At 37.8% G+C, this 72089-nt stretch overlaps 3 protein-coding genes and 2 long non-coding RNA genes across 6 annotated transcripts in view; 4 read left to right on the forward strand and 1 right to left on the reverse strand.

Moving 5' to 3' along the window:
* LOC136252292 (WSCD family member AGAP003962-like) overlaps window positions 1-1601 on the forward strand; it is an 8792-nt gene extending 7191 nt beyond the window's left edge. Inside the window, exon 2 of the mRNA XM_066044704.1 lies at window positions 1095-1601. Coding sequence (XP_065900776.1) covers window positions 1095-1429 — 335 coding nt within the window. The 3' untranslated portion in view covers window positions 1430-1601. The remainder of the gene's footprint in view (window positions 1-1094) is intronic.
* A 12623-nt stretch (window positions 1602-14224) lies between these two features.
* On the forward strand, window positions 14225-21598 carry LOC136254154 (uncharacterized). 2 transcript variants are annotated; one of them, XR_010700338.1, is made up of 3 exons: window positions 14225-15226; window positions 18789-19063; window positions 21338-21598. XR_010700338.1 is itself a non-coding variant. In XM_066046834.1 (2 exons), exons 1-2 carry the CDS (start codon window positions 14257-14259, stop codon window positions 15333-15335), a joined length of 1023 nt encoding a protein of 340 aa, XP_065902906.1. In that variant the 5' UTR covers window positions 14225-14256; the 3' UTR covers window positions 15336-15527. The 2 variants fall into 2 exon arrangements, 1 of the variants encoding a protein (XP_065902906.1); XM_066046834.1 differs by lacking the exons at window positions 18789-19063; window positions 21338-21598 and adding an exon at window positions 15283-15527.
* Window positions 21599-34102: 12504 nt separating this feature from the next.
* On the forward strand, window positions 34103-41327 carry LOC136252293 (WSCD family member AGAP003962-like). The gene is made up of 2 exons (XM_066044705.1): window positions 34103-35190; window positions 40926-41327. The coding sequence occupies exons 1-2, from the start codon at window positions 34206-34208 to the stop codon at window positions 41255-41257; spliced, it is 1317 nt and encodes a 438-aa protein (XP_065900777.1). The 5' UTR covers window positions 34103-34205; the 3' UTR covers window positions 41258-41327.
* LOC136252294 (uncharacterized) lies at window positions 38862-45289 on the reverse strand. Its single transcript, XR_010699450.1, has 2 exons — window positions 45172-45289; window positions 38862-39168 (listed from the first exon to the last, which is right to left on the reverse strand). It is a non-coding gene; the product is annotated as an uncharacterized lncRNA (long non-coding RNA).
* Window positions 45290-46633: 1344 nt separating this feature from the next.
* Window positions 46634-48054, forward strand: LOC136252295 (uncharacterized). The gene is made up of 3 exons (XR_010699451.1): window positions 46634-47457; window positions 47874-47928; window positions 47987-48054. It is a non-coding gene; the product is annotated as an uncharacterized lncRNA (long non-coding RNA).
* Window positions 48055-72089: the final 24035 nt, after the last annotated feature.

Below are 72089 nucleotides of genomic sequence, written 5' to 3' on the forward strand. Positions count from 1 at the left end.
GTGCTTATGTGACCCAATTTTGGAAAAACATTCTTTTGGGCACATGCATAATTTGCAGGAAAACTCAACTGAAAATGTCAGCAATTTAAAAATTACACATTTGGATAAAGCAACTATTAAGCCTTCTTCCTGTGAAATTTCACACCCAAAGCTTCTTTCTGCTAGGAGATATGGATGATTTTATCAGACCATGTAGTGATATCACCATGCATGGGACACCAGATAACTTACAAATGGGGTGACATGTTCAAGTGCTAGAATGGTTAAAACTAAGCCTTGGACAATGATACATGGCATTTAAGTATAGGTAAGACATGCATTGCTAGGAGTCTTCAGTGGATAAACAACCTGAAGGAATGATGTAATAATCACCGAGGCGGAGCCAAAGTGATTATTACATCATCCTGAGGGGTGTTTATCCACTGAAGAATCCTAGCAATGCCTGTCTTAGTAATTTAGACAATGGCCTGTGGTGACTGGAATTTTGTTATGAACCCACAAAGTATGCAATTTGTTTGTAGAAGTTTGTGGCTAGGTGTCTTACTAGGTTCCACCTGTTTACAGGTGTCTTACTAGAATAAAAACCCTGCATACTTTGCAAATATCAAAGCATTCTTGACATGCCATTGTCTAATTGAAGAAAAGGACCTAGATTTAGCTATCAGAAGTCTCTTTGTAATATTTTTAGACAGTAGGAATAGAATTATTTGTAAACAAAGTGATTTGTCACAATTTTTTATGCTTAATCACTCACAGAATTAATGCATTAATATGAAAAGTTTCTTTGTAATGTATTAGACAGTAAATACCTCTGTAACCCTTCAAGATATATATCAAGCTGAAATTTTGACACAAGATAGATAAACACCCAGTGCCTCATTTTAGCTACAAAAGAGAAAATTGACCAATGTGCCAAAAAGGATGGTTTTCCAAAATTGGGTCACATATATAGTGGCAGGTATTTGTAAAATATACTGCATATTTCGTGATAAAAATTTTCATGTAAAAAATAATTTTGTATAATTCATGTGAATGACTGCTCTATTAGAGTAGTTTGATCTTGTGTAAAAATTTTCGTACCTTCTTTACCACAGGTAGAGGTTGGAATGACAGAATAAGGACACACTCCCTTGCATGGCGAGTCCATTTAGAGAAGCATTTACGTACAACAAAGTCTCCAACATTGGTGGTAAAATATGAGAACTTGCTCACTGATTTACACACTGAATTGAAAAGGATTATGGAATTTTTGAAGTTTCCCTACACAGAAAATGACTTGCAGTGTACCATCAATTCAACAATTGAAGCTTTTCACAGAAAACATAAAAAGAATATTACTGATCCATATACTCCAGATCAAAGAAAACTTGTATCAGCACAAATTAACTTAGCTAACAATATATTACGTCATTACAACATAAGCTATTGATAGAGACTTACATTGTTATAGCATGCACACTGACTTATGTACCTGCATGTGAAGCTAAATATTTTTATATAATATTGTTTATTCTTTTATATATTTATTAATTTTATTTATTATTTTGCAATAGTGTATGTATACCTAGTGAGTTCAGAGGTAGCTATACTTTACATTTGAATTTTGTACAGCATTTGCAAATATAACTGTATGTGCATGGCTCTCAGATACTTAAGTGCTTTGACTGCAAGCTGTCTGGATCAAGTCACCACTTGGTCTGGGTAGAGTTTTTAGTAACATAATATGCTTCTAACTCCCTACTACACATACAGGCTTTCGGTATCCTCCACGCGATAGGTACCAGCCTATTATACACAACTTGACACTAGACTTTGTCAAATCCCCTGTATTGCCCCACCCTACCCGGGTGGGGGTGGGCCCCATGTCACCAGTAGCTGCAAACACCAATGGTGAAAAGCAAGCTCTCCCAACCTCTCTAACACGCTCATCATATGGCATATGCCCGTCTTTTTTCACGTTCATGAAGCTGATAACATCTGGACAATTGGGAGCGAAAATAAGAGCGCGCAAAAGGGTTGAAAACCCTGACATCGAAAAACACACGCTGCCTATTTCGACCCCAAAAATCCCTGGCAACAACATCAAGACGGGCACCATCTTCACTATTGGCAGTAGCAAATTACAATGGCTCACCATCAAGAGGCTGGAGAGCAGGCTCAACACCAACATCACTGAACACTTCACTCAACAGACTTGCAGTTAAATTCCTGACTTCATCATGATTGTGACGGATAGACGCCACAGGGACAAGTAAAGGCATGCTACACACAAAAGGGTTTACCACAAACACACGTCTGAGGCAAGTTAACAGGTTGCCATCCAAATCTTAAACACAGGGCATCATGAAACTCCACCTTGCAGGCAAGCACTTGGGCAAACCCATCTCGGGTTCAGCAATAGGGGAATTTGTGAATTGGGCATATATTTACGCATTTTTCATGTGTCACGAAAATTTACGAAACTGGACCATGACTGGACGTATAAAACTTGGCAGTCAATAGACAAAATGTGAAAAATCAGCTCTGTCAGGTACTCTTATATGTTAAAGAAGGTTTAGGATTGGTTGCTAATGTTTTTAAAAGCTTTCTAGCGAGATATTTAGCGAGAAAATTCGATAAGAGGGTGGTTTTGCTCGTACTCATGCCTGATACGGACATTGGCATATCAGCCTCACTGTTAAAGCTTCGGAGCTCAAACTCCCGACACAACATTGGTGTGAACTGGTTAACAGCAAGACGTGTTCAATTACAAAATCGGGCTGCTTATTCAGCAGAAACCTCGACTTCAATTTCGCCATTGGAAATGTACGGTGATATTGAAGTCGAGACTATGATTTCTACTGAACACGCCGTCTTGTTAAGCAGCTCACAGCAATGTTGTGTCGGGGGTTTGAGCTCCGAAGCTTTAACAGTAAGGCTGTTATGCCAATGTCCGTATCAGGCATGGGTACGAGCAAAACCACCCTCTTAGCAAAGTTTCTCTCTAAATATCTCGCTAGAAAGCTTCGAAAAACATTAGCAATCAATTCTAAACCTTCGTTAATACACAAGAGTACCTCATAGGGCTGCTATTTTACGTTTTGTCCAGTTGCCTCATAAATTTATACGTCCAGTTTTATTTATGTTCCGTATACTTCGATGCAGTATCCTTTTCTTAACTGATCGCGAATCGTTAGGGGTAAAGTAGCTACTCTTTGGGGATATCAATAAGATCATTAATAATTTTATACATCATAAGTTTAGCTCTCTCTCTCTTCTTTGTTGTAAAGGAGGTAAGTTAAGTGTGCTTAGCAAGTTAGTAACACTAGAGTAACTTGAAAACTCATTTAGGCAAAATCTGGCTACTCTTCTCTGTACTGCTTCAATTCTATTAATATTATTATTTTAAGGCATGGGGATCCCATACAGATGATACATATTCAAGCACTGGCCTGACCATACTTCTGTAGCAGTTACATTTCGCAGTGCTTGGACAGTGGCGCAGGTTTCTGTAAATAAAGGCATTGGTAGGGGTGTATGTACCTGTTTGCTGTATGGTAAGGGTGTACCTACCAACTTGCTGAATGGTAGGAGTGTACCTATCGGCTTGCTGTATGGTAGGGGTGTACCTACCAGCTTGCTGTATATGGTAGGGGTGTACCTACCAGCTTGCTGTATGGTAGGAGTGTACCTGTATGATAGGGGTGTACCTACCGACTTGCTGCATGGTAGGGGTGTACCTACTGGCTTTCTGTATGGCATGGATGTACCTACTAGCTTGTAGGGGTGTACCTACAGTGTTGCCTGGCAGTTAGGGCTTGCAGCAAGCTATATCATTCATGAATGGTAAGTAATACCAAGAGTAAATAATACCTGTTGCATTGGCAGCAACAAAATTAATACTGATGTTCTCTGTCAGCATATTCAAGTGGTGCCACCAACCTGCTATTTGGGTTATCGACAATCACAGTTCAACTTCCGCTGCTGCAAGCTTTAATTTTGCAGTAATAGCAGACTCAACAAATCAGTAGTAGCCATTGCAGGAGTCCCTGTCTCAGTGGTTGCTATGTTCATTGGTACATGGCAAATCAGTGGATACTACAGGTCTCAAGGAATTGTGCCTAATTTCTATGATTGCCCAAGATAATGCCATACCCAACTGGTCCTGGCTGTTCGTTTGTTTCAAATCCCATTAGCTATGTGGTATTTATTAGCTACCAGACCAGATGAGTAGATCTTCAGGACTAGTAGGGTATGGTATTAGGGAGAGGCCTGGCTTTCCACCTTATGGTGTGTAATTTATCAGGCCTCTCCCTGCTTATTTGGGATGTCATATTCTATCAGAAGGAATGCCATTATGTATACATGAATCACCTATGTATGAGTATTGGACAGTAAACAGGGCTGAAGCCTCTGACCCCTACGTCATGGGATGTCCACCCACATCCTATTTGGAGCAGTGGATATGGGAACTGTCAGATCATGAATATCACAGTTGTTACTTATATCCCAGACAGTAGTCTTGGATGCACAGGAGTCATCTGCCACAAATATAGACTGCAACATATCAAAGCAAAGTGATTGGTTATCTAGCAAGACGTGTGGCACTATAAAGAAGGTAGAAGTGTTTTTTGGATACAATGCCAAAGGGTTGTCTCCTGAGACTAGCTAATTAAGCAAAAGTAAACCAGAAAAATGGTAACTGATTGCTAATTTCCTTGTGTAGGAGTATAATAACAGGGCTCCCAAGATATATATTTTTTTAGCGTACTGTCAAACTGTCAGTAGATTTGTATGGATGAAGCACAAAAATGTACTGATGTACTAGTACCCGTTCTGAGTTTTTCAGTGTGCAAACCAAAAGCAGTGAAACACAGGGGCGTAGGCAGGATTTCCAAAAGGGGGGTTCTGCCCTAAGTATAGAATTTCGTAGGTGTGCACATGTAAACACGTGTAAACATGTGTATTCTTATAAATTCATTTGCAATAGCGAGTAGAGGTACTTGAATTCCTCTGCCTGAAGACCTGTAGCTACCCATTTCAGTGGATTTGTGTAAGTTAATTCAGTTCTAGTTAACCAGTATCACGATTTAAAAAACTTAACTCTGAAAAGGGGGTTCGTCCGAACCCTTTGAACCCCTCCTGGCTACGCCCCTGAAACAATATCATAACATGATGTACATACGGTTACTAGTCCAAACAGGAAAACAGGTGTTTTAAGCTATTGCAGCGAAGTTTCAACAGGTTTATAGCTGACAAGTACAACACTGTAAATTCAAATGGGTACAAATGACCCAAATTTTTGGGTTGTTTTACCTGCAATTCAAACGACTAATTTTTTGGTAATAATGACCCAAGGATGTACTTGGTTATTTTAACTTTGTTAGATATAATCATATCTAATCCAAAACAGCTAAGCTGTAAAAAAAGTGTGCGGCCCTCAGAAAGGCTATGGTGAAAAAAGATGTGAAATCCAAGGTGGCGGCCAAGAAATGGCTGTGATGGTAGGTTAATGGTAAAAATTTTAATAATGACAATTCAGGTAAATTTTGTGAAGCAGCACAAAAATTCACCTGAATTGTCGTTATTAAAATGTTTACCATTAACCTACCATCACAGCCATTTCTTGGCCGCCACCTTGGATTTCACATCTTTTTTCACCATAGCCTTTCTGAGGGCCGCACACTTTTTGACAGCTTAACTGTTTTGGATTATATTTCATTTCTTTTTGTATTTGTATACCCCAAAGCCAGCCTATGGCCAGCTTTGGGACTTTTTAAACCTATGTTTTTTTTCTTTACTACAGGAAGAAGAATAGATGAAGTAGATGTACGTACTTTAAATATTTTATCAGTAGATGTACAATTATATATATAATACATATGTGACCGGATTTGCGAAAAGGGGCCTTCCACACATCCAATTTGCCAACTTTGACAATTGATAACTTCAGATTGGAAAGAGCTATTGCCTTGAAATTTGGGCAGTGGTGATTTCTTTGCAGCTGAACTCTCTACATGATGGTTTCTTTGTAGCTGAACTCTCTACAAGGTAGCTGATCTCTTTACAGGGAGATTTGTTTGTAGCTGAACTCTCTACAAGGTAACTTCTTCTAGCTGATCTCTCTACAGGGTGATTTGTTCATAGCTGAATTCTGTACAGGTGATTTGTTTGCAGCTGAGCTCTTTACAAAATGGTTTTTTTGTAGCTGAACTCTCTACAAAGTAACTTCTTCTAACTGATCTTTCTACAGGGTGATTTGTTTGTAGCTGAACTATCTACAAGGTAATTTCTTCTAGCTGATCTCTCTACAGGGTGATTTGTTTGTAGCTGAATTCTGTACAGGTGATTTGTTTGCAGCTGAGCTCTTTACAGAATGGTTTCTTTGTAGCTGAACTCTCTACAAGGTAACTTTTCTAGCTGATGTCTCCACAGGGCGATTTGTTTGTAGCTGAACTCTCTACATGGTGGTTTCTTTGTAGCTGAATTCTACAAGGTGATTTTGTCTAGCTGAACTATCCCTTTCCATAGTTGCATGAACTCCCTACAAGGTAACTTCTTCTAGCTGATCTCTCTACAGGGTGACTTATGTGTAGCTGATCTCTATACAGGTTTCTTGTTTCTAGCTGATCTCTTCAATTCTCTTCAGGGTGACTGCTCTATTAGGATGACTGCTCTATTAGAGTATCTCGATCTCGCACTTGCTGCACCAAGTTGGATTTCGTGTTATAACTCCGTGGCTTTAAGTCTGATTCTTCTACACCATTGATGAGCCTTTCTAAGATGATTATTCCATCTGTACAACGATTTTCAAAGCATTACCCTAAGCGGTTTATCTGGTAGGCGTGGCAAGTAGTCGTTTTTTTATTAGCTAATCTCGATTGCGTAATTGTTACACACTGTTGGTTTTTTCGTTGTATCTTCCTGTGTTTTAGCTCGATTTCTTTCAAACCACAAAAGGTTTGAGGTTCAATAGTTAACCTATTCACCCACCGATTTTCAGCTTCTTCCCATACGAGGTTTACCCTGTAGGTGTGACAACATATTGGTGTTATTTTTCGTGAATAATCGCTCATAACTCTTTGCCTGTTTATCGTATTCCAGCCACAGTTGGTACCGAGATGCGCCTTTATACCCCCCTTCTATGTGCCAAATTTCAAGGCAGTCGGATAACGCGTTCGCGTTTTATAGCAGTTTTTGTAAGTGTGCGACAAGAAAAAGAAAAATAAGAAGAAAAAAAAACGAAGAAACTGAGCCAATTTTTGAAGTCGCATATCTCGGGAAAGCGCGAAGCGATTTCGCTCAAATTTGGAATGTGGAGTGCTGCAGTTGGAGGGAATGTCCACAGCAAAAATCGTCTTGTTTCATCAAGGAAGCACAGAGCTACGGAGGTGCGAAAATTGCGTTTTCTTTCTTCCTGTCAATATACTCACGGGTGTTACGCGCCGGTTTCTTGGGCCGCACGACACACTACCGTGTGTCTTGATTATCCAGATGCCCTTAAGTCTCTTCAACCTCTAGCCAAGTGTTTGAAATAACCTTGCCATCATGGTTATTTTAACCATCTGTGGTAAAATTAACTCACGTCACAAAATATTTGTTTATTTACACCAATTAACAAGTCGTTCATCACTAGTAATAACATCTAATCCAAAACAGCCAAGCTGTAAAAAAAGTGTGCGGCCCTCAGAAAGGCTATGGTGAAAAAAGATGTGAAATCCAAGGTGGCGGCCAAGAAATGACTGTGATGGTAGGTTAATGGTAAAAATTTTAATAACGGCAATTCAGGTGAATTTTTGTGCCGCTTCACAAAATTTACCTGAATTGTCATTATTAAAATTTTTACCATTAACCTACCATCACAGTCATTTCTTGGCCGCCACCTTGGATTTCACATCTTTTTTCACCATAGCCTTTCTGAGGGCCGCACACTTTTTTTACAGCTTGGCTGTTTTGGATTAGATTTCATTTCTTTTTGTATTTGTATACCCCAAAGCCAGCCTATGGCCAGCTTTGGGACTTTTTAAACCTATGTTTTTTTTCTTTACTACAGGAAGAAGAATAGATGAAGTAGATGTACGTACTTTAAATATTTTATCAGTAGATGTACAATTATATATATAATACATATGTGACCGGATTTGCGAAAAGGGGCCTTCCACACATCCAATTTGCCAACTTTGACAATTGATAACTTCAGATTGGAAAGAGCTATTGCCTTGAAATTTGGGCAGTGGTGATTTCTTTGCAGCTGAACTCTCTACATGATGGTTTCTTTGTAGCTGAACTCTCTACAAGGTAGCTGATCTCTTTACAGGGAGATTTGTTTGTAGCTGAACTCTCTACAAGGTAACTTCTTCTAGCTGATCTCTCTACAGGGTGATTTGTTCATAGCTGAATTCTGTACAGGTGATTTGTTTGCAGCTGAGCTCTTTACAAAATGGTTTTTTTGTAGCTGAACTCTCTACAAAGTAACTTCTTCTAACTGATCTTTCTACAGGGTGATTTGTTTGTAGCTGAACTATCTACAAGGTAATTTCTTCTAGCTGATCTCTCTACAGGGTGATTTGTTTGTAGCTGAATTCTGTACAGGTGATTTGTTTGCAGCTGAGCTCTTTACAGAATGGTTTCTTTGTAGCTGAACTCTCTACAAGGTAACTTTTCTAGCTGATGTCTCTACAAGGTGGCTAGTTTGTAGCTGAACTCTCTACATGGTGGTTTCTTTGTAACTGAACTTTCTACAAGGTGACTTCTTCTAGCTGATCTTTCAATAGGGTGATTTGTTTGTAGCTTCACTCTCTACAAGGTAACTTCTTCTAGCTGATCTCTCTACAGGGAGATTTGTTTATAGCTGAACTCTCTACAGGTGATTTGTTTGAAGCTGAACTTTCTAAATGATGGTTTCTTTGTAGCTGAACTCTCTACAAGGTAATTTCTTCTAGCTGATCTCTCTACCGGATGATTTGTTCGTAGCTGAATTCTGTATAGGTGATTTGTTTGCAGCTGAGTTCTTTACAGAATGGTTTCTTTGTAGCTGAACTCTGTAAAGTGTTAATAATAATAATAAAAAGGTAACTTCTTATAACTGATCTTTCTACAGGGCAATTTGTTTCTGGCAGAATTTTCTACAGGGTGATTTCTTTGCAGCTGAACTTTCTACATGGTGGTTTCTTTGTAGCTGAACTCTCTACAAGGTAATTTCTTCTAGCTGATCTCTCTACAGGGAGATCTGTTTGTAGCTGAACAATCTACAAGGTAACTTCTTCTAACTGATCTTTCTACAGGGCAATTTGCTTGTGGCAGAATTTTATACAGGGTGATTTCTTTGCAGCTGAACTCTCTACATGGTGGTTTCTTTGTAGCTGAACTCTCTACAAAGTAATTTCTTCTAGCTGATCTCTCTACAGGGTGATTTGTTTGTAGCTGAATTCTGTACAGGTGATTTGTTTGCAGCTGAGCTCTTTACAGAATGGTTTCTTTGTAGCTGAACTCTCTACAAGTTAACTTCTTCTAGCTGATCTCTCTACAGGGTGATTTGTTTGTAGCTGAATTCTGTACAGGTGATTTGTTTGCAGCTGAGCTTTTACAGAATGGTTTCTTTGTAGCTGAACTCGCTACAAGGTAACTTCTTCTAACTGATCTTTCTACAGGGCAATTTGTTCGTGGCAGAATTTTATACATGGTGATTTCTTTGCAGCTGAACTCTCTACATGGTGGTTTCTTTATAGCTGAACTCTCTACAAGGTAACTTCTTCTAGCTGATCTCTCTACAGGGTGATTTGTTTGTAGCTGAACGATCTACAAGGTAACTTCTTCTAGCTGATCTCTCTACAGGGTGATTTGTTTGTAGCTGAATTCTGTACAGGTGATTTGTTTGCAGCTGAGCTCTTTTCAAAATGGTTTCTTTGTAGCTGAACTCTCTACAAGGTAACTTCTTCTAGCTGATGTCTCTACAAGGTGACTATATAGTTTGTAGCTGAACTCTCTACATGGTGGTTTCTTTGTAACTGAACTTTCTACAAGGTGACTTCTTCTAGCTGATCTTTCTACAGGGTGATTTGTTTGTAGCTGAACTCTCTACAAGGTAGCTTCTTCTAGCTGATCTCTCTACAGGGAGATTTGTTTGTAGCTGAACTCTCTACAGGTGATTTGTTTGAAGCTGAACTCTCTAAATGATGGTTTCTTTGTAGCTGAACTCTCTACAAGTAAACTTCTTCTAGCTGATCTCTCTACAGGGTGATTTGCTTGTAGCTGAACTATCTACAAGATAACTTCTTCTAGCTGATCTCTCTACATGGTGATTTGTTTGTAGCTGAATTCTGTATAGGTGATTTGTTTGCAGCTGAGCTCTTTAAATAATGGTTTCTTTGTAGCTGAACTCTCTCAAGGTAACTTCTTCTAGCTGATGTCTTTACAGGGTCACTAGTTTGTAGCTGAATTCTCTACATAGTGGTTTCTTTGTAACTGAACTCTCTACAAGGTAACTTTTTCTAGCTCATCTTTCTACAGGGTGATTTATTTGTAGCTGAATTCTGTACAGGTGATTTGTTTGCAGCTGAGCTCTTTAAAGAATGGTTTCTTTGTAGCTGAACTCTCTACAAGGTAACTTCTTCTAGCTGATGTCTCTACAAAGTCACTAATTTGTAGCTGAGCTCTCTACATGGTGGTTTCTTTGTAACTGAACTCTCTACAAGGTGACCTCTTCTAGCTGATCTTTCTACAGGGTGATTTGTTTGAAGCTGAACTCTCTACAAGGTAACTTCTTCTAGCTGATCTCTCTATACAGGGAGATTTGTTTGTAGCTGAACTCTCTACATGATGGTTTCTTTGTAGCTGAACTCTCTACAAGGTAACTTCTTCTAGCTAATCTCTCTACAGGGAGAATTGTTTGTAGCTGAACTCTCTACATGATGGTTTCTTTGTAGCTGAACTCTCTGCAAGGTAACTTCTTCTATTGATCTCTCCACAGGGCGATTTGTTTGTAGCTGAACTCTCTACATGGTGGTTTCTTTGTAGCTGAATTCTACAAGGTGATTTTGTCTAGCTGAACTATCCCTTTCCATAGTTGCATGAACTCCCTACAAGGTAACTTCTTCTAGCTGATCTCTCTACAGGGTGACTTATGTGTAGCTGATCTCTATACAGGTTTCTTGTTTCTAGCTGATCTCTTCAATTCTCTTCAGGGTGACTGCTCTATTAGGATGACTGCTCTATTAGAGTATCTCGATCTCGCACTTGCTGCACCAAGTTGGATTTCGTGTTATAACTCCGTGGCTTTAAGTCTAATTCTTCTACACCATTGATGAGCCTTTCTAAGATGATTATTCCATCTGTACAACGATTTTCAAAGCATTACCCCAAGCGGTTTATCTGGTAGGCGTGGCAAGTAGTCGTTTTTTTTATTAGCTAATCTCGATTGCGTAATTGTTACACACTGTTGGTTTTGTCGTTGTATCTTCCTGTTTTTTAGCTCGATTTCTTTCAAACCACAAAAGGTTTGAGGTTCAATAGTTAACCATAGATATTATTCACCCACCGATTTTCAGCTTCTTCCCATACGCGGTTTACCCTGTAGGCGTGACAACATATTGGTGTTATTTTTCGTGAATAATCGCTCATAACTCTTTGCCTGTTTATCGTATTCCAGCCAAATTTGGTACCGAGATGCGCCTTTATACCTCCCTTCTGTGTGCCAAATTTCAAGGCAATCGGATATTTATAGCAGTTTTTGTAAGTGTGCGACAAGAAAAAGAAAAATAAGAAGAAAAAAACGAAGAAACTGAGCCAATTTTTGAAGTCGCATATCTCGGGAACGCGCGAAGCGATTTCGCTCAAATTTGGAATATGGAGTGCTGCAGTTGGAGGGAATGTCCACAGCAAAAATCGTCTTGTTTCATCAAGGAAGCACAGAGCTACGGAGGTGCGAAAATTGCGTTTTCTTTCTTCCTGTCAGTATGCTCACGGGTGTTACGCGCCGGCTTCTTGGGCCGCACGACACACTACCGTGTGTCTTGATACATTAATCTATCTATGACACATATTCACAATAATTGTTACGTACTGCATCTTAATACTTTAAACATACCTAATCTTATAGAGTTTTCAAATTGTATATAAAACCTATGTTCTCCATGTTCATTTTTGATTGTGGGATGTAACACAAATGTTATAATGGCCATTGTACTGTAAATTTAACCATTGAACTGGTTATCTAATCTGTGCCATAGTAGACTTGACCATACACACTGAAATTACCCAAATATGTCATTTCAACATCCTAAGTGAACAGTTATATTGACCTACCCTAGTTATTTTGACTGATTTAGTCCAAAAGCCTACCCTAGTTATAACCACTTTTAGATGGTCATTTTAACAAAAAAGTTTGTAGTTTAAATTTACCCATGGAGGTTGAATTGATCCATTTAAATTTACTGTGATGTAGGCTGGTGTACAAACCTTAAAAGTTGGCTTGAGATAAAGCTTGAGGCCACATTAAATATTACCGCCTTTGTAAGGCTATTCTCCAGCAATACAATAACAGAAATTATCTGATGGTGGAACATTATTTTGAGCTGTGAAAATGGTAGAAACACAGCTGTCTTACACACATTGATAAAATTATGACTGGCTACTCTGGTAGCTCCTGGAGTCTTCTTTTATTACTAAGTAAAAGCTGGCATTCAAGAAGTTCACAGCTTAGCATTCGCTAGGTATTGAAGCCAATTATATAAACAAGGTTGGCCTTTGCCCTACCCTTAAAATGTCTGACCTAGTGTTCAGATGATGGTTTTGTACTGCAACTGGTGGAAAGGTACCTGCACACAGCATCACAGCAAGACCAGGAACTATGCATGTCCACAATCTATAGCCTCCTGATCTTACTAGACCAGTCAAATTAATTAATTGGAGGTCCACCTCTTGCCTAGGAATCAAAATCAACATGGAGTGACTGCTATCATCTATAGCTCATCCTTCAATTTCAAAAAAAAGGGGTAAAAAAGGGAAGTAGAGAGTTTTACTTCGCAGCACATAGTCAGGAAGATTTTTATGGAAGGTAGAACAGTATATTTATCACTGCTGTGGGATTGGGCATGTTTAAGTGTAACTTGTAGTCGTAGATGTGTACAAGTTGCTTGTAAATGTGACTTATGTAAACACAGCTTTTCAATGCCCAGCTTCACTGCAGCTTCACTGGACATCCCACAAAAGTCACCTGTCCATTGCAGTGAAAAAGCTTATTTTACTGATTATGGCAGGGTTAGGGTCTGGGAAGGTGACACGATTGGTACATGGTTGCAGCAAAAAATGTTCTCACTATCATTCTGCTCTGACTCACAAAGGGTAGAATTACTTTTACACAGGTAAATTTATGTTTTCATTTATAGGTGTCAACAAGAGATATGCGATGGCTGTGTGTGTGTGTTTGTGTGTGTGTGTGTGTGCGTGCGTGCGTGCGTGCGTGCGTGCGTGTGTGTGTAGGATTAATGCATATGGGATGTGAATACATTACGTTGCATTTACGTTAGTTTTGATATTAGACCACAGTCCAATTGCTTTGGTGGGTGAATGGACTGGGGTCATGGTATATTTTAGTGGCATGTAATTGCTAGTCTTCTGGAAGACTAGCTTGTATGGGTAAGTTGGCATACCACCAAATATACCAGCCAGAGCCTTATCATAGATGTTGGGGTACACATTTACCATGACCCAATCTTGGAGGGTCTCGTGATCTCACGTGACAAAATAAGGGTCAGGCCTCAAGGCTACAGCCCATTCTCCCAATCTCGACATCTTATTGTGCATGGTCATTGGTACACACTGGTATATTCTACAGAGGCACACCTGGGAACAAGTTAAAGTTCGAATAGCAAAGTTGTTCTGACACCCTGAAACTTTTCAGGGTGATAATGAAACTCACCTGATTTAACTTTTCATCACGCCACGTCATATTGCGGGTTGTTAACAAATTCCTTTCTCTGTTGACAGTAAGCTATCCAGTGAAGTATCGTGATGAAAGTTAACCAGGTGTTTCATTATCACCGTGACCCTGAAAAAGCTCGGGGTGTCAGAACAATTTTGCTATTCGAACTATACCAGACCCTCTCGCTAGTCTCGCGTAGCCAGACACTTTTCTTTCTTTTGTATGGGGGCGGGGGTTCTTTCCCGCCCCCACACAAAAGAAAGTGGTCTGGCTACGCGACGCAGCTAGGCGCTTACTGTATAATTATCAATCGATAAGCGCCGCGCGAGGGGTGGGTCTGGCTACGCGAGACTAGAATGCGGTGTGTTTTAAAGATATGTTCGTCTCGGACGAGGCCTCGGATCTGTTTACATCTAACAGCATACTGTACTGCGTTAAGTGTTATAGTTTTCTACCAAGCTATCAGTGTTGAGAACAAGCTAGAAATAGTCGCAGCTGAAATACAACACAGAAAACATAGTATAAATGCGACTGTGAAAATCGTCGAGGCAAGTCCAAGAATAAGCAACGCCGAAAGTGGTCTACAGTCAAGTCCGTGGTCGAGTCGTAATGAAAGTAGTCCCGCAGGGTCAAAAAGTCTAGGTCCAAGTCTCAATGAAAGTGTAAGCGGGTCTGAGAGCCTACAGTTAAATGTCAATAGAACAAAACATGTACTTGAAATGCTGCGGGAAAAAGGTGTTGTGACCTTTGGAGGTAAAGAGTATGAAAACCGCTACAAACTTTTTCAAAATTTCACTGAATCTCAAATAGATGGCATTATTGCAGCATTTGGAATACCTAACTTAAATTCCTCAATTTTTAAAGAACAACTGTTGACTTGTACAGGTCTAACATTAGCAAAGGCAAAGAAGTCAGTAAAAGTAACCGATGAAGGAAATGTGGTTATGCCTAAACATTTTCAGAAATGTAAAAGTATGAGTTTTCAGAAGAATCGTAAAACTGTAGCATTATTCAGCTTCCCTGGATCAGGTAACTCATGGGTGCGACAACTACTAGAAACCACTACTGGAATTTATACTGGTACCTACAAGGATTGTGATAATACCTATATCTCCAATGGAATGATAGGAGAAGGAGTTTATACTGATAATGTTATTGCTGTTAAAATACATCGCCCTAACACTGATGATCTGAAGTGGTTGTATAGACATAGTATCATTTACGTTGTTAGAAATCCATTTGATGCAATCCTTGCTGAATGGAATAGGTGGCAGTCATCTTTTGAAGATCATGACACAGCACATCTTTCTACAACTACTGAGTTTGGTAAGTAGTGGAGTCTTAAGTAGTGTAATTTTATATGAAACACTTTGACACCTCAGATCAAAGGAATTCCAGAGGATACATTAGTCATGTATGCCTCTTTACAGGGTGACATCTAAATCTACACTGATGTACATTGAAATGTATTCCAGGAAAGTGGTTGAATGCACTTCTAAAAGAGCAAGCCACTTTCATCAACGCAAGCATGGCCTTGATCTGGATGAGGTAGTGGTACCACCCTCCGTTTGCTTTATTCAAGCTTAGACCAAAATCGATTGTGGGAATAAATTTATGCTCACATGATGACTACCACAAATTAAAGTGTTGAAGCACTCAAATAAAGGCATTTCAGTAGTGCCCTTGCTGTTCTACAAGTTGAAAAATGTTACTTAAAGGTGAGAACTAGTCTTACAGTGAATTCACGGCACGTTTTTGAATGCGGATACACGAGTTAAACCACTCTGTAAAGAAGCTTACCCCTTTAGGTATTTAGTATACATTGTGATTAGATAATGTGAAAGTATTAAAACACTAGTACTTGCAAATTCCCCAAAAATTTGACCCACTTGACTTTTCCGTTATATCTGTAGGACTCATCTGTTTGTTATAAAGATTGTAACTATAACGTTATTTGCTGCCTAACCATAATCGAATCTTTCCTTTCAGGCATGCATATAAAACGATCGTATTTGCATCAAGGCTATTAGTCTGAACAGAAGTGTTACAATATTAGCTGTAACATGGGCACTTGTGATTTGCCTGATATGTATGGTAGTGGTATTTGTGATGAAGTGGTAGTTTCTTGATGACTAATTAATAATTGGTTTTGTACCCAGACTAAATTTATGCTAACAAACAAGCCACTATACTCTACTCTGAATGCATGTACTCACAAAATGTATACATAGCTAGCTGTCTGTATACTTTGAATTTTCTCTAAATTTTTATAGAATACTCACTGTAGCATGTCTAAAATATCAATCCTACATGCTAATTTTCAAAAATTTTCTCTGGGTGGATGCCCCAGGCCCCCTACAGATAAGACATGTGAAGTATCGGTATAATCAAACCCAAAAGTTCCTTCAGTATGATTAAAAATTGAAATTCCTCCAAAAGGTTGCTACGAAAATTTTAAGGAAATACTTTCTACTGACTGACTGGCTAACTAACTAACAGTCAGCATGAAAAGCCATGAAAGTGCTACCACATATTGATACCTTGCGTTGCTTGTAAAAAGAAATGGGACACAAAAAGAAACAAAGGTAAGTCCATTGCAGAATACCAAAAGGCACTTACCTGTGGAATTGAAGCAATGTCTAACAGTGAAAAAATTAAGCTTGTATCCTTAATTACTAAGGTGCCAGGCAGTCAGTCGGTTACAGTTTTAGTACAAATCATCCGTATTTTCCATAGTGACTGCAGAGGTACTTCTCACACTGTTCTTCCAGCATTTTTATGCTGTATAACAGGTTAAACGTAATCATTATAGCTGAAACAAAGCATAATGGCCACTAAACTTTTCAGTAATTGATAGTTGAGGCACATGTTCAGACATAAAATTGTGGCTGGGTCTGGTCTTATCACCCATGGCAACAGAATGAGCAGATTTAATTTTTTTCAACAAGCAAAAAAAAAAAAAAAAAAAACTACATGAATAAACTATCAATGTCATAGTCAGGTGATCTGCTATTGCTGGCTGCTTTCCCAAGCACAATGGTGATCCATGCGAGCGGCCTGGGGCCCTCTGACCAATGTGGGGATTTTTGTATGTGGCTATACAGCTCCAGGTATTAAATAAAGACCTGTGCTGTAAATTTCCTTTCATTCTAGCCAGTTTTGATACCTAAATGGCCCATAACTTGGCCTAATTCATCCCTATGCTTTCTTCTTTAATTTTTTAAACTAACCCCTTGCCACCTTCTACCCACCCTTTTGGAGCTTGCCTGTTCCAGTGAACCTTGGTTTAAAAACTGTCTAAAGAGGCATGTTGGCTATATACTCGTACAGTGAATTCTTTGGAAGGTAAGGAATTGGTATAAAACATGAAAATTTGGTACACCTAGATACCATTGGCAACACACTGAATACTTAAAATTTCTCGGCATTCAATGCATGCTTTATGGACTTATCTGCGTGTACGACATCCTCCTTTGTGTGCCATTTATCTTTGTTGACAGTGCAAAGTGTCAATTCGCAGTAGCACCACATGATAATTTCCGTATGTTTGACGGGAATCAGTCTATACCTGAAGTAGGGATTTATCGTCGACTAGTATATCTTCAGCTGTACGCACCTCCCTTGTTTTCCTACCCTTTATTCTATGGTCCCTTAAAATTCTTAATTTTTTGTTGTGCTTGTTTGTTAACATTATTATGATTGGTGAACTCATGCACACACATTAGAACAGAACAAATGGTACCATACAGACTTATCATTTTCTCCTGAATGCATGCTTTCCCCAAACATCAATTACTGAATAGCGAAGTGGCCATTATGCTCCATTTTCAGCTATATGGTCAGTCCATTATGCTTTACAAACGAAGAAGCGCTAGGAGAAGGACTTCTGTGTCAATCATTTACGGTGGAAAATTCCAACGAGCTCATTACACAGGTTACAATCAAAGAAAAGGTAGGAGAAGTGCCTTTGCAATCAATCCAGTTACCATGAAAAACATGGATGATTTGTGTGCCCCAACCATCTTGAAAGTGAAAGTGACCATTGCATTTTGCTTTCCTCTATGCTCAGCCCGTTTCACAATGCAACAAATGAACAGAAAAAGAAGGACCTCTTGTCACCAAGAAAGATATGGATGATTACTATAGTAGGAAAGCCATCATGCTACCGCAAATCAACACCTTTGGTTGTCAGCAAAAAGAAATGGGTAGGGACCCGCCGATTATGCTGGCATAATTATGAGCATAATAGGTGCCTGAAAGCATTGAGCGTAATGCTAGCATAATAGGTAGAATATTTTGTAACAGTATGAATTCTTGCTTATAAAAATAGCTATCACAGAAAGATCGATATACTCTAATAGAACAGTCAGTAACTCTAATAGAACAATCACATAACTGACTGTTCTATTAGAGTATATCGATCTTTTCTGGATATGCATTTTGACAAGTAGGTTTGTGCTTCAGCCACTTATTATTTATCCATAAACTGGAAATTATTAGCAGTGCATGGGAACTGAGGCATAAATAATTGGGCATAATTTGAGCATAATAGGTAAGTTTTGAGCATAAATTTAAGCATAATAGGTAAATTTTTGAGCAGTGCAGCATAGCATAATAGATAAAATTATGAGCATAATCGGCGGGTCCCTAGAAATGGGACACAATGAGAACAAAAGTAAATCCATGATGAATGCATTGTACATATCTACGGTATGCCAAAAGGCACATCTCTGGATGAAACAATAAAAAAATCAAGCCCGTAGTCTTTGAATTTGGATACTGGGTAGTTACCTGGTGACAGTGACACCCAGGGGCTCAGCACAAAATATGCATACAGATTATACATCATAATACATTCATAAGTAAATTAATAAAAATATCAGTACAGTTATTGGAGATTCCTCTGTGAAGTGGTAATTGATTCAGATTCAATTACAGATTATTCCAGTCACAAATAAAGACTGTTCATGTAAAAATTAGTTGTGTAGGGAGAAATCATAAAGTGAAGTGGATGGTACTGGTGTGTGAGACGGTTGGTGGTAGGAGGCATTTGTGGAGCAGACAGCCTTAGCCATATCTAGTTACGCTTGTCTGAAAGCATCAGGCAGGCATTCAGTAGAAAATTCCATAGCACAAAATGAAAGTGGCTCTGCCAGACATGAGGTAACCATAGCATTGTCAATGCATGTTTCTATTCGCAATGACTGTTTTGATCTTAATCTGCAAGGTTGCCACTCATCTGTACTATGTGCTTTAATTACATACATTTAAAAAAATTGTTGCAATCTATTGGAAGCATTTAGGGTTATATACTGAAGGCACTTTTGGGCTTGGTTATATCTAACCAATACTGCCAAGGCACTAAGATGGTATTGTAAAGCTGGTTTTTTGTGGCCAGGAAAACCCAAACCTCCATTATACATGTATTTTACTATCGTACTGTATGATGTTAATGCTATAGGCTTTATTTCTTCACTGTTCAAGCCTCAGCCCAGCGCATGCCTTTTCACCCCAGGGATTGAGAAATAGGGGGGGCAGAAGGGGCAACTGACCCCCACTTTCAACAGTGGAGGGGCAGTGCCCCCTCACTTTTTCCAATGCTCAGTTGGTAAAGCAACTATTGTAGTTATTAGCCAACTTACTTTGTCTTAATTTACTAGGATTTGTGCTAAAGGATGGAGTACTGCATGAATCGGTGCAGTGCTGGGAGTGCACAAAATTGATATACTCTAATAAAGCAGTCACCTAACTACTCTAATAGAACATTCAGCGGAATCATAAGTTGATCCTGCTATACAATAAATTCAATATGTTTTTATTAACACTTATATCTATACATAATCACATAGTGATTTAATTTGCCATACTATAGTCTCAACAGTAGGAGTGCAATTAATCCCAAACCACATGGCCTTGTTTCTGTAATTGCACTGTAAAGTAGCCAATAAAATAGCAGAATGACAGAAGCCTTTTAAGTGCAACAGGAAAGTGATATAATGAATAGCCAATCAAATGAGCTGACAATAGAAGCCTTTTAAGTGCAACATGTGTAGACGTTTTGAGTAGCCAATGAGAACTGCTGACATGTGAAGCCTTTTAAGTACAACAACAAATGATGTAATGCAAAGAGGATGATGCAATCACCTGGTAGAAGTAATGGCCACATAGAACTGGATAGATGTGTACTACAAACCATGAAGGGTGGTCACTATGTGATTTGTAGGCAATCACACACATTTTTATGCAATTATATAATAATTGTACTCAAATGTGTGTGATTACTTATACTAATCAAGAGCATGAGTCTATCTGAAATGCCTTCATTTACTGATGTATCTGATTGTACAGTATCTTAATGATAGTCATTGCCATAATATTATAGGAATATCCTATTCAACACATGTACCACTAAAAATGCTCACAGATTCAATCTCGAAGCATTCAAATCTCAAATTTTCCAGTGGGAGCATGCCCCCAGACCCCCCTAGTATTGACATGCTTTGCATGCTAATGTGCTTTGCACACTAAGATACAATTAATGATTTTAAAACACTTTGTAACTTATAGCCATCCCACATGACTTCCCCCCCACTTTTGAGTACTGTTCTCTGCCCCTGTTTTCATCTGTCTATTATGGACTTTACCTTTGTCCCCATTTGTGTCACACTTGTACATCATCAGTCATGATTCATTAGCAGAAATGCGGTGACTACTCTATTAGGGAGTTTTGTCGTAATTCAACTTGCATCTCCAGTATAGTTGTAGATCTAACTTCAGTATACAGTGGATCCTTGAGTGGTGGTTCATTATGGTATGTCTGCTTAATTAAATCCTTAGAAATGCTAAGCGTGTTCATATGGCTTTCGGCGACATTTGTGGTCATGTGTGGTAAATACCTATCACTGAAGATTTTCTTAACGTGATTCATACCACCAATGAATTTATTACCACTTATGGTGCATTTTGTAGTCTTCTAATGGATCGTGGTATAGTAAGCAACTGTAGCATGATCGTTTACCTTCAATTAACTGAAATCCACAAAATTACTATAATAAAACTCTAATAGAGCGTTCAAGTTTGACCGAATTTCAGCTAATGTTTTTGTATCACACCTCCTAGAGTGGATTGAATGCAAAGGCACTTCTCGTACTTCTATTTGATTGTTATGCTATGTAACAGGCAGCACATGGTTGAAAATGAATGGTAATAAGTCAATGTTACCTTCCTTAATTTGATAGTCAGGAGAGCATTCAGATACACAATTAATTTTGTGGTATTCTATCATTATTCTTTCCTTTGATATGTCCCATGGATGGGGTACGTTGGTTGGCCATGAGACAATCATGTAATTAAGTTGACATGGTCTATAATTGTGATCAGTGTTTGTGATGGTATGGTATTGCTACTTTGAAATGTTTTTTACATTCATTACCACAGGTAAAGCCTGGAATACTAGGGTAAGGCAATCATCCAGTGCATGGCGAGTCCATTTAGAGAAATACTTACGTACAACAAAGACTCCAACATTGGTGGTAAAATATGAGAACTTGCTCACTGATTTACATACTGAATTGAAAAGGATGATGGAGTTTTTGAAGTTTCCCTACACAGAAGATGACTTACAGTGTACCATCAATTCTACAATTGAAGGTTTTCACAGAAAACATAAAAATGTGACTGACCCATATGCTACAGATCGTACAGGCACATATCAAGTTAGCAAACAATATATTACATCATTACAACATCAGTTATTGATAGAAACCTTGGTTGTTTTAAACACCTCTAATTTACTCTGCATTTGAACATAGTTCAAATCTAAATTTGTTTGTTTGTTTTATATTTTACATATCCATTTACTCTATAGGTGTGACAGATGTAATGGGTAGTACATGTATACTTAATGAGTTCAGGAGATTTCAAAAAATCCCTGCACATTATTGAAACATGTACCATATAGTATATGGCATATACGTAATATCCCATGCATGACTAATTATAACAGTACCAGCTGTATGTAAAATTTTTTATCAGCAAGGTAACAAGGTCATTGTTTACTTTCCTACTGAGCAGGGGGACCAATAGGGTATGACTTCAATACCGATAACTATTTTGGTGTTTCTCAATTTCCACACGTTTTATTGCAATATCGTATCCCACAAAAGTGTTTTATAGTATAAGGTTCATGAGGTAGCACTGCCCAAAAACCAGCTTCATGGTGCTTTGCTAGGTACAATAAACCCTGACAGTGCCTTTGGTGTGGATCAGAAATGCCATGAATCAGTTAGTTATTTAAAAAAAATGTTTAGTGAAATTTTCTGATGACTTACAACTAACCTTCCTGCCGCCTGATGCTGCAGAACTCAACAATGGCTATAGCTATGGGCTTTATTTTACTGTTAGACACCAACAAATGCTTTTTGCTTACTGTAATAACTGTATACTAGGGGAAAAGGAAACAAAGGAGGACATGTGGCATTCTACTGTATACTAGTGCTGTGAACCTGCAGAGTTTACTAAAACCGGTTATTGGAAGGTGAATAATCGGATATTGACTGGTTATTGTCTGATTGTCGATTAGCAGACATAATGGTACTCAACATGCCTGTTGGAAGCCTTTGGGTGGTACCAAAGTGATCATGAACCTCCTATTATTACAATCACATATTTACACATGCTTTGAGGTTATGTTATGAATTATGATGTTAACACTTGTCAGCAGGGTTAATTTATAGTTTACCACGTGGGTGGGTAAAACCAGTTTAAAGGCTCCTTAGCAAATAATTGGCTTGACATAGACAATACGGTTAATAACCGGTTTTTCCAGCAGCTTGTAGCGTCAAAGGTGCCTTTGGTGCTTATATGTGCAATGCATAGATGATGGACTTACCTTTCTCCTCCTTTGTTCCCTTTTGCTGACAGCACAAGGTGTCGATTTGCGGTAGTGCACTGACAGCAAAATGTGTACAAAATCAAAACCATTCATAATGTTGTATAGTTCCAAAATTCAATGTGGTGACTGTTCAAAATTGGCCACCACCTGATGCTTGAAATTAAACCCTTATTTTTGAAATCAACTATGGTACTCTAATAAATAAGCAGTATAGTATTATTTATATTCTAATAGTACTAGTGCAGTCACTTGCTATTATGGATTCACCTTGCAACCTAGTAATTATAACTACTGTTGCCTGGTACTCACTATTATGTATACTAACAGACACTAAGTGTTGTGTATGTGCGTAGTCTATTTTGCGTAGCATGTGTGTGTTTGTGTAGTAGTGTGCATAGGATAGAACATAGCCTGTAATAGTAGGAAAATTACCTGTAAAATTCTACCACTAAACAACTTGCATGGCAGATTTTAAAAACAAGTTTCTTAACTACCTGTGGTGCAATCTTTTTGAACAGACCGGGTATCAAGTAACCTACAATTAGATCTATTGTGCCATTTAAGCTGCTGTTATATACCCATCCCTTCTATAGCTAGTATATTTGAACCTTTCCCAATGTACCCAAAAGATTATAATAGAGGGTATGCGCATTTATTATTTGAACAAAATGATCAATATAATGAGATTAGCAGCGTGCCCAATAATTTTTGATGGTGAACAACTATTGGGAATCCCATACAAAAGTACGGGTAGTAAATGCAGCTCAGACTATATCTTACCACATGAACTACAGATGGGGCTCCTCCCTCCAGTTACTCTATTATACATGTAAAGGAATCTATCACTCTGGAGAAACCCTCATAACCGATCTACATTTTACAATTCACAATTTCTTTGCATACCTATGATACATTTATTCACTGTCATGATGTCACGTTTTTATTAGAATGTTTTCGGTCGTAAAGTTGCCTTTCCAGTTTTTATAGTGGGACCAGGACTTCCTAACTGTATCCTAATTATTCACCGAAATATGTAGGAACGACAGTGCTAACAATATGCTAACCTAAGAGAAAATTGACAAACAATGCCAGGGATGTGTGGTACTGATAACAATAATGCATGCATGTTTATTTTTATTTAAGGCATCATAGAGATAAAACAATGAATGCAGCAGCCTGGGACTACTGACATATACTTTAACAATTATTATTATTTAGCATTAATTCATAGTCGATTAAGTTCATTGTACAAAATTTCTGTGAAATTATTTTAGCATGTAGGTTTCATATTATAGGTAACTGCATGTGCTGAAGTGTTATATAATAATCTTAACTGCTTTTTTGCATTAACAGCTCCAAATCTGTAGGTCCCTTGTTGCTTGAAATAAATGATGGCAGGAGCAGCAGCAGTTATGCAGAATAGAAACAGTTATGAACAGTGGACCCTGTTAGTTGCCTAGCTAGCTTGTTTATTGCCTGCTGGAGCATGGGTTGCTAGCTCTTTTTTCCCCTTTCTTTAAGCAAACACAAATGGACCTAAAAATTGCACTGTCCAGTTGCTCATGACGCTACAGATTGCAAAGTTTAGATATGAGCTAGCCTCTGCCACCTGCACAACAATTGGTGCTCCAGCAACTGGACAATGCAAACTGGCCTGGCCACCATAATTACAGATCTCATGATCAACAAATAAAAGCTTAATTTACATCTCACCCATCTCATCACTACTCCATAAGAAAGACCATGCTTAATTAACACTCAAGAGCTTGGTCAATCTCTTATAAAACTGAGTGGTGGCAAAGTTTTGAGAGGTCATACTTTGGTGTCAGATGTTTTAACCCCTCCATCATGATTCTGCATATTGATGTCATGATAGATGCATGCATAAAAAGCATTATATTAGCTGCAATGTCAAGTCAAGCCTTGCATTATCATCATGGTTGGCAGTTTGTAATGAAGGATCTTGCCAGAAAGAGGCTGAAGGTGGGGCTCAATGACAATGTTGTTGCAGACCTCAAAAAGTCATTGGCAGTTACATATTGCATGTACTTCATTATCCCTCAAGAAGGAAATCCGCCCTTTGGACAAGACTGAACATGTTCTATGGAAAAAAGTGATCAGGGCAGGCAGAAGGTAGTCTGGCAGCACCTGCCTCTTGCAAGGGAGGGCGCAGTTAAACTAGGCTGGTTGGCTGTATATAAACTAATCTGAGTCAGCAACTAGCTTTTCATCAATATTGTACCGCTGTATCATGTTTAAAAACAAAAATCTATAGAAACCAATCAAACCATGCGTTGAAGCGCGGCTATCTAGTGCTACGGTGATGCCGCTATCCTGGTTTATCATGTATGGCAGATGGAGGATGAAGGAAAATACAAAGGATTGACTACGCTATGTGGTTTCTTTATATGAACGTCCGTAAATCTCTGGTGGCAATTATCAGTGGGTCTCCAGTCATGCGGTTTGTTTGAGGGTTTGTTTTAAAGACGATCAGTTCGCCTCTGATATATGGGTTGGCTTGAGCCCAAATCCTACACCGTGTAAGAGTAGCCAGCAAGAGTGGCACACTTAGTGGAATTACTGGTAGAGGAGTTACCCACAACGATGACAGGGGCATTGGTAATGGTGATACTCCACTTTTCCGGGTTGCTCTCATTAGCTAGTGCATGCAATAGTGCAAGTCGGCTCACAAAAGCTGCCAAAGCTTGTACTAAGTTTGCTGAATCCTGTGCTGGGTCACATGCCACAAATACTTTCCATATCATTTGATGCACATCTAAGTAATACTGATATGAATTCCAACTATCGATACTGAACAACAACGTATGGCTACTAAATTACACCATCAAGTTGATTTATATATCATAGTGCTAGTTTACAAACGTAAATTTTACATGTGATTAGTAAAGTATGTGTTAAATTTATAAGCTACGACAATGATTTATAAAATACAACAATAACCAAACTAAGTCACTCGTGATGATGGTTTGTAAAATATACTTAATCTGACGTGTGCAATTTATAAATCATAATAATGATTTATAAATTATGCATGTATGGTCCATAAAGTATGTTATTGATTTATAAATCATGTGTATGATTTATAAACTATACACATGATTCGGGGGGGGGGGGAGGCTTTGGGGGCTGAAGCCCCCCTTCATATTTATTTGATCAATATGCTGAGTATTATAATGAAATTTTATCTTAGCATAATTATATGATCACTAATAATACAAATACTCATAAAACCACCTTATAAACATTTTTCCAAGGTATTATCAGTGGATTTATGCTAAAGTTTATGCAACAAGGACCCAGATCAGCATTGGAGGTGTACAAGATCAAGATACTCTAATAGAGCAGTCAGCTAACTACTCTAATAGAACATTCACTGGAAACATGTAGTTAGTTCTGTTATGGAATTTTTCCACTGCACCTATACATACAATGAAGTGCATTGGTCTGTTTAAAGGGCTTCATTCATCTACTTGTGTAGTTAATATGTATGGCAATACTTAATTCAGGTTCACAATTTCCATTGAAAATGTTCTCAGATTCAATCTTGTATTGTTCAAATTTCAAAATTTTCCACTTTCAACATTATTATTTTAACATGCACCTATTCAGTGTTGTGCAATTGTGAGAGGGGTGCAACATGTACTTGGTTGTCTGTACCTACCCAAACTTTTCCATTAGCTAAATGCTTCAGAGAGCCATACCTGTAACCTAAAGGCAGTATATAAAATATCTACAGGCAGAAAAATTATGAATTTTATGTGGAAATATCTCCAAATTGCAGTATTTTAGCATCTATTTTTCAAAAATTTTCCTGGGGGAGCATGCCCCTAGACCCCCCTAGTTCCAAAGCATGCTGGAAAGTGTGCTTTGCGCACCTCTACCCAAGAGATTAGTACCTTGAGTTAGCCCCCCCTTTTATAAATCTTAGATCCACCCCTGTGATTTATAAAGTAGTGCATTGATATATAAATTAATATTATAATTTATAAATCAGAGTTTATACTTTACAAATAAGTATTATAGTTTACAACTCACATGTATAATTTATATAAATCAATGTTACAGTTTATAAAGTATGTCGATGATTTATAAATCAGGTATATGGTTTATAAATCATGCATATGATTTATAAAGTATATGTCCATGATTTATAAAGTAGTGCATTGATTTATAAAGTATGGTTATAGTTTATAAATAAGGCATTTGGCACAATTTTGGTACAAACGGCGCCCCATACTAATAAAGCCTCAAATCTGTGTACGTTTAGCAACATGTTTTACTGTATTGTGTGTTATATTGCTCTACCAATCCATCACTGTTAAGAACAAACTGGATTTAGTCGCAGCTGCACTAGAGCGCGGCAAACTGAGTCTAGAACTGAGTGAAGTGACTGCAGAGGTCGCCAACTCCGGAAGCAAGTTGTGTACGAAATTAAGTTTCAAAGAAATTCCAGGATCAAGCCTCAATAAAATTCCAGGGTCAAGCCTCAATAAAATTCCAGGGTCAAGCCTCAATAAAATTCCAAGGAGTCTCAAAGAAAGTCCATGGTCAAGTATTACTCGAAGTCCAGAGTCAATTGATAATATTGATGAAATATTGCCATCAAGCAATGAAACTGAGTTAAGTCTAAAAGATGAAATAGTGCCATCAGATCTCGATGGAAGTTCATTGTCAAGTCTCACAGAAAGGCCAGTATCAAGTATCACTGGAAGTCCAGAATCAGGTCTCAAAGAAATAATTCCGTAAAGTTTCAACGAGAATAGAATCATTAAAATTCTGGAGCCAAGCCTCAACAAAAGTCCCAAGATAAGCCTCAATAAAAGTCCAACATCAAGCCTTATTATTGAAAGTCCCAAGACAAGCCTCAATAAAAGTACAAAGTCAAGACTAAAGTGAAAGTCTAGAGTCAAGTCTCACTGAAACAAGATATGTGCTTGAAATGCTGCGGAAGAAAGGTATTGTGACAAATGGCATCATCGGCTATGAAGCTAGGTACATTACTTTACATAATTTTACTGAATTTCAAATAGACAACATTATTACAGCATTTGGAATACCGTACCTAACCTACATTCCTCAAACTTCAAAGACCAATTATTGACTTAATTGTGCTGGTCTAACATTAGCAAAGGCCAGTAAACATAACCAATGAAGGAAACGTGGTTATGCCTAAACACTTTCAGAAATGTAAGAGTCACCTTGTACGCAGAGTGTTAAGTTGCAAAGAAACCACCATGTAGAGAGTTCTGTAATAAATATATATAACTTGTACATTTACTGATAAATTCAGAAATATTTAAAGTATTTAACATCTGCTTCATCTTTTCTTCTTCCTGTGGTAAAGAAAAAACGACAGGTTAAAAAGGCCCCAAAGCCAGCCATAGGCTGGCTTTGGGGTACACAAATACAAAAAAGAAGTGAAATCTAATCCAAAACAGCCAAGCTGTAAAAAAAGAGTGCGGCCCTCAAAAAGGCTGGGGTGAAAAAGATGTGAAATCCAAGGTGGTGGCCAAGAAATGGCTGTGATGGTAGGTTAATGGTAAAAATTTTAATAGCGACAATTCAGGTGAATTTGGTGCCACTTGATCTTGGCACAAAATTCACCTGAATTGTCATTATTAAATTTTTTACCATTAACCTACCATCACAGCCATTTCTTGGCCGCCACCTTGGATTTCACATCTTTTTTCACCATGGCCTTTTAGGGGGCTGCACCTTTTTTTACAGCTTGGCTGTTTTTGGATTAGACATATATGACAAGAAAGATTTTCCACACATCCAATTTCTATGAACTTGAAAAATACAAACCTGGAATTTTCTCCTTTACTGAGTTGGTGCGTACCAAATTTCATGTCAATAGCCTTTTCTGATCTGAAGTTTTTAGTCGTCAGAGTTGGCAAATTGGATGTGTGTGTGCAAGACCTTTTTTGCAAATCCAGTCACATATACATGTAATTGATTGTTTTCTTTGCAACAGGTATAGAGCCTGAGAAAGGCAATAAAGAAATCATCCAGAGAATGGCGAGACCATTTAGAGAAATACTTACGTTCAACAAAGTCTCCAACATTGGTACTAAAATATGAGAACTTGCTAACTGATTTACATACTGAATTAAAAAGGATGATGGAATTTATGAAGTTTCCATACACAGAAGATGACCTACAGTGTACTGTCAATTCTACAATTGAAGGTTTTCACAGAAAACATAAAAATGTGACTGACCCATATGCTCAAGATCAAAGAAACATTGTATCAAAGCAAGCAAATAATGTGTTACGTTATTACAACATTAGATACTGATAATAAAGAACGTTTTCATATTTAACTTGTATGTTACATAATACTATTTAATATGTATTCATTCACTTATTAGTGTTCATTTTTTATACAATCTGTAAGGTAATGTGTGTATATAACTATATACTTACCTATTATATGCAGTACTCAAATTCCATTGTAGAATGGGATGGGGCTCAGGCTATACTTGTTAGTGGTGATCACTGGTACCAATAGTCAAATCTTGCGGCTAATCATGTGATGCACTGATAGGATTTTGCTAATTTCTGTGTGTGCTTAGATGATGGCTGTTACTAATAGTATACTAGTAATGTTGCTTAGGTCAGTAACATGTAAGATTTCTCATGCGATTTGGCTGATAAACTGATTTCCCACATCACTAATTACTTGTAGTCTAGCTATTTAACACTCTAATAATGAAATCTGGTATTAATACCCTAATAGAACAGTTGCTCAATAGCAATGGGCATGCAACGTCTTAGTGTATTTTTTTCATAATGGATACCAGGAATGTTGGCATAAGCAACTTGAAGCCGAGCTTGAAGCAGTCCTGGCTCCTGTGACAATAATCCTTTAGTAATGTAACTACTGTTATAGGTATTGCTTGTGATGATGCAGTATATCAACAAACCCAACCAGTATATGTGACCGGATTTCACATAACAAGGCTTCCACACACACAAATAAATCAAACTTACGTTTTTACCAGAAATGGATTGCTGGCCTAATACACTATCATATTCCACACTGTACTTCCTTCAGGACTGGCAAGTCTGGTTTCTGTGGCAGCTTTCTTCCGACCCTGTCAAAGCCACGAGTGGGAGATTGGTGCCATTGAATGGCCATGGCTTTGTGATAATGGTGTGTAGTGAGCTGGGACTTCACAGAGAGCTCGCCAATAGTGTTCTCAGTCAATTTGGAGTGATTTGAGGGCCATGGAGAGCCCAAACTTGGCCTCTGGATTCCAATCATCTTCTTGCTTCATTTTGCACCCCTATATTGGGCCCACCCTCCCACCCTATTACTGCCACCCTCCCACCCTATTACTGCCACCCTATTACTGCCACCCTATTACTGCCACCTGTGATGTTATTACCCGCTCGAGAAAAGCTGCCCAAAACAGGGCTATTTTTTCGTATCAGAAATGTATACACCCACTCAGTGATAGCTAGTAAATAGATGCATACTTGGTGCAAATTTTGTTTGCACAGCTGTAGGCACTGGGAAGTTATTACACAATGCATGATTACTTAAAATCGCCATATCTCCTAACGAAGCTTTGTGCGTCGAAGCCGGGTTTTGTCAAATTCAGTCACATATAACCTTTTGAAGACTTCTGGATAGTCCCTACCACTGGACAAGGTATATAGCTTGTAGTATGAAAAGAGAATAGACATTATTTTCCAACAAGTACACCATGTACACAATTCATTGGGGCACGGGTCCCACCATAATAACTGATGGATTCATGTCGGTTGCTAGTTGCATTTAGTTGAGTGTACAGTATGTTCATCTTCCTTATAAGGGATAAAGGTAATCAACATGTAGACCAAATAATTACAACCAACAACCCACAATAGTTATAGTTGGCTTCAATATGCGTCACCAATAAGCCCTGCCACCTATAACCAATACTCCACTATTATTAACTCCTGTTATATGAGTTTTTTTAAAATTATTTTTTATTTGATTAACACTTTACAGTGACCAGCACTGAAGGTCTACAGCAACATGTGCTGCAGCCTTAGGATTACCTAACCTAATTTCAAGGACTTAGACTTAATGACTTATAGCTGGAAAGGTGTAACAGAAAAGGGGCCAAAGTAAGGAAAAAAATCCCTCCAACCCCAGGATTCGAACTGCAGGTCACCCAATGTCTAGTCTGGGCCACACTCAGACTTCCTCCAGGAGGGATGAATTTTCTTCCTTAAACCTAAAGTATTTATTATTAACACTTTACAGTGACCAGCACCGAAGGTCTACAGCAACATGTGCTGCAGCCTTAGGATTACCGAGTGATAGATATAACTCTTTTCTGTCAACCTTGAGATACTGACTGGTATGTGATAAACATTAATATTTTGTGGGTGTGTGTTGATATAAATTTGATATGCTCAGAATCTATTGTCTGTCAGGTAGCTATGTCTGTGGCATCATCTCTTTTTTTTTGTTTTTCCTATTTAATGCCCTTCCACAAAATTATATCACTTCTATTCTGTTTCACTTGCCCCTTCAATGCTATGCATTCACCTATAGTTAATGATAAAATGCCACGGACCATCCAATGATCCATGAATTTAGTGTTCATCCGGGCTGTATGTGTGTTGATGTCACGTAATTATTGTGTAATGTTGTACTATGATGTATTATGGACACTCTGGGGACCTACAAATAATCTCCTACTATCCAATTTTCCTAAGGTTTACATCTGGATTATGAAGGTATCCACATTATCAAGTGTCTACGAGATAATTCCACTGTATACCCTCATGCTATATAGCTAAAGGAACATGTGACGTGTTATCCATACATGGTTGCTTGTGTGTATTGCATTAAATTTAATTTAATTGCCATTCTTGCAATCCTAGCCTATCTACACATACTTGATGAGGTGACTATGTCATAACTACACTATGCTTGTTGCTAATCTAGTGTTAAGGGATTGAATTCTGTACATGGTATTTTTTTGTTTCTTTCCAAACCTTCACATATCAACCATGTAGGTTAGTAGGGGAATGTTGTCTCATTCAAAGCATAAATAGTGTCCAGCAATAGTCAAGGTGTCCAATGTTCCTGCAGGCTATATTAGGATGGGTGTTTATGACCAGTGTAAAACTGTAATTCTCCTATACTGGATGACGGATAATCATTGTTGCTAAGAAGCAAATCTTCATTCATTGGTAATAGATCTATACACTTGATGAAACAGTAGCCACATAAAGTATGGCTGTAACGTGCTACTGTTTCAAATTTTTAAACTTTTGTAAAAGCTGTAATCATAGCAGCTATTGGTCTCACTTAAGTTCTGTTACTATAAGTCATGTTACACAAAACAATAACTATTACTGAGTTTTATAGCTGCATGCATGATGATATCATTATCATACTCCAAAGTTTTTCACCACAGCAAAGCACATGCCCAAGTGTAAATTCGGCTCTTTTGTTATGTAGCTATATGCTGCATTGGGTAGCTATAGCCTAGCAGTATTTGGATACGGCAAAATATTTGATCAGTTAGAAAGAGAAAACATTTTAGCTAGCTACATACATTGTGGGACCGCAGTTAGGTTACACTGGGTGTGTGGTGTGTAACTGGACAAAAGTAATTAGCCAGACTAAATAAAACTGTATGCATATACCATTCTCATTTACCCAAAACAGTAACTATTAGTAACTACACAATGAAAGCATATACAACATGTTGGGCACTGATATAGGCTTGGTCTAAAATATATTTCATCTCTGTGCAAGCTATTTCTAATTCTATTAGACTCATAGAAGCTTGGTGTGTCTGCTAGTCAGATGTATTTAAACACAAGCCATGCCAAGGAGTATTACTCCAATAGAATACAACATTTAAATACTTGGCTACATAATCATGCTCTTTGTTGTTAAAGTTGAGTACAGCCCTGAAGGTATGTTCCACATGGAACTAAAACATATATCCTGAGGGAAAACTAATGAGATGTACAGGACCTGCACACCGCAACGACAAAGGAAAAAGGTCTCTAGTCAAGTTTGTGTCTCAGTCATATCATAATTATCAGCTCTCCTAGGATCCTCCATATAAATTCTCTGTTTCCCATGCTGTCTGCACCTCTTTACTGCCAGCACTAAAATGTTCCATTATTCTGTATTATTTTCTTGCATACTGAGTGTACAGGCTTGGAAAAAAGGGTGCCAGTGCAAGATGTACCTCTGTGTTCCAAGCCTGGGAAAGTTTTAAACAGTTGTCCTCAGGCAAATATCGGCTGCTGATCTTATGAAAATGGACTGCCTGTCCACGTACAAATATGCCTAAGTGTAGGACAAGAAAGAAAGAATCATTTATTTGGAATGGCCTTTAATATCAAGTTGCTGTGACACAGCTGTGGGGTAAGCTACTAGCTCTGCATTGTGAGTAATTTTTTTGCTCTAGGAAACAGCACTGAGCTGACTTAGCAACTAACTTGGCATCAAATCCACTGAAACCTTAATTGTAGCATAGATAATATAGCGTATACACTGTATTATCTATGCTTGTAGTGAATACCAGTTGGTGCTTGACTCACCACAACCTGCACCATGGCCGGGTAAAGTAGTGTGTCACATACTGTACACATGCAGACATACATTAGTACATTAGTCATGTGATACCACTGATGTTCCAATTGTTCAACTCAGGAGCGGATCCAGGATTTGGAAAGGGGTGTGTACCACTGAGCCATCAGGGTAGTAGAATGGGGGGAGGGGGGGGGGGGAGGTTACAGCCCCCTAAAAGCTATTTAAGCAATTTCATATGTTTTGGTTATGATGCACAAATGTCAAAATCATGCTGCCTTCTCAAGAATTGAAAGTGACAGTCATGAGTAGTTCAGCTAGCTATATGAACCAAAAGAATGGCATACATAAGATCATGTGCATTGCAGGCTAAGTGTTACCATGCATGGATAGTGGTGCAGATGTTAGTTTTTTTTTCATATTGAGAGGATTCTCAATACTGTAATGTGTGGTGACTGTTCTATTAGAGCCTGTGACTGATTGCTCTATTAGAGTATCTCGATCTTGTGTTATTTGGGGGGTGGGGAGGGGGCATGTGCCCCTCCTGAACTACTAGTCTACCAAACGAGCTACTTAACCAAGACTGTAACATACGGTCTTACAGACTTACTTCTCCGTCACTGCGTTAATTAATCCATGGTCATTAAGGTTTACAACGCTTCATGCCTGCGGGCGCCCCATGCGCGTTAATCATCGATAAAATTTTCCGTAAATCACTCCGTATAATTTCCAACCTTTTAAGGTTTTACTCCGGACAGATCAGAGATAAACTCTCGGATAAACTCGAGGGTCATCTATGGTTAAGGAAAGAGTGGTGTGACCATCGAGACTACATGTTAAAGAAGATCTGTGTACTAGCAAGATATTGCATTGTGTTGTGTGTTATATCTACCTTCGTATTGCTTTACCAATCATTCGAGAAATCCATCAGCGCTGAGTACAAAGTACGAATAGCCGCCGCTGAGCTAAGACGCAAACTAAGTGATGTGACCGTGGAAATCGCCAGTCCCAGTGAGTCAAGTTTGAAGTTAACTCTCAATGACAGTGTAATGTCAAGTTTCAATGAAAGTTCACGGTCATTGACTTTCAACGATAGTTTGCGATCGAGTCTCAACCAAAGTCTGAGGCCAACCATCAATGAAAATCTGGGGTCAATCCTCAACGAAAGTCTTCAGTCAAGTCACAATGAAACAAAACAATTGCTTGAAATGCTTCGAAAGAAAGGTGTTTTGACAATCGGTGGCAGTGGCTATTATGAAGGTCGGTACAAGCCTTTACGTAATTTTAATGAATCTCAAATAGACAGCATTGTGACAGCATTTGGAATACCTAACCTAAATTCCTCAAACTTCAAAGAACAAATGCTGGCTTGTACTGGTCTAACATTAGTGAAGGCAAAGAAGCCAGTAAACATAACCAATGGAGGAAATGTGGTTATGCCTAAACACTTTCAGAAATGTAAGAGTATGAGTTTTCAGAAGACTGGTAAAACTGTTGCATTACTCAGCTTCCCTGGATCAGGTAACTCATGGGTGCGACAACTACTAGAGACCACTACTGGAATTTACACTGGTACTTACAAGGATTGTGATGATTTCTATATTTCCAATGGAATGATAGGAGAAGGAGTTTATACTGATAATGTTATTGCTGTTAAAATACATCACACCAATGCTAATGATTTGAAGTGGTTGTATGGACATAGTATCATTTACGTTGTTAGAAATCCATTTGATACAATCCTTGCTGAATGGAATCGATGGCAGTCAGCTTTGAAAAATCACGATACAGCACATCTTTCTACAACTACTGTCTTTGGTAAGTAGGACACTTTGTATACATAATTGAATGTTAATACTGTCTTAGCGGCTACCTTTATAGAAAGACCACCTCTCAAAAGGCTAACCCCATACTCTTTTAAGTTAGAAATATATTTATACATTAATCCACTTAGCCACCTGCCTAAGGCCAACAATTTTTGGCCAAAAGATGACATGCTTAATAGACAGGTTCCAGTCAACATCATACTGGTACCAACTCTATGTGCAGGACATTCCCTATGTACAGGACTTTTGTATGTTACATGCGATAAATTTCATTATACTTTTAATTCCTATGCATCAAAAGGCGCATGTGCAGTATCTACCCAAACAAAGGTGTGCATCATGCACAGCACATGCACAGCACATGCACAGCACGTGCACATGCATTTATAGGACCTGTCTGTATCCTGATGATACCCTATATCTACCTTGTTGTTGACACCTTGATTGTTGATGATTAATAGTAGTATTCATTGTTAGTAGGTTCCTGTAGCTGCATGATACATTGATCACTAAAACCAGAGCACAATGACAAGTTGACCATACTCCTTATTCAGCATGTGACCTCATCCCTTATATGATCTTGCTGCCCTTATAAATGGCAAACACAGCTGCACTTAAATATGGGAGTGCCAAAGTGCTAATTACCACATAGCTAGACAAAGCAGCTCTGCTATTATACAATCAGCTATGGTGCCACCCAAATGCAAACATCACAAGCCCTAATTATGTGAGATAAAAAACTTGCTAATAGTGGCAGTTCATTAATGAGTAATGAAATGGCTGCCAGACCCCTACAGACTTGTGAATGAAGCGGCTGTCACGCCCCTAATGGGCAAGTTTTTAAATTGCATGCAATATTATTGCCTGCAATGTTGTGTTTGGGGTTATCACCACTACTGAACTTATTAACCTCAAGAGCCAGCATAAGGTATTGTTTACCAATTGAGCAAATAGTCAAATATAGAAATTTTATTAAAAAGCATGATAGTACAACACTTATATGCACAACATGGTTAATCCTTTACACTGTGACACTATACTATTGTAATGGTGACTCAAGAAACAGTTTATGTCAATTTTCAGTCCTGAGTGATCAGTCCCAGCAATGTACTTGGATTATATCATTGTTATTGTACTAATCACATAGTGATTTAATTTGCCATACATTAGTCTCAATAGTAGGAGTGCAATTAAGGTGGCAGTATACCGGAAACCCATCTAATGGGAAGCCTTATGAAGTGAAGCCATAATATTACCACAAGAATTTGCTTTATTAGATCACGCGATTACACTTACGTAATAATAATATGGCTACGTTGCGTGTTAAAGCGCGTGGCTTTGTTGTAAGAAGAAATTCATCGTTGTTTAATATGTAGTAGTAAAGAAGACATTCACAAAAGTAAGTAGAGTAGTATAGAAACTTAGTTTAAGGGGATTCGTATCCTTTGCGCGAAATTTTGGCGGCAAGGGTAATTTGTGGTTTTAGTATGGTATCCTAAATGGCGAAGACGGCTTTTCTACGTCAAATTTTTCTAGTATACTAGCTTTAAATCCTTGTATAACAAGATGTAGTTGTGCAACAAAGGTGGGCGAAGGGCGCAATACCCGAAAAAAAATTTTCCGTGTACGTAATCCTAGCACTACCGTCCACTTTTCATAGTTGTGGACGCTTGGCACAGGGAAATTATATAAATAGAATGATGTCTGCTTACGCTATTACTATGGTAAACTCATTACGCCCTAGGCATTGCCTGGGAAAACCTGAATAACCCATCGTTTGATCCGTCTTGGTATAAGGCTGCGAGTAAATTGACGTGAAGATGATTATAAAAGGGGTTCCTGAATTGCTCTGTATCCGCATTTCCACGTGTTTTAGCAGTGTGAAATTTCTTATGGCAACAGTGTAATGGTCGTGCTAAAACATGATACAGCATATAACTTCGTGCACTCTTTATTCTGTGTTTTATGAATTTTATAAATCCATGTATCGATTAATAATTTTGCGGTTACCGCCACCTTAATCCCAAATCACATGGCCTTGTTTCTGTAATTGCACTATCAAGTAGCCAATAAAGTAGCAGAATAACAGAAGCCTTTTAAGTGCAACATATGTAGACATTTTGAGTTGCCAATCAGAATTGCTGACATGTGAAGTGCAACAACAAATGATGTAATACAAAGAAGGATGATGCAATCACCTGGTAGAAGTTAATGGCCACATGGAACTGGGTAGATGTGTACTACAAACCATGAAGGGTGGTCACTATGTGATTAGTAGGCAATCACACACATTTTCATGCAATTATGGAATAATTGTACTCAAATGTGTGTGATTTCCTATACTTATAAATAGCATGGTGAAAGCAAAACATGGACCACATACCTTTACTTAGGCCAGAGACTTGCTGTAATGAAGCAGTCATCGTAGGCCATGTATCGTAATATAGTCTGGTGTGGTTGCCCCTTCGCAAACAGGAAGGGTCTGGAGACTCTAGCATAGTGTATTTGTGTGAATGGAATGTAATTAGTGGGAGAAACATGGTTTTCTGTAATTAGATTGCATCATTATGGTTAGTCATCACAACATTCATATCCAGTTGAATATTAATGTTGGAAAAAAACTCACTGCTTCTAACTTTCATACTCTTTGTACTTTTTTAATATGCCATCCTTATTCCTTCACGGTAAGTTATTCTAACTAGACAAGACTCAAGACAAGCAAAACAGAAGCCATAGTTTGCCACATATCAAGTTAGCCAAAACAGATATCCACGTCACTAAATGAGGAGGCAAACGATTTGATTGGACGCACCAGTTTTCAGTAAGTTCACACAAGTACACAATGCTAGAGTCCCCAGACCCTTCCTGTTTGTGAAGGGGTGGCCGCGCCAGACTAATCGTAATAGAACAGTTATATATATATATATATATATATATATATATCATATCTATATAAAAGAACTAAAATTTTAAAATGAAGCAGGCATATATCTGATCAATAAGAAATGATCAATGATGCTATTCACATCCTGTTTATTCCATGTTTAGTAATTTGTTTTTAGTTATTCATCTGCAAGGTTTTACTTTTCAGTGTGTTGCATAGACCTTTGTCATTTAACCACTGAGTTGAAGGTAGGTCATTACGCGTGCTGACGCATGCACCTGTAATGAGTATTGCGCAAGTACTAAAAATATTTCATGTGAGTCAAATAGTCTCGGTACAAAAAGTAGAGGGAGGGGTGCGATACATATTTCAATTCTACTCAGTTTGCTGTTTACAATGGTGTGAATCACAATTATAAAAATGGAGTAATTGGACTTACAGTGGTGATCACGACTTTCATGTTAACAGTAGCAGTAATCATCAATGATTACAGTACAACCATCGTTGCTTGATTTATTACTTTCAACAGAATAGTATTACTATGTTTAATAAAAATAATTTTGTTAGTGCTTTGTAGTGCTACCTGAACAAGAGGAGGGACTACACTAAAGGCTTGAAAGAGGACACACTTTACTATACATACAGATAACGACAAAAGTTGCCGTTGTTGCTGCCACCTCCGCCTCCCTTCCACTGAAGTAGCATTGTGCTTTAAACAGTACAGGATATAGAGTACAGGGTGTAAAGTACACAGACAACATGGCCAGGTATAGACATCATCGCATACTATCTCAATGTGATCTCTACAGCAAGAAACTATCACATACATAGTGCCAAGAGTACATAATAATAGAGTATGTACTCTTGATAGTGCCTACATACTATCCTTATAAGTAAACAGAATCACTACAACTGTACAATGTACTTTATCCACTGGCAGACCACTATACCACCTCCCCTGTGTGGATGATAGTCACATACCCAAGTTTGGCTACCAGGATCCATTGAGTATGTCTATCAAGTTTGACGTCAGTGTCTCAACATGTGTAGCAAATCTTCTTGTACCGCACACAGCTCTTATACACACTAAGAAGGAAAAAAATTTAATTGGATTTGGGATCAAAGAAAAAAAGTAGTGGAACAAGGGAATGGCTAAATAGGTGAAACAAGAGAGGTTGCCTATACCTGTAGTGGCTATATGTACGTACTTCAGTCTATGACCATGACTGCATTAGGGATTATATGTCCAATAAATACTTATTTTGCAGGTATAGACAATTTCTCTTGTTTCACTACTTTTTTCTCAGATCCCTTTTTAGTTTTTGTTCACTGTGGAAAATATGGGTGATCAATGTGAAGGGAAGCCAAATTGCACTATTGAGCTTTGTGTTGCCGTAAAAAGGACTGGAGGACAAAGGAAAGTCCATGATGCATGCATTGTAGCTGCTGTGGTTGACAAAAAGGCATGTCTTGGGCTGAAGTGAGTGAATAAATCAAGCCAGTAGCCTTATCTAAAGTCAAAATTTGTTTGGCTGAATGCATCAGGCAGTCAGTCAGTTTGCAGAAAATTCTGTTGAACTTAAAATTCCTTTAAACCTTTTTTGGAGGCATTTGGGGGTTGGTCTGAGTACATTTATGGGCTTGGTTATGTCTTACTAATACTGTCAAGCTGTCGTGAAGGAAAATTGAAGCTGGTTTTCGGGTGATATTTTTGTCCACAAGAGCCCAAACCCCCACACCTTCATGATCCCTAATATACAAGTATACATTAGTAGGTCCACTCATCTGTTGGACAAATTGTTCACTGCATTGATCACCTCAGGTGATTTTTACGGAATTCTTTGAATATGACACATACAAATACCTACACTACATATATAGACCATTATGTGTGTTGACAGGTGTATTCATCATTCTTGAGTGGGTGTACCATAAGCAGATAGAGTGTTGTCACAATATTAACTGTATGTGATCACTACCATATGAGTGAATGTGATTAGTAGTACCAAGAGTTAATAATAAGAGAGTACAGCTTAACTATCAAACCTTGAGTGCAAACAGAATCACTACAACTACTACTTAGACTTCCTGTCACCTATAAAGAATTTTTGGATAGAAACTCTAATGCCTAAGTTCCTATATATATCATCTACATTGCTACTTTGTAAGTACACATTGCATACACAACTTGTCACAACCATTGCTACCAACAATGTACAAGAACTCTCAAAAACATTTCATAACTCAAGGATAGAATCTCATACACAAGTTCTTGAAATATGACATATTTGTAGTACTGCTTAATCCGCAAAAAAATGTTTCAAAGTATAGAATCAATTATTTCACCATACATTTTCTATGGGGAAACCACAATAGTGTTTCATTTGTTACACCTTTCTCCAAAACTTCTAATGGAGCCAAACTGCACATGTATGCTAATGAGACCCCCCTCATCATATGGTTGGCCAAAATGTTATTTCTCTTGAGAAAAAATCCACTTTTCCTTTTTAGATGTTTTCTTGGTAGGGCTCAGCTCTACTACTAGTACATACACCATACAGTCAAATGCTTAATGTCTTGGTTAGCAACACATTGAATGGTTTGTGTGTCAATACAACCACCAAAATCTATGCAAATTCTGGCTTGTTTTCCAGTAAAAAGGAACGCAGTCATTATGAACAGGGAGTGATCTTACTGTCTTCACTAACTGAATGTAGTCGTGTTTATTGTTACTTATAAATGTGTGGGGATTTATTTTGCAGCAGGTAATGATTTACACTATTTTAACACTTTTTATTGTAATGGCACCAACTGGCTTATAATTAGTTATTAATGTTCAACAGGTGACGCCTGGAATAATACATTAAGGAAATTTTCCAAGCTATGGCGACGCCATTTAGAGTATTACATACGGCCAACACAGACTCCAACATTGGTTGTAAAATATGAGAACTTGGCCACTGATTTACATACTGAATTGAAAAGGATAATGGAATTTTTGAAGTTTCCATACACAGAAGACGACTTACAGTGTACCATCAAATCTACAATTGAAGGTTTTCACAGAAAACATGAAAATACTACTGATCCATATACTCCAGATCAAAGAATGGTCGTATCAGCACAAATTGAATTGGCCAATAAAGTATTACGTCAGTACAATATAAGTTATTGATCTATTCCATGTAAATATGTATATAATTATACACAAAATTTTTAAAAATATCTATTTTTGGTCATTCTTATGTTATAGTTCAACTTGTAGGTATATTTGCTATTGCTAGTTCATGTGTACATAATAAGTTCAGGGACTATACCCATGCAGGGGATTTGGGAGATCCCTTGGATTTCGCACTCTATTTCGATATTTCAGGCTTCTTTTCTCAGGTGCAATGGAACATTTGTCACCAGGGTGGATTTCTCATCGCACTTGTGACTATCAAGAACATCTGGACAGGGTGGCATGATCTAAATGTTGCAAACTCAATATAGCAAAAATGGCCAAACATTTCTGGGTCCCAGTGTCTAATAGAGAGGTTCCACTGTAGCTATTAAACATTGAAATTTGTATTGAGTTAGACCAACATGTTTAGGAGCTTTTTCCTTCTATTGCAGTGGTGGATCCAGGGGGGGGACATGCCCCCATCCCTTTCAAAAACAAGTTGCATACAAGATTGAGATACTTTAATAGAGCAGTCAATCACTCTAATAAAGCAGTCATAGTGTAGCTTAACTATGAAGCTATGAATAAGGATCTTTATATATATACATTTGGTAAAGGGCAGCCATTGTTTGCTGTGACCTTGTTTTTTTGCTTTTCTGCGAAATGCACCCCCCTGGATCCGCCCCTGCTGTAGTACCATCGTTCATCTCTTATTTCACTACCTTTTATTGCTTGAAGCCATATTTTATTTTTAAATTAGCTAATACAATAGTTCTTTTTAGGACTGGTACTGGGTCATGATCACATACAACCAAATACATACACTAACGTGACAACCTACCCATAGTCATAGATAAAGTTCCACATGCCAGGCTTGTGAAGAAATTAGACTATTACGGTATACGAGGGAAAACGCTTCAGTGGATTACATCTTTTCTTCACAACAGATCACAGCAAGTAGTCATTGAGGGCACATACTCATCCCCATGCAAAGTTACTTCTGGAGTACCTCAGGGTACAGTTTTAGGACCAACACTATTTCTACTTTATATTAATGATCTAATATCAAATATTCAGAGCACTGTTCGTTTATTTGCTGATGACTGTCTTATCTATCGACCAAACAATTCTCCTAATGATCATCAGTTATTACAACAAGACTTAAATACTTGGGGCTAAAACATGGCAAATGAAATTTAATGTTGACAAGTGTTGCATTCTCCAGTTATCCAAACACCACCATAAAACAACATTTCTTTATCACATGTCAAACAAACCCCTCAAAGTTGTTGAACAGCATTCTTACCTTGGAATAATAATAGATCACCATCTTTCTTGGGGACCACAAGTTAACCATGTATGCAACAATGCAACTAGACTAATCGGATTTTTACAGCGTAACTTAAGAAACTGTTCACGTGCACTTAAAGAACTAAGCTATAAACAATTTATTTTACCTGTGCTGGAGTATGCAGCTGCAATTTGGGACCCATACCACCTAAAGGACATAAATAAAATAGAAATGATACAACATAGAGCAGCTAGATTTGTCCTGAATCGACCATGGAGAAGGAATATGCGAGATAGTATATCTGAAATGCTAATATCACTAGACATATTAAAAATTTAAAATAAGAAATAGGGATCACTAAAAAAAGCCACAAAACAAGAAGGGATCGCTGGGGTGGTAATGTAAACCACAAATCCCTATTTTGACTCTCTCATAAATCTTTAGTTATACATGCTCTGTCACTTTGAAGTGAGTCAAAATAGGAATTTTTGTGGTTTACATTACCATCCCAGCGATCCCTTCTTGTTTTGTGGCTTTTTTAGCGATCCCTATTTCTTATTTTAAATTTTTAATATGTCTAGTTTGTATACTTTTTTCCAAATCCATTTATGGATTATAAGTTAATTGGCACATTATAGTGTAGCCTAAGCTAACAGAGATTCCTCAGTTTAAAAGGTTAACTCATTAACTAAATATCTTAATGCAATATTAATTTGTAATCTATGATAAAGACTGTATTTTCATCCTGATTTGTACACGCATAAAATATAAGGCAGGATACATTAATTCCTAGTCTACTCAGTGTTTCAGCCATCATCGTCACACTTTGTGCCATTGTTGAAAACACACTACTACATGAGCTAGCTACCTGTCAGAAGAATTACTGATTGTGCACCTATCATACAGGAGACAGTGTTGATGACGGCACAGGAGACTTGAAGAAGAACAAGATGTCTTAGGTGTTTATTCTAACAGAAGGACAAGAATGAAACTCTATGATATAAGTTATAAGAATGGTAACTGTTAGTGTTATAATACCTGTAGAGTCCAATTTTTAAAAGAAAGAGAAGAACAATGCATACATCAAGCACGTGCATTATAGGTGTAGAGTTGTCTAGCAGAATAGGTAGTGAAGAGATAGCTATACATTGTAGCTGTAGTGCTATTATTGTAGTGATGACACTTACAACACCTTTGTATAAATGCACATATGAACATGCAAGGCTGCATGCGGCAGCAACCGTGTGAGTTGCAAGCTAAATAGGAGGAGATGGCTAGGCTTGGCCGAAGTCTTCCTATGCCGGTGTCTGCATGTACAAATCACAATGTCACTATACTAGTGGCCAGTGGCGTAGCCAGTCTTACGTGATTACCAGAAATTTGGCAGTCTTACCCATGCAAGACTACTTTAAACTGGCATATTGAGTTCCAATTGCCAGGACTTATACTGGGCTCTAGCCCTGGAAACCCTAGGTGTAGCCTGCTAGCAGCAGTGTGTCATAAAGTGGAACACCATAGGTATAGTCAGCAAATTTAAGTCTGGTTAGCATGTGTTCATAAAGGTAGTATACAATCACTGGACTGGACTAGTGGACTGGACTGGTGGACTGGACTACTGGACTCAGGTATTTTCCCTTTTTAAACCAAATATTTGGGCAACTGGTTGAAAGTATGTTAGTCTCATGTAGTTAGACCACTCCCCCACACATAAAGAAACCCACACACAAACCAAAGAAAGGTGTGATCATGCCAGACTTGTCAACATTGCCCAGCTTCAGCTATGTACAGAGGTTCTAATAGTTCTTGCATGTAAACAAATCTAAAACAGAAGTCACATGCGGTAATTATAGTTTAAAGTTCAAAATGGATCAATTTGATTGGTTGAAATCTTGTGCATGTGATTTCACTTGTTATTGCCGTCGTGCAAAAACTATAGAACCTTTTTATCAACTATTGAATAAATAGCAAGACAGTTAACTGTCGCCACTTGATTTAGCTGACTCCATGACTATAACTTGCATGGATACTACAACACTACATACACATGTACTGTATGGTTTGTACTTCATGATAAGACAAACGGTAGTCGTACAATAAAGAATATGCCAAGAGAGAGAGAATTGCACACAATTTTAAGATAACAGACAGTGCCAAGTAGACAGATTCATCTGCATATTTTACATTCAATGTAGCAATAGCTACGACCAGTTGCCCAAATATGTGCTAAACTGAAAAACAAACAAAAAAAACTGAGTCCACCAGTCCAGTCCACCAGTCCAGTCCACTAGTCCAGTCCAGTGATTGTATACAACCGTTCATAAATGCTTGCAACTGTCAATGTCACTAGCTGATCAGAGAATGTGCTAGAGTAAGTACACAGTAGCTAGTTACAGTGACAATAGCACAGTAGCACACAATCCTCCCATATAAGACTATCAGGCTTCACACCCTTAAGTTCAGTGTTTATGACATGGATACCATATGGGAGGGTTGATGATATGTGGTTAGACCACAAAATATTTCTAAATGGTAGGGTTGTAATAAACACCCCACCCAACCTTTTCTGTGTGTGAAAAGCAGCCATAATATCAGCGCTACCATTCTTCCCCCTATAATGGACAAACAAAGCACTCACTGTGATGGCTAGGAAGAGAATAAACCGATGCCTTGCGTACGCGCTTGAACGGCTTCTGGATCAAGTGCCCGTTAGTACCTAAAGACTGGAGTCATCTTGAAACGATTTTAATTTTGCGAGTGAGAGTTTCGCGATTAGCCGCCTGGCGCATCTTATCGATTATTTTTTCTTAATTATTATTTTTTCTCTTTTCGGGAACTCGCGATTGTACGGCTTCCACTTGGTTTCAAGCTTGAAAGTTTCAAGGCGGCTTGAAAGTCTCAAGACGGGCGGCTTGAAAGTCTCTAGACGACTTGAAAGTCTCAAGACGACTTGAAAGTCAGCTTCAAGGCGGCTTGAAAGTCTCAAGACGGCTTGAAAGTCTCAAGGCGACTTGAAAATGTCAACTGAGGCAACTTGAAAATCTCAAGACGACTTGAAAGTTTCAAGGCGGCTTGAAAGTCTCAAGACGACTTGAAAGTCTCAAGGCAGCTTGAAAGTCTCAAGACGACTTGAAAGTCTCAAGGCGGCTTGAAAGTCTCGAGACGACTTGAAAGTCTCAAGACGACTTGAAAGTCAGCTTCAAGGCGGCTTGCAAGTCTCAAGGCGACTTGAAAATCTCAACTGAGGCAACTTGAAAATCTCAAGGCGACTTGAAAGTCCCAAGGTGGCTTGAAAGTTTTCTCCAAGTCAGTCTCAAGACGACTTAAAAGAGCTGATAGCTAGCTACTACATTTTTCTTATGCATCTATCAATGTGTTGCCCCACCACTCCCCTCCCCCCCTCCCCTCCCCCCCTCCCCTCAGGCGTAAGTGGGGCTTTACACTGAGGGGGAATTGACACAAAATTGCTGCCCTACTATGGGGCATTTGATGATTGTTCATTAAGCGCCCAAATATTTTTTTGTTGTAACTTTCTATGCTATGTCAAATCCCAAGTAAATCAACGTGATGCAACTGGGGCCAACGGTGGGGATTTGACACAATATAGGTTTGCCCTACTATGGGGCATTTGACATTCAGCTGGGTCAAATCCCCACTATAGCCCCATATATGCCCGAGGGGGGGGGGTGGTGGGGCAATACATTGATAGGTGCCAGCAATCATATCCTCTCACCATGCAAGATCTGCAAGCCACAGTAGACCAGAATTTAGTGCTTTTGAAAGTGCCTGGATCTGATTTTATTCCCTTAGTGACCCTTAGTGTTTTGTATCATGAGTCCAGACTCTTTTTGCTTGAAGGCTTTACAAATGATAACCAACCTTGTATATAGGCGATTCTACAGGGGCATCCCCCCATGAAAAATAAGTTTTCAAAAATCTTGGGGATATTGTGGTAGCTATAGATTAGCATTGTTAGTTTTAGCATTTTTCATGTTTTTAGCACTAGTTTTAAGCCATTTTACGTTTTTTATTATTTTATTTTCCAAAAATGTGCAGCCTCAGTTTGAGGATTAACGCACATATGAAACATGCATACAAAATTTTTTACAATATGATTGATTATGGAATTACTGATTGGTAGGGGAAAGTAATAATAATTTCAGTTGGTACTTAAAAATTTGTAATGATTGTTGTTGGATTAGGTCAGGTGGGAGTGAATTCCACAGTCTAATTGATCTAGGGAAGAATGAATTACTGTACTGATTGGTCCTTGCATAGATATGATGAAATCTTTGATCATGTCCTCTGGTGTTAGAAGTGACAGGGATTAAATCAACTGGGGATATATCAATGAGATTATGAACAATTTTGTAGAGGAGGGTGATACTAGATACTTGTCTGCGGTGTTCTAAGCTGGGAATGTTAAGGTCAATGAGCATGTTAGTTACGCTGCTGAAACGCGAGAAGTCAGCCATAATGAATCTGGCAGATTGCCTCTGTACTCGTTCAAGCCTATCAATGTCTCTTCTTATGTGAGGGGACCAGACAGGATTGGCATATTCTAAGATTGGTCTTATCATGGCATTATAACATTTCAATTTGATTTGAGTTGGGCAGGACTTAAGATTTCTCTGTAGGAATGCTTTGACTGATAGAGCTTTGGATGTGATGTTAGTAATGTGTGTGGACCAAGACAAATCATTGGTGATTGTAACTCCTAAATATTTAGTAGATGAAACTTCTTGGATAGAGATGTCATTAATGGTGTAGTTGTATGTGATCGGATTGTGTTTACGAGTGATTCTCATGAATACACTTTTATCAGGATTAAAAAACATACCAGATCTAGTGCCCCATTGTGATAAGGAGTTGAGATCATTTTGAAGTGATAAACAGTCGGATGTAGAGTGAATAACAGTATAAAGTATGGTATCGTCAGCATACAAGACCAATGTTGGCATTGATTGATAATGGGAGGTCATTAATATAACATAAAAATAATAGAGGGGCTAAGATTGTTCCTTGGGGGACACCCGAGTTAACTGCATGTGACTCACTGGTTGAACCATCAAGAGTTACTTGTTGATGCCTACCGATGAGGAAGTTTTGTAGCCATGCTAGTAGTTCCCCTCTAATACCATAGTAGGATAATTTGTTACATAAACGGTGATGGGGGACTTTATCAAATGCCTTAGATAGATCTAGAAAAATGATATCAATTTGAAAACCAGCGTCAAGAGATTTAGAAATGTTGTTTACGGTAGTAATAAGTTGTGATTCACATGATCTTCTAGGTCGGAAACCATGTTGTTGGTCGCAGAGGATATTTATTGATTCTAGGTGAGAGAAGAGATGAGTGTGAATTAGGCGCTCCATGATCTTGCAGCTGATACTGGTTAGCGATATTGGTCTGTAATTGGATGCAAGTGTTTTGTCTCCTTTTTTGAATACAGGTACAATATTAGCACGTTTCCAGTCCATGGGAAGTTCTCCTTGATGAAGTGATGAATTGATGATCAGAGTTAGTACTGGAGCAATTTCTTGAGAGTTTAATTGTAGTAAATGTGATGGGATTTTGTCTGGTCCTGGTGCTTTATGAGCATCCAAAGTTGTTAGGAGCTGGGAGACATCAGCATAAGTAATGGAAATAGGTTGTATATCAAGATAAGGGCTTTCATCTGGTGTGAGAGTACACTGGGTGTCTTCGGTGGTAAACACTGAGCTAAAATAATCGTTGAGGATATTAGCTTTGTGGGTGGAATCAGTGATGGTATGACCATGTGACAGTGGGGGTATTCCAACGTGATCAAATTTTTGCTTTTTGATATATGACCATAGTTTTTTTGAATTAGCTGTGGAACTGGAGTCAATGAGCTTCGAAAAGTAGTCATTATAGGCTTGATGGCATTCTTTTTGAGCTAAATTTTTGAGAGTTTTATAATATTGCCAGGCGGCAGGTGAGCATGTTCGGCGATACTGAGCATAAGCTCGCTTCTTTCGTCTACAAATTCTTTTAATGTAGGTGGTGATCCATGGTCGGTTTGATGTCTTGTTCGAAGATAACTTGCTAGGAACCAAAGTGTCCAGACAGAAGTGACAAGCAGATTTAAAGTCAGTCCACAACTGGTTGATTGGTGTGTCAGTGGTGTTGGAATGCAGATATTCATTGCTAAAGTCATAAAAGAAGTTTCTTATTAAGCTAGAGTCTGCTCTATTCCACAGGTAAATTTTTCTTCTTGGTTGTTTTTGCACAAAGATACTAATGTTGGATTCAGTCAGTACAGCTTCGTGGTTAGAAATGCCAGCTATAGGTGTACAATAATTAATTAAAGAGGGTCTATTGGTTAAAAAGATATCTAGTGTGTTGCTTAATCTGGTTGGGAAGTCAACAGTCTGAGTGAGTCCAAAAGTATTCACAAAATCCAAAAATGTGCTATTTACTGATAGAGGGTAGTTGGAACCAATTATATTAGAATCAGTCCAGTTTATATCAGGGAGGTTGAAGTCGCCGGCAATCCAGATGATATCATTCTGAGAGGATAAGATAATGCTTTCAAGTGTACTGCATATGGCTTCTATATAGTCAATAGATCGGTTTGGAGGCCTATAGACACAGCAAGCAATTAGTGATTGTGTGTTAGATAACTTTATTTTACAGGTGATTACTTCCTGGGTGCCAGAGTAAGGAATTTCGTGTGAAACTATGGTGTTATGACAGGCTATGAAGACACCACCATAACCATCCTCTCTATCACGTCGATATATATTGAAATTGGGAGGGAATACTTCAGCATTGTGTACAGAAGGAGATAGCCATGATTCACAACCAAAGATTAAGTCAGGATGAATTTTAAAGCCTTATAATTGCAAAAATCTTGCAGCTTCTGGGAGTTGCACCCCCAAACCCCTTTAAAATTCTGCATTACACTACAGTCATACAACAACAATAATATTTATGCTGTACCTCCCTGTATATCTAGAATTTCCAGTGGCCAACCTTGTATAACACCTTCCATAGATTGGTCCATGCGTGTTCCTCATAAACTTGCAAAAGAACCTCCTCCAGCAATGTATGTTGTAATATGGATGAACAATGACAGAATGATCAGTCCTGAGGCAGCAGGCATTTCAGAGCATTGATGATGATGACAAATGTCAATCCCCTTATATTTCCTGGTGTAGTATGTAGTTCTGCAGTTTTAGTAGCAGTAGATTATACATAGCTAGATAAGGATTCAGTTGTTTGTAAGCTGTTGAAATTCTCTAATAGAACAGTCAACGACTTTAATGCTTGCAATGAAATTGAACGTTTTCTTTTCTTACCTCTGCATGCACTGTTATCTCACCATTACTGTTAAACATCTGGCTAGGATCCTAATGTCATCACTTGCTCAAAAGCACTATAGCTATATTATTTTGTTATGAACCGCTTTTCCATTTAAGATCAAAAGCAAACACAATATGTGACCGGGCCTGCGAAAACAGGGCATGTGGGCACAAACTACACCCCATCACTATGCAGGTCGTATCTCAGTATTGGAATAGAACATTTGCATTCTGTAACTTGCATCCTAAAGCCAATTAAATGCTTACTCAGAGATGAAAAATTGCATATCCATAGCATTATGGTACAAAAAGTTATGAGTGAAGAAAGTGTGAAAAAGTAGGCAAAAATCATGTGCCCACATGCCCTATTTTCGCAGGCCCAGTCACATATTATAATTTTGGCAAACAATTGAGCTTGTGGTAATATTATTTGTTTCAAAAACAGAATCACAAAATTGCTTTCAAATTGTACACACTGCACATACAGTAACAAAATTAAAATTCAAAGCTGAGAAAAAGCCTTTTTGGCTGATTGTACTGAACTATTGTGGATATAATCATTTTCAGCTTTACCAAAACTGCATGCATATAGAGCTGAAGTGCTTACATTTGCAGCTATACTTCCACTGCATATTAAAGCTTAAGCCCTCCAGCAAATCTATAGTGTCTGGGGAACTGTGCCCCCAGACCATTTGCCTCCAGAGATTTTATTGTCAATCACACTGATCTTTCTTCTTTTAGAGTTTAGAAAAGAACTGTTCAGAGCACTGTGCTGAAGACTGGCAGTTTTATTCTCATCTTAAAGAGTGCCATGCACAAGCAACACTAGAAAACTTAGATCAACAGTTTTATTGATGCTGATAATGGTAACATAGAGCTTTGTTCATTCCTTGGACTTGTGAACTATTACAGCAAATTACTACCTCGGCCAACCCTGGCTCCCCTGAAGTTGAAATGGCATCAGGGAGAGGAGCCAAAAGAAACAAACCTTTGAAGGAGCCAAAAGTCCAAAGTTTTACTATGTAGCTCATTGCAATCTTGATTGTGAGTTAACACTGTAAAAACGAACTAGTGAACATCACTACTAAATGTATGAACGTCACTACTAATGTCTGCCACGATACTCACTATTTTTGTGTAGTGACGTTCACTACTACTTTTGTAGTGAACGTCACTACATTGACCACCAAGTAGTGACGTTCACTGCAAAAAGTAGTGAACATCACTACTTAAAAGTAGTGAGTATTGTGGCAGAGCAATTTACTACTAAATTTTTACAGTGAAGTGATGCCTTCCTATGTGGGGTAGGAGCTGTTTTGTCACAGAAGTGTCCAAACCATCTGGAGCATCCTGTCACAGAACGTAACATTCGCAGCTGCATGGACAAAGAGGGCTTGGGGGTGAAAATGTGTGGTAACAGTTCGTTTTGGATTTAATGTATACATTATTTCTTGTAATAGGATTTTAAGTGTAAGCCACTAGGACATTAATTGTATTGTTGTTAATTTTACTTAGGTATATAGGTGGTAATTACTTTTGTATGGTACAGTTGCTGTAGTTGCTCTTTTGTGTTGATTATATTATATTTTTGCTAATAATTGTTATCTAGAAGTTGGTTACTACAATGCATAACATGTAGGCTGTGGAAATAGACCTATATCATTAAAGCTCTTGCATGCTTCACATTAAATTTTTGTAGAGCAGAGTACATGTACTCCCTCTCTTAGCATAATCCTAAATATTCCGCAGAACATCAACGTGTAACTTTCACAGGTCTAGCGGTGCATAATCATAGTTACATAAACTTTCTTCCATTTTTTTGGTGTCACCAAAATATTAGGGATGAGCTAGGGCTAAATTTTTAGAAAAATAGGATGGTAAAAGCAATGAACAAAATGTTTGCAAAATAGGTGGATTTTTTGAAAAGTGAAGCATTATAAAGATCAAGATAGTCTAATAGAACAATCACACAAAGTTTTATAGATCAGTTTCTTGTTGTAATATAGGAAGGGCAGTTAGAGATGGAGATATACAATAGAATAGTCATGTAAAATATTCTAATAGAACAGCCACATAATATGCTTGTGAGGTTGAGATGCTGCATTTAATAGTTGTTAATTTACGCTCATAATTTTAGCAAAGTATTGAGCAAAATAGGTCAGAAGAAAAAGAATTGCTAAAGAAAGTGGAAAAGCAGAATATGTTTTCCCTAGCTAATTTAAAATCAGTTTTTATTTAAGAGCATGATAGGTACTTAATATTTTAGGATTTTGGTAGTAAAACTACTTATTGTACTGCGCTTAACCTCAAAATCACAAAACTCTAATATCATTATTTATATACAGTAAAAATGTTTATATCTAAATATACACATATATATACAGATCACATCTTAAAGGCAGCCAGAATAGGGATTCTGAAGCATTTCCTCAAAAGCTTTCTTACCCTATAGCTATCGTGCTAATTGTTTGGTTGAAGTAGAAGGTACAGGTGTATTGTATCTAAACATATATTGGTAGGATAAGAAAAGCAAGGGGATAGGTGATATTCTAATAATAAAACTTAGTACAGGACATGACAGGTCTGAATGCATTCAATTTAGGAGAGTGTCGATCAACCGTTACAGGTAATGTGACCTGAAGGAAGAACATAGTAACTATACATGTGCTGAATCCTCTGCAAAATAATATTATTTGAAAATGACTATTATGTCTTAAAACCTTTAGGTCACAAATTTTTTGAGATCCAAACATTCAATGTTCACAGATGGTGAAAATGGAATGGATATTGGGGTCATGGTCCTCCAAATTTTATTAGCCAGTGCTTGTAACCAAATATAAAATTACTTTAGTAAGAAGCTTTGGTAGCTACTATTTTTTTGTTAATAAATGAGTGCATATTGCTTAGTCAGTCATCTATAAACTTTAGTTCTAGTAGCATTGTCTCCCTTCATGTAACACATCTGCTTTTACATTGGACACAGTTTCTCCAGTGAGAACATGTTCAGCACCTTTTGGTCTTTTATATGATTACATACTTTATCATACACATCTTGCACCATTTGAATGTTTTGTAGCCAGATGCAGCATACTTGCACTATAGTTTCTCACGTTCAAAAGTTGAAACATCTTTAAAGTGAGGATACTTGTTTACCACAATGTAAAGGAGCATTAGCATTGAATACCTTAACATCAAAAAATGTCTTCTGATATTCAGGGCCGATGCCGGACCACTTTTCAGTCACTTGAATTTGCAAAAAGATCGAGATACTCTAATAGAGCAGTCATCACATTATACTCTAATAGAACAGTCATCGTGATAGTCTAATAGAGCATTCATCAATACTCTTATTACACTGGTTCAGTCTGGTTAATCTAAGCCATTACATCCATTTTAATTGTCTTCAAATTACTTTCCAGTGAACCATCTGCATAGAATTGCACAATAGGCTAATTGATAATGCATGTTATGTATTAACAATTACAATCAAAATTGCTTCAGTATCTCAAGAACTAAACTCACTTTGTATCATGAAAGTAAAATTAGCTGCTGGCTATACATTAAATTGAATTAATTGGTATACAGTAGCTCAAAATTACCTGGATATATTCTTGGTGTTAAAAGTAGAAAGAGACCGTGTATGTAAAATAGCTTCCAGATGCCATTCCAGAACATGTATTTTCAAAATTTTTCCCAGGGAGCATGCCCCCAGACTTCCTTAGCTTAGCATGTTAATGCATGCTGTAGCTAGCACACACAAACAAAATTACAGTAGATAATCTGATTTAAATTTCAAATCAATAAAATGTAGTGTGCATGACTATGACCTCCATTGCAGTCCATGGCCTGACCACTCAGAATCTCTGGGCTCCGGCCCTGCTGATATTCACATCTCCATAATCCCACATCTGCACGAGCTCCATCCTCATTATTAGCTGATGCAAATCGAAGGCTCTCACCTGTAAGAGACTGTAATGGAGGTTCAACCCTCATATCACTACACACTTTAGTTAGGACAGCAGCAGTGAAGTCACTCAAATTATTATGTCAGAGAGGGGGAATCCCCTACACTACAGAAATTGCACTATGGCACCCTTTCCTAAATTTATCTTTTGTTGAATGATACTACGATATCTGTAATATAACACATCTCATCTTTCAATAGGAGGTATTTCTAATGTTTTTGTTTGGCACACTATAAGGAGGATACACATAGGTTGAAGTCTCTGATCTACTTAAACACTAACCATAGCAACTGTTGCTAAGCAGTAATAAACTCTGATGTAGTAAGATCTTTTTCATGGCTGCTGCTTAGTAACCATTGCTATGGTACCAAAATAATCTTCAGACGTAGTCACAATTGATAGGTGACAATGTGATATGGATTAGTTACTAATAAAGTGTACGTTGATGCATAGATTGCATTGACAGTGCAATGCAAGCTTGATTGTATGCACACTATTTCATGCAAGTTAATCTTAGTTATCAATTCAGAGATGCCAGCAGTTGGAGACTAAATCCATGCAGGCTTTACAAATTCAAAAGTATTCACTTCATAAAACATCAACAGGAGCTCAGTGTAAGTACAAAGTATTTATTAAGATTGTCCTCAGAGTGTTTGCCTGTTGCTTTGAATAATGTTAATCAGCTTAGGCCCATTATTACATTTAAAGATAAAAAATTACTTTCCGAGATGTATCTTTCCGTACAGTTCATATGCCCAGAAATAATGGATCAAGCCACCTTATACACACTTCTGTAATCCAGAATATTTCTATAATCTGACACTGTTTTATGTACCAAATAGATATTTCTGTGTATATTTACTTCTGACTCCAACACAATTTTCTTGTCCCAATGAGCATTGAATTATAGAGGTTTCACTGTACGATCCAGCACACTTTCCTTATGTATGTTCTATTAGAGTAGTCAACTGTTTTGCAAAATGACCTTAAACATGAATATAACTTATAGTGTGTATAGTATTATATAGTGAGTGTGTAAGTGTGTATAATATTATAGCAAATACACACCTTGTTATAGAAAAAATTGAGTGAACAAAATGTAATGCAAGATGGTTCCAATACTACAGAGGTTTGAACTTGCTTCACCCTTGAATATGTGTTACATATATGCACCCAACCATACGAAATATGATGAGCTATGTATACATCTGTTGAAAAAGTGTGGAGATGGTTCAACTGGCACTGGGACAGGGATCAGGGTAACGTTGAGGCTTCCTGATGGTACAAAAGTGAGGGCAGTAGTAGATGAAAATTGCACCGCCAAGGTTAGCAATCTTTACAACACCCGTATTGCAAATAATAATTATTGCATCATGTTCTATAACATGTAGGCTTTATATGAGATAGCATTTGCAAGAAGTCATTTGACACAGCCTTTCCATATTTATACCATTCTACATTGAAAGTTACTAGCTCCTACAACTTTAATCAGTCAACTACACATTCAGAGATCCTTGCTAGCAATAGAAGAAAGCGAGGATGCTGAAGACCCACTAGTCATTCTAGCACAGGTGTTTATATGAATTCTGTGGAATTAAGTTTAAAACTGATTCATTTCTTAACATAGCAAAAACTGCTTTCAAATTGTGAAGATGAAGCTGTTCAGAGAGGTAGAATACATTTCCCAGTTCTTTGTTACTTATTGACAAGGTTCTGTGTTGTATAACAAAAGCTTACCGCCTTGAATCACTTCAGAGATTCACAGTTGGTGCCACTCACAGTATCACACGTCACCAATTGTTTAGTGATATAATTGAACTGTACAGATCAAGTCCTGCTGTTGCCAAGGAATTTCTGTTCAGAGTAAAATTTACAGATGAAAGAGCAATAGATACAGGAGGAGTCACAAGGGAATCTTTTTCAGCTTTTTGGGAAGCTTTTTTTAAAAATTTATTTATTGATTAGCAAAACCCTTAGGGGTAAAACGCTAATGTACAATTACATTACTAAGAAAATAAGTACGACCTAAATGTGTCTGTGTCAATCTCATGAAGATCAGGATAGGGTAAGGAATTCCATTCTATGGTCGTCTTGGGGAAAAAGGAGTTTCGATAGATTTCTGTTCTTGATTGGTAGTGAAGCAACAATGTTTGATGGAGCTGCACTCCTTTTGCCAGCTCTGCACCACAAGATTGATTCTGCTGCATTTCCAATTCTGGGCAAGATAATGTCACATGGATATTTAGCCTGTGGATTCCTTCCTCTGCGAATTGCATTCCCAGTTATTGCTTCAATTTTACTTGGTCCACTTGTCGTATTACCAGATGCTATCATTCTTGAATCATTTATAGATTATCTTGTAGATTATGAGGGACAAACACTCAGAAGGGCTCTTCAAGATGTTGCATTGATTCCAAGTCTTTCTGAGAAGCTGGTATCTATTTTGAGCAGACATGGATGTCTTGAAGTACCAAAGCCAGACAACCGTAAAGCAATAGTTACAGAAGTTGCCCAATGCAAATTCACTACTAAAGTTTTAGGAGCAACTTATGCCATGAATTCCGGCCTATCAAAAGATGACAAGTGCTTTTGGGCACAGCATTCAGTCGCAGATTTGTACTCTGTATATAAATCCCTTGAAGTATCACATGAAAAAGTAATTGATCAGATAGTTGAACCTGCAGAGATGAATGCAGCCCAAAACAGAGTGTTTGGCTTTTTTTGCAATACATTGGAAATATTTTTAGCTGGATAGGTTGCAATTGTTGCTACGCTTTGTAACTGGTAGTTCTGTCATGCTGCCCAGCCATGTAGATGTTTTGTTCAATACATCCACTGCTTGCCAGCCAATTGCTCATACTTGCGACCCATCTATAGAGTTATCTTCTCTGTGCACTTCCTACACAGCATTCGAACACTGCTTCAACTGTGTTCCTGATAATGAGGACAGTTGGACAATGGACATCAATTAGTAGAAAGTGTAGTAGTTACATAACAACTTTATTAAATGGTGATTTTGAAAAATATGCAGCATAATATTGAATTGTTTTGTCAATATTGTTTTAAAATTATACTGAATTGTTATAGAAATGTTGATTATGGTTTTCATCCCTGCATAATCTGATTGCCAATCGCATACCATAAAGCCTAATGATTATGTGAACCCTATAAATTCTGTGCATCTTATATATACCGTATGACCAGCACTATAATATCTTGCTACTCTCTCTTGCATTTCATAATGGTAGCTTAATACACTGAGAAAACACATAGATGTGGCATGTAAATTGTGGTATATCATTGAGTTAATATTACTCCTTGCTTTAAACCTCCTCTACCACTGTGCCTAGACACATGGTAGATTCTGGAGGATGCAAACACCCAGTCAAATGATTGGGTGGTGGTTTGGTAATTGTACAGGAGGTTCCAGTTGCAGGAAGGCCTATTGAATCAGGCCAGTAAGTGTAAACTGCCTACCCACCAGGAAAGGAACATAATGCTTAGGTGAAAATGGGCTATTTTGGGGATTTATGCTTCATTTATACCAAAAATAGACCAACTTAGAGGGCATACAGCTGTTTAGTTGGACCTTGACCATACTGTCACATTCCTAATTAGAAGAACAAACGGACGACAATTTTGCTATAAATAATTTCTGGGGTAAATTCAATAGAGTCAGATATGAAAGGAACACCAGTTGGGTCTACTGCAGAGGAGGAGGTAGTATCTTCACAGGTAAAAACACTAGAAAAGTAGTCATTAAACATGGTTGTCATTTCAGCATCAGAGCTAGCTGCAGTACCATCAGTATCGTATCCCTCCCCTTCCTTTGATGTCCCAAACTACATGCCCTTTGCTAATGAATTATATAGGCATTCCTCCACAAGTGGAAAAATGAGTTGTGTTGGAACAATAGTAATAGATATCTAATCCAAAAACAGCACTAGCCGTGCTGTACAAAAGGCCCTGTACAAGTGACCAGAGCTATTAGACACAGTATTCATTTGTTTGCCTAGCTTGTGAGGCATTCCAGAGTTTGTCAAATCCTCCTTTTCACCCTGGTATTTTTGGGGCCATGCCTTTATTTTACAGCTTGCAATTGCCTGTTTTTTAGATTAGATATCACTTCATTTTATGATGACTGAAATACGTACCCTATTTCATTTAATGTGTCTTTTTTTCTTTACTACAGTAATGAGGATTATGACAGAGAGAAGGAAACTTAATTACTTAGCTACACGCACATTTAAACATATATTGTTTAATAATTACAGGGCAACTTGTATGTAACTGGAAGTTCTTCAGGAAGGCTTGTAATGTAGCTTAACTCTACATGGTGAATCTTTTGTAGGTGAACTCTACACAGAGTCACTTGTAACCGAGCTAAACACTCTACACATAGTGACTTGCAATGTAGTTGAAATCTCTACAGGATGATCTTCGTATAGCTGTCTGCATGCTGACTTGTAATATAGCTGAATGTTTTACAGGACGACTTGTAACTCTACAGGGTGATTTTTAATGTAGCTGAGCTTTCTGCTAAGCGATTTTAACTTAGCTGAATATTCTCCAGGGTGACTTGTAACCTAGCTCAACTTTCTACAGGGTGGCTTGAAACTTAGCTGAACTTTCTACAGGGTGATTTTTAATTTGGCTGAACTCTATAGAAGATGGAGTTCAGTTGGAATCAACTTTAATTGAACTATATACACTGTATAGTACTATTGTGTTGTTGGATTTTGAGGCATTGTATAATAATGGACTGTCAAAGAGAATAAAAAGTAGCTACACTGTATGATTAGATTGAATGCAACACATTCTACAGTCTGGTCAGTGGTCACATTTTGTGTTTCAGCAATATTTTAAAACAGGGAGATATGGCAATCACATGGAGCTATGTTAATTTAAAGGGTGCAGCTCCGAGAAACTGTGTTTTAAAGATGCTTATAATTTCACTATAACCACTTGCAATAGGAAGAAATTTATCCTATGGCAAGCATCATTTATTTATTTTTTAAATTTATCAATGCTTTACAGCACAAGTGCTGAAGGTCTGTAGGACACCTGGTCCTACAGCCTGCTCAAAGACTTTAGCTACATAATGAAAAGTTGGAGAAAGGAGAAAAAATCCATGACTGGATCTAGGTAACCTTGAATCTGCAGCCATCCGATTTACGCTCGAACGCTTACAGGAGTCTACCAGGTGGTCAGGATGTTTTCTCCTCGTTATAAATGAAATAATATGAAGTTGCATGTTTTCAGAATGAAAGATTGTGTAGATAAAGATATATTTTAAACAAAATTGTAATGGCAGAATGCTTGGCACAATGGTGAGATAGCAGTGTACAGGTCAAGAAGAAGAGCTAGGTTTAACTTCAACTTTCACACTGGTCTTATACAATAATTTTGATTATGGATGTTTTATTAGAGTTTATTTCATGTGCAAGCTGGGAAGCTGCTAGAAGCTGTAATACAAGTATAATTGAATCTTACCCATGCAAGTGAAAAGGTGAATAGAGCAAGGGAAATGGCTATATCTCACCTATATAAGTATTAAAACAATAGAGACTCAAATTATAATTATTTAGGAGTAAGACTTAAGACTGCTAAAACTTGCATGACATTTTGGAGGGGTGGTGCTTCAGCACCCCATGTACCTCCCCCAAGTCTGTCCTTAATAAATTTGTCAATTTTTTCATCATCATTGTTTGTCATTTTAATGTGTAATCCTTCAAGTGGACATTTTACATGTGCTTCTATTGTAGTGTACTATTTTAGACAATCACATTTTTTCAATGGTGGGACCTTGACAAAAAAAGAGTAGTAATAATTGTATAGTTAATCACTTGATATATTTCCAAATGATAGTTTGAGGTGCTATTAAAAGTATTATTATTGTGACACATCCGATTTTACTAGTGGTACCATAGTGAAGATGCCTTACACATAAACACATCTTATAGTAATTTTGTACATGTATTATTGTAAACAGGAAGGGGTAAATTAATAGTGTAAGGTGAAGGCCAGCACTATTTTTTTCCTGTTCAGCAATGCAAGAACTCAATTACTATAACCAATCATCCCTCCCCCACCCCCCACATAAGTCTTTTGACTTAAATTTATGTTTAATTGTTGCAATAATATTATAACCCAGCGCCTAAGCCATAAAACCATTCACTTTATTTTATAAAAGTTTTATGGGGTTAGTAGCACATTTATAGAAGGGGAGGCAAGTAAGAGACCTCTAGTTAGTTCAAATCAACTTGCAATCTGTATAATATATATAGGAATCAGCAATGTCTTTAAGGGTGGTATAGATGTTCTTGTCTTCAGCAAACATAATCATTCTGACTTGCTCAGGTCATAAACTACATAACAAGGGCTCCCATTACAGAGCTTTGAGGAACTCCACTTGATACTGAGAAAGTTTTAGAGGCTGAGTCATTTAAAATAACTTGTTGTGAATGATCAATTCTTGATCCATAGTAATAAGTAACCCTTATAATTCCATATACATCCAATTTTTTCAATGACCGACAATGTTGCACAGTGTAATACCTTTGGAAAGTCCAGATTATATTGAGACTTGAGGTCAATCATTCAAATCTGTTAATAGATTAGGATCTTCCAATAGTGAAACATTGAATACATGAATGCTCTATTAGAGTGTTGTAGTAGGCGTCCAGGCGTCCAACCATACAGAAGCTGGATCGATGTTGCCATTTAGCTAGGTTACTGTACCTGAAAGCTCACCAGAATTGCATTACAGCTATATCGCAATTCTGCCATAACAAGTAATTTGACTGTTCTATTAGGGTATTTTGCGGTTTCAGCTCCTCTCACTCTAAGAGAAGAGGGACTCTAGTTCCCCACCTTTATGCCTGTGCATGTGTATCCTCTCTATTGAAAGTCTGATGTTGACATTGAGTGTGCTGCTTGAAAAGTGGGTAAAAAATTTTCATGTCACACATTCTCACGATTCACTTTTATGTCTTAGGTTGACATGACTCGGATGGGTGGTGCTTCAATTACCCCATGTACACTGCCCCAAATCTTCCCTTGATAAAAAAAAATCATTTTCAAATAATCATAGTTGCTATAATGTTGTCACATACTGTTCATACACTAACTAACTCTAGTGGACGTGTCACATGAGCTTCCAATAGAATCACATCATACTAATTCTTTAGTTCAAATGATATATCGAGAGTATTATTGTGACAAATCTAGTCTTCCCATAGTGATAGATGCCTAATAGCATAGCAGTGTGCAAAATAACAGTCAGTCACCCGACAATTTCCAGTCAATTACACTACTTGTCAGGCCATGATTGGAAATAATGTCTTTTCAAAGTATCAGTGTAGTATTAGGCTAGGAGGGAGGCCAGACATGACAGTATTGGCATGTGATTTCGTTATGTGTTTCTGGTTAGTGATGACCACAAAGTCATGCCCAAGGAAAACTGTTAGGTTAACAAGTTACTATGTTGTGCCAGCCTCCTTGTCTCAGTCTGTATTGCATTAGTTAAAACCTGTTGACCAGTAGTAGTTTTTACTTGTGGTATTCACTTGTACATCCAGCTTGTATTTTAAGCTAAAATGTATTAGTGATAGAACCACTATCTATTTCATGGTAGCACTAGCTAACTTTGACCACATATATAGCTATTACTAACATCACATCACAGAAGGCTTTTTAAGTTTTGACAGAACTATTTTCTACAAAAGCCCCTGTAACAGAATCGATTCAGACATAGAAGCTCTTCAGTATACTAAAACACTACACTGGGTTAGTGATCAGTTGTACCGTATGGGTAACCTGACAAATATTTAAGATGGAAGAAAACATGCAGGAAAAGTGAAACAGCAAAAAGTTAAAGATGTCCGAGCAAATGTCTTGATGTCCACCCAACTTTCACATTGTCCTGACACTGTGTAAGCACATATCTAAATATTTTGCACACTGCATAGCATATGCATAAACACACCTTATATTTATACATGTAATAGGATGGCTGCAGCTGGCTATAGTATTTAGGAAGGGATAAACAAATGATGCAGTTATTTTTCACAAAAATAGCCAGTGAATACATGAGACCACATATGGACACTCTATACACAAAATTTCCAACAATAAAGTGTCATTCTACATGGATATTCATATGAATGCTGTATTAGGGTATATTTCACATTGTGCATGACTGCTCTATTAGAAAAGTCAAGACAAGCTACTAGAAGGTACAATACAAATGCAATTGTACCTTATACATAATAACAAATACATGGGCAATGAAGCTAGTGGCTGGAGAATGGCTAATCTCTCCGGGAATGAGTCAAATATACCATTGATTTAATCTTGTGGCTATATTAATCTTTCCTAGGGGAGCAGGTCCCACAGGCCCCTCCCCTAACATGAATGTCCCTTATACACATCCTCAATGCATAGCCACTCCGCACAGTGCAGTCAGTCTGCCCCTTCCACTCACACTTATATATCACACACGCCCTCTCCATATCTTTACTAAACCATATCAACATTATAATTTGAACCATGAGGCTGTAGGGAACACTATACTTCTAAACTGGCATAATATTGACCATTTGTAACTCATCTCTCTCCTTAAACTTTTTTTGCTACCAGCTATAATTAGGGACCCGCCGATTATGCTCATAAGTTTATTTATCCTGTATGTTAATGACATAACTGATGGACTCCAAAGTACACTAGAGATGTTTGCTGATGACTCTAAACTTTACAGAATTATCCAAACACCTCAAGATGTCAATATTTTACAGGAAGACCTTAATTTTATCTCGAACTGGTCAAGACTTTGGTTACTGAAGTTTAATACTTTAAAGTGCACCGTGATACACTTAGGTAGAGGAAACCACAACACCTACACCCTGTACGATCAGGCCTCAGGAGCTCATAGTCAGCTAGAATTAACAACAGAACAAAGAGATTTAGGTGTATGGATCACACCAGACATGGGCTCAAGTCTTCATTGTCACAAAATTGCAAGTAATGCTAACCAAGTATTGGGAAGACTGAAGCGTAGTTTCAAGAATAGATCAGCACCATCATTTACACTGCTGTACAAAACTTTAGTTCGACCGCACCTAGAGTATTGTGCCCCAATCTGGAGCCCTCATTTAGTAAAGGACATTGACGTACTAGAAAAGGTTCAAAGAAGGGCTACTAAGCTGATACCATCTATCTCTACACTATCTTATGAAGGTAGACTTCAAGAACTAGATTTGCACTCACTTTTTTGTAGACGACAAAGAGGAGATCTAATTGAAGTGTTTAAGATACTAAACTCATACTATCAAATTGACCCAAAAGATATCTTTACATTACAACAAGACAGTGTTACCAGGGGCCATCCAATGAAACTTTTTAAACAAAGAATTTGCAGAAGCATTGGTCAACACCTTTTCAACTTTAGAATAATCCAACAATGGAATGACTTATCTGACGAAGTAGTTCTGGCAAAAACAATATCTTCTTTCAAACACTCACTAGACCAATATTGGAGAGAAACTGGACATGGACATTGTCAAAGGCCTTTGGCCTATTAATCAATTTTGTATTTTAATTGTCCATTAAATAATAATAATAATAATAATTTTACCTATTATGCTATGCTGCACTGCTCAAAAATTTACCTATTATGCTTAAATTTATGCTCAATACTTACCTATTATGCTCAAATTATGCCCAATTATTTATGCCTCGGTTCTCATGCTCTACTTATAATTTCCAGTTTATGGATAAATAATAAGTGTCTGAAGCACAAACCTACTTGTCAAACTGTATATTACAGAGAAGATCGATATACTCTAATAGAACAGTCAGCTATGTGATTGTTCTATTAGAGTTACTGACTGTTCTATTAGAGTATATCGATCTTTCTGTTATAGCTACTTTGATAAGCAAGGATTCATACTATTACACAAATATTCTACCCATTATGCTAGCATTATGCTCAATGCTTTCAGGCACCTATTATGCTCATAATTATGCCAGCATAATCGGCGGGTCCCTAGCTATAATGTCACCGAGTTATGATTTCAAGGATGAGTCATGGTCCATAATCGGTTGCTTATGCTAATACAACACATGCAGCTATAGTATAAAGTGGAACCTACCTTAGTGGCCTCCTGTGTTCACAAGACCTCAGCAAAATGTACACAGGAAACAAAATTCAAAGTGTATTTGTATACATGATTTGTTTGTCTTGTTATAGTTTTCATTGTTTGATATAATAATGATAAGGGTGGATTTATTATTTGTTGTGCTGCTTCTCATATGATAGCTCAATGACTCAGAGCACAACTTTATCTATTCTAGTGAGGTACCAACTTGATAATATAAAGAAAATATTAAGTGAGATGCTCTCCTAGGTTAGTGCATGTCCTGGGTAAGCAGGTATTTTAAGGGTTGTATGCATTATTATATCATGTCATGTATCCCTGCACTCACTGTGTAAACTTGTACACCACTGTATGATAAGCTATATACAGTAGCTATTGTTTGCACAAAACAACAGCAGTCAACATGGTTAACCACTCAATAGATATTAGGAATAACATAGACAAACACGCAGTATACAGATACATATTAAACCACAATTATGAAAACAATTATAGTGATGCATGTCTAGTAGCTGAACTATAGGTAACGCCTGCAGTTGTTCACAAGCACGTGTGAAAGAATGACATAAGAGTTAACAAAGTTGTGTCAAACTAAAAGGTTGCACACTAATATTCTAAGCAGGAGCACATTTAGGATTGTGCTAAGCCAGGGACATTGGTACAGCTGTAGCTACTTCAGTAGTTTAAACTGATAAATGATTTATGTTGTTCTAGACCGTTCCTTTTTAAAAGAGGCAATATCAGTGCGATTAGTACCAGTAATAGCATGGGTAGCAGTGAAATTTGGGATAAATACCACGATTGTTGTATTGGAAATTTACCATTTCCAATACAACAAGAGTGGTATTTATCCCAAATTTCACTGCTATACCCATGCTATTCCCAATTATGATGTGATTTGGGTTGAGGCTTAGAAGCCTGTACACCCATTCAATTACATACATACACATACATAAATTAGATGCAATGAACAAAAATTAACTATGAATATAATTATTACATTAACATAAATCTATAGTCCTAAAAGTAATTATCTATAGCTGATTTAAAATTATTTAATAAAGAATTTCCTACAACATCACTCGTAAGATTGTTCCAATCATTAATTACTCTAGTACCAAAATAGTTGACTCGACATGAAAGGTGGGCAGGGGGCTTAAGTAATTTATATGCTATAAATACTATAGTCGAACAATACGCATCCCTGAGCACACAAGATCCCGTAAATTTGTTCTTCTACGGCTTCTTCCGTATACGGAACATCAGACAATGGCAAAGAAGAACTTAGAAATTTATCGAGGTGGAGGCCGGTTAGTGATCTGTGGAGTACGGGTTAAATAATGGGTCATGGACACGCAGAAGGACTCAGTGAGTAAGGCTGTGTAGTTTTTATTGCAAAAAAATGGAAGCCTTGGGCTGTACACGAGTGAAACAAAATAATAATAATAATATTATGAATAATAATACTAGATGAATAAAAAATTGGAAATTTTAAAATGGGAATAGGGATCGCTGAAAAAAGCCACAAAACAAGAAGGGATCGCTGGGGTGGTAATATAAACCACAAATCCCTATTTTGACTCTTTGTCATTAATTTTTAGTAACATCCAATGGCGGATCCAGGATGGGGCATTTGGGGCAAATGCCCCCCCCCCCTCACCTTTTGGAGGAACCATACTTCTGATTAAAATACTAAACTTTATGTCAGGGCTAGATCAATTAACTCATGAAAACGTGCAAATCTTAGTAGCATTTATAAATTCACCTGAAATCAAAGCAAACCAAAGTTAAACTAACTGTGAAATTGCCTCCAGCACCTTCCTGCGTACTAAGCTCCTCTAAAAATAATTATCGTGTTGCTGTAGTTTAAGAGATTCATAGCCTTTTACACAGCTTTAAGACTTCACAACCATCTGCAAAAGCCAAAATGTCAAAAATCAACAGTGAAACACTACTAAGTGGTGATTATTTGCTGCTTCAAAAATGCAGCAACTAACAAGAGAAGTTCCCCAACCACCTAGCTACAACTCAGCCTGTTTGTGCCCCTCCCCTTGCCAGCTCCTGGATCCGCCCCTGACATCCTCTGTCATTTTGAAGTGAGTCAAAATAGGGATTTGTGGTTTATATTACCACCAACAGAGAGTCAAAATAGGGATTTGTGGTTTACATTACCACCCCAGCGATCCCTTCTTGTTTTGTGGCTTTTTTCAGCGATCCCTATTCCCATTTTAAAATTTCCAATTTTTTATTCATCTAGTTTGTGCACTTTTTATTAATCCAGTAATGGATTATGAAGAAAACTGTTGTGAACAGTGTAATTTTGCATTCTGCATAGTAACACCGTCAACATTTCAGTACACACATGCATGAAGCTGATCAAATTGCAATGTGCATACAGACTGAGAGTCTCCTGATATGAGCTACAATTTACATTACTGGTGCCTTCAATAGCTGCAAATTCAGTACAAGGATTGTTGTTATACACTTGATGGCATTATGTATACATCAGGGTGAACTCCCTTTAGACTGGAAGAGGGCATATGTAACACCAGTATAGGCCCGTGTACTAATCCATCGAACTATAGGGGAATTTGTGATTTGCGCATACTCGAAGTATACGGAACATAAATAAAACTGGACGTATAAATTTATGAGGTAACTGGACAAAACGTGAAAAGCAGCCCTATGAGGTACTCTTGTGTATTAACGAAGGTTTAAAATTAGTTGCTAATGTTTTTCAAAGCTTTCTAGCGAGATATTTAGATAGAAACTTCACTAAGAGGGTGGTTTTGCTCGTACCCATGCCTGATACGGACATTGGCATAACAGCCTTACTGTTAAAGCTTCGAAGCTCAAACTCCTGACACAACATTGCTGTGAGCTGGTTAACAACAAGACGTGTTCAGTTACAAAATCGCACTACTTGTTCAGTAGAAATCTCGACTTCAATATCACCGTGCATTTCCAATGGCGAAATTGAAGTCAAGGTTTCTACTGAACAAGCAGCGCGATTTTGTAATTGAACACGTCTTGTTGTTACTCAGTTCACAGCAATGTTTTGTCGGGAGTTTGAGCTCCGAAGCTTTAACAGTAAGGCCGTTATGCCAATGTCCGTATCAGGCATGGGTACGAGCAAAACTGCTCTCTTATCGAATTTTCTCACTAAATAGCTATGTCGCTAGAAACTTTTTAAAAACATTAGTAACCAATTCTAAACCTTCTTTAATATATAAGAGTACCTGACAGAGCTGCTTTTTCACATTTTGTCTATTGACTGCCAAGTTTTATACATCCAGTCATGGTCCAGTTTCATAAATTTTCGTGACGCATGAAAAATCCGTAAACATGCCCAATTCACAAATTCCCCTATAGACCTATATCGTTGACTAGTATTTGCTGCAATATATATATCATCTCCTCAGCAATATCTTCTCACACTATTGACTACAATATCATGTATACAAATTAACATAGATTTCTTTGATAATGAAGACTGTGGTGAATAGTGTAATTTTGCATTCTGCATAGTAACACCGTTAATGTTTCAGTACAAACATGAAACTGATCAAATTGCAATGTACATACAGACTGAGAGTTTCCCAATATGAGCTACAATTTAAATTACTGGTGCCTTTAATAGCTGTAAAATTCAGTGCAAGAATTGTTGTTATACACTTGACTGTATTATTAGAGTATTTACATGACTGCTCTATTAGAGTATTTAATCTGGATAACCCGCCCACGTACAATAATCACGGAGCGAAAAAAAACACCTTGCAACAAAGTCATCAGCCCAGATTAAGCTTCCTGGCCTATACTGAGTTTAATAAAGACAGATTCTATTAGCCACAAGCAGCGCACACCAAAAAACGTAACCTTGAGTGCGTCTTGTATGGCTTCTCGAGCGTAATGGCGTTTTGGCAAGAAGAAACGGCCCGGTTTGGGCTGTTTCCATTCGAAAACGAAATCAAAAATAGGTCATGGACATGAAGAAGGACTAGGTAAGCATGGCTATATAGTTTTTAGCACGAAAAAGTGGATAACTTTTGCTGTACATGAGTGAAACAAAATAATATTATGAATAATAGCTAATAATAATAATTATGAACAAAACGGCAAATTTCAGTTTTGTCCCAAATACACATACTGTTTCCTTTTCACTTGATACTTACTAGTGGACCTATACTCATTGCAAATAACCACCAGAGGGTGGTTTTGAATTGGAGGATGCTTTCAAGGTAGTTTTTAGGCGTGCGTTCTATTAGAGTTTTTGCAAAAAACTGATTGTAATTGTTTGTGTCATCAATAATACTGATGGTTCTTCTCTCATGGGCGATCCCTATTATGAACCCACTATCGTGGTTCATGATTAGAATGGCCACCACTCCAATTAAGGAGAAAATGTGCAAGATTAACTCTATTATACAAGATTATCCACAACCTAACCAAAATACCTAACAGCTACTTACCAACATTATCACCTGTCACCATTACAAGATCTAATCGTGAACAAAAATTCCTACACTATCATACATCAATAGACAACTATAAATAGCTACTCATTTTTTCCAAGAACAATACCAGAATGGAATGGACTACCACAAGACATCATCAATCAACAAACTATTGACAGCTTCAAACAATTATTATACAATCACTTTTAATTTTAATGTACATTAGCACTTACGCCCCAGGCGGGCTCTGCTAAGTAAACAATATAATAATAATAGATTATATAATACTACGTACCCGGGATTGGAAACGCCGGTTTTTATCCAAACTATCCGCGTTGGAGCGTACTCTTATGACAGGGAAGCGCCTAGCCAGGCGAGTGGTTGATTCTTCTCATTTTCTTGTGAGTTCATAGCCAGCTAATAGAGATATAAAAGACTATTTAATTCAACATTTCGTATTTCGTAGGTTTAATAAATGAAGGCATTATTTGGAGTTAGCTGACCAGGTGAACTAGACAGGAATGGGCGGTCAGCGGCAAGGTCACCGGTTCATTAAATTCAAGGTTGAATTGCTCAGACACAATGGTAAGTACATTATTGTTACAGAGCAGACAGCACAGGTGATATGGCTAGGGAAATTACATGACAAATTTTATGTAATTACAAAATTAGAGTGCATTTCTAGATGGGAAGTAGCCCTTAGAGTAGAAACTTTACCATTAGCAGAAATTCGGTCAAACTTGAATGCTCTATTAGAGAGTTTTATTACAGTAATTTTGTGGATTTTAGTTAATTGAAGGTAAACGATCATGCTACAGTAGCTTACTATACCACGATCCATTAGAAGACTACAAAATGCATCATAAGTGGTAATAAATTCATTGGTGGTATGAATCACGTTAAGAAAATCTTCAGTGATAGGTATTTACCACACATGACCACGAATGTCGCCGAAAGCCATATGAACACACTTAGCATTTCTAAGGATTTAATTAAGCAGACATACCATAATGAACCACCACTCAAGGATCCACTGTATACTGAAGTTAGATCTACAACTATACTGGAGATGCAAGTTGAATTATGACAAAACTCCCTAATAGAGTAGTCACCGCATTTCTGCCAATGCTGGTGTGAATAGGTAGATGAGTTTGGGAGAAAGAAACAATGACATTGATGGTACAGCCTGGTGGATCTTTCCATTGTAATGAAATAGTTGAACCATCCAGTTGGGTGTCTAAAGTTGTATTGGAATCTACCAATGATTGAAGTCTTCTGGTTATTGTATAATGTAATTTAAGCACCTGGGGTCACTAATACTGCATGCTTGTGATGTAACCTCATGACATGTCAAGACAATTTGGGGATTTGAAATAGACCAGACCCCTTCTCTTCCTACCCAGTGACAAAGAGAAAAAAGTGGTCTGGCCTAACGGTATGGGTACCACTAGTCCTAAAACAACTGCAGCATGTTCCATTGACGAGTTAACAGTAACTGTAGCTATGGTTGCCAGGCCTATCTTATGGTGCATTTCCTGTACAATTTTATGTTGTAATACAATTAACCATGGTGGGATTCTTCCATTGCTGAGGACAAGCTAAGTGTCCTGCCCTTAAAGTGAATGTACCATAGCAGTGGCAAGAGTAGTAGTGATAAACGTACACGGCATTTCTGCTTAGCACAGTGCAGTATATGATTACTGTGATTTCCCTCTCTTTTGACTGTTGCATTGTGAATGGCATGACATCAATGTGTTTAATGTACAGTGGAACCTGTCCTAAGCTGGTCACCTTCAGGCCAGCATTTCTTGATGTTTGCTTTATACAATTGGGTTAGTGTATAGCTGCCTCACTAAAGGAATTAAAGTTCAGTGGCCAATTTCAGAGAGGTGACCTGTCTATACAGGACAGGTTCCACTGTACATTGTACAATGTTAGTGTTGCATTTGCTAATGTAGCTCAATCTTTATGTAGACTGTTTTTGTAGGTCACAAAACTCTTCCTGTGCTGTGTCTTTCTACCACTTGTCAAGGAAACAAGTGTTTGTTGCTGTGAAAGATTCATCTCACATTGAAACTGATAGCATTTTTGTAGCGGACAAGTTGACTATAGAAAAATTACATGATTTCTATGCTGTAGCTATCAAGGGTTCTTAGTAATAAATTAACAACATGACGGTACAGCACAACAGTGTGTGTTGCAACATATTGCTAGAGGGATGGTTGTACTTATCCAGCAATGGAGTCGGTTATGACATTATGTCACTTATCTAGAGTTTGTAGTTGCTGTGAAAAGCTAAAACATGTACAGCCACTACCGTGAAATTGAGTATGGTGGTAGGAACCATATAACATACTCTATTACAACATTCATTATGTGCACTCAATTGACTTTCTGTTCCAACACAGAAACATGCACAACATTGTACACTTGTCTCAATCAGTGCTCCTTGTGACTATCAAATGTTAAAACTGTGTAACTATTAGTAGGTCTTCTTTGGATAAATATTTTGACTAGCTGAAGTACTATTCAAGTTTGAGAGTTGTACAGTACCACTCTACAGAATTGCCTATCATTCTGAAATTGTCAGGTTTACAAATGATTGAGACCAGAAGTACTTAAAGGAGTTTTACCATATTCTTGTACACGATACAGGCCTGGGGTAGGGGCAAAACAGCTAAGAAAGGGACATAATTACTTAGCTAGTACCACTTGGGTAACTAAATGCTAATCTTGTATATAATTTTTGTGGGTTGGAAATGTTCTCACTACACTGCACACCCCCAAAACTTCTTTGAGTCCATCGGCTAAATGGTTTCAGTTGACACGACAGAACGGCGAATTCACTAGGTACGAATCTCTGGCCCCGGTAGGCGCCTAAGTAACTATTGACCTACCAGTATTAGTGGCTTTAGGCATATCTCAACCTGGATATTAAGCTTTCTCCTTCGTCTTCTACCACACAAACACTTTGAAAAAAGGGCGGTTATTTGGGGGGTGCGCTCCAACGCGGATTGCTTTTAGCAAATGTACACGAGTAATTGGATCACGTGTCTCAATCCCGGGTATGTAGTACGTCGACGTAGTATATATAATCTATGCCATAGTACATCTATAAACAGTGCCATGGCCCGCACTCTGTGCTAGTAGGAAAATCACAATACTGTGACAGACTGTAGTAATTAGTGACATTCCTTAGTGAACAGATGCATTGTTTGTACAGACTTTCTTAATCTTATTCATACATTTTTGTACTCCATTAACTATATTCATGTGTTCTTGTGTATCCTGTTTTCCCCTCCCTTGCTTTTGTAATTAATAGCCCTTGTACTTGTATTACCCTTTTGTTCTGTACCTATGGTTTTATGTATGTGTATAAATACTGTGTGCTAGTTAATTTGTAGTGGTAGCTATTAATTGATTTGTTTGATATATTGTGAGATGTCTCTGAAGGTGACTCAGTCAAGAAGTGAGGCTATGCATGACAAGGTGGTGAAGGCCAGCACAATCAGCATATGATCCTAAATCAGTGGCACAGACTATAGGCCACTTGTAGCTCAGTGCTGGTACATCAGTGGTGTGGTAATGTCACATTGATGTCTGTACACACTATGTGCATACACAACATACTGAGCCATAGACAACATACTGGAG

This window comes from Dysidea avara, chromosome 4 (genome assembly GCF_963678975.1).
Source record: "Dysidea avara chromosome 4, odDysAvar1.4, whole genome shotgun sequence".
In the NCBI taxonomy this organism is placed as follows: Eukaryota; Metazoa; Porifera; class Demospongiae; order Dictyoceratida; family Dysideidae; genus Dysidea; species Dysidea avara.

Coding starts and splice junctions, on each gene's coding strand:
- LOC136254154 (XM_066046834.1), top strand. CDS start 14,257: ATGCGGTGTGTTTTAAAGATATGTTCGTCTCGGACGAGGCCTCGGATC. Junction 15,227..15,282: donor TTCTACAACTACTGAGTTTG/GTAAGTAGTGGA, acceptor TTGACACCTCAG/ATCAAAGGAATTCCAGAGGA.
- LOC136252293 (XM_066044705.1), top strand. CDS start 34,206: ATGTTAAAGAAGATCTGTGTACTAGCAAGATATTGCATTGTGTTGTGT. Junction 35,191..40,925: donor TTCTACAACTACTGTCTTTG/GTAAGTAGGACA, acceptor AATGTTCAACAG/GTGACGCCTGGAATAATACA.